Genomic DNA, 72,089 nt, shown 5'->3' on the forward strand with positions numbered 1-72,089 from the left:
AGCTTCATTCGGCTGGCCGAGAAAATGGCCTATTAGTAATGAGAAATGGGCTGTACATTTTTAAAACACATCAAACCGGCAATTATTTTCAAATATCTTTTTTGTCATTTCGAGATTTTAAATTGCATTGATTTTTATGCGTGGACAATTTATTGGATTTTATATTGATATACATTTATTTTTAAAATCAGTCTGAATGTGACTCGAAATTTCGGGATTAAAAACAGTTCAGACCGCACCGACATATGCAAAATTTCGTATAATTTTTTAACCGTGGACACAATATGGGCTGTAATGCTAACATAAAGAATATGGGCTCCAGAAAACCCGTAAGAATTAGCAAATGGGCTGTAAATTATTTGAAATAATGGCAGATGGGTTGTATGCTGTTTTCCATAGATTTGAGGCTTTCGACAGATGGCCTGTATACTGTTGGATGTCCATCCAACGGCCGTCGTGCTTCTTCAATCTCTGCTCTTCCTGCTCCAGCCGCTCAAACAAGCGCCGGCGGGACTGCCTGCTCCCTCCTCCCCGCGGCCGGCTGTGCTGCCGCGCAGGCCTCACCACCCCACCGTACTCCCATCGCTGGCCTAGCCATCCCACTACTCACCCACACCTGCTGTTATTCTCCAGCGACGGCAGACAAACCAGTAAACCTTCATACAGTCGTACTCCCCTCCGCGTGTGAAACAAAAACAACGGCCGAGTCTTCCCTGCCTCCGTGGCGTTCCCTTCCTGGGCCTCGCTGTCGTCCACCGGCCTGGTGCTCTCAGTGTGGCGTGGTCAGCGTGGTCAACGACCAACATGCATCTGAAGTGGACTGTACGTGGAGAGGCTGACAGCTGGGTCCACGGCCGCACGCAAGGAAATGCCTCCTTATTACGCGCAAAATAATGATTTCCTCCACCTGACATCTGGGACCCACCGAAACGGCCTCTGTACTTTGCGAAAAAAATGTTACCGCCGCTGACAGCTCGGACCCACCAGCTATATCTTCGCACGTAAGGAAGTGCCTCCTTATTACGCACAAAAAAATGAATACTTCCCCTGCTAGCTGGGACCCAGTATAGTGGGCCTACTAAGTTGACGGGGACGAAGGGCTTTGTCAACTTAGTCAATATGCACGATTCTAGCTCGACTGACCATACGATGTCCATCCAACAGCCGTAGTGCTTCTTCAACCTCTAGTCTTCTTGCTCCAGCCGCCCAAAGCAGCGCCGGGTCGTGCCGCCTGCTCTGCCTCCCGTGGCCGGTTGTGCTGCCGCGGAGGCCTCACCGCCCCCATACTACTCCCACCACTGGCCAGGCCATCCCTCCACTCCACTCACCCACACCCCCTGTTATTCTGCGGCGACGGCAGCGCAGCCGAACCAGTGAACCCTCGCACTCCTCTCCGTGTGGGCATCCACTGCCGCGTCTTCCTCGGCTCTGCGTCGTCCCTTTCCTAGGCCTCGCCGTCGTCCACTACCGTGGTGCTGTCGGCGCGCCGTGGTCAATGGGGTCAACGACCGAATTCCATCAGAAGAATACTGTACGTGGAGAGGCTGACAGCTGGGTCCACGGCAGCCGCAAGGAAGTGCCTCCTTATTACGCGGAAAATAATTATTCCTCCACCTGACAGCAGGGACCCACCGGACGCCCACCAGTATATCGCGAAAAAACGCTTTCCCCTGACTGCTAGGACCCACCCGACGGGCCACCGTATTTCGTGAAAAAAACATTCCCCCTGCTGTCAGCTCGGACCCACCGGAAGTACCTCCTTATTACGCACAAAAAAATGAATACCCCCTGCTAGCTGGGACCCACCTTGGTGAGAGACTGACTTGTGGGCCTACTAAGTTGACGGGGACGGAGGGCTTTGTCAACTTAGTCAATATGCACGATTCTTGTCGGTGCGGAACGACACCTATGGGATCACAAGAATCGCTACTACGGTTAGCGGGGCGCGGGGTCGTGAGAAGAGGGATTTAACAGGTAGCACACGGTTCGTTTATCCAGGTTCGGGCCGCGAGGATGCGTAAAACCCTACTCCTGCTTTGGTGGATTGTATAAATGTGTTCTTGAGCTAGCTATGGGTCGTGAGGAGCTCCAAAAAGCCGAATCCTTCTCCTGGTCGCCTCGGGCCTCCTTTTATAGAAAAAGGGGTTGCCATAGTGGCACACAGGAGGTGGAAAGTGTACATTTAATGCGTCTTGCTTAGGTGTCCTTACTTTATCAGGGACGGGGGAGAAACCTGTCTCGTCCGTCGCTGCTCCTTCTTGTGTCGACACGCGCCCTGGCCAACGATGCCTGAGGTGCCACGTAGGTAGGCAGGCAGCTAAGGTGGCGCAGTGGTGGGTCTTCACGAAGATCTGCATGCCACCACGCAGGTGCCTGCCCAGCTGGTTGGGTCGGCAGCTGCATGAGAACGGCGGTGGAGGTTTAGTCGGCGTGGGCCTGATGGTGGCCCTACGGGTGTCCTCGGTAAGGGCCTTGCCGGGGCCCCGGCAAGGGTCTTGCCGGGGCGCCTGCTGTCATCCCCGGCAAGGCGCTTGCCGGGGGCCTTGTGGTCTTCCTCGGCTGGGATCCCGCCAAGGGTTGTCGTCTCCTTAGTGCGTATCTGATCTTGAATGTCTTCACGAAGATCTGCATGCTGCCGCGGGGATGTCTCCCGAATCCTTACCCTTTGGGGGCAGTGGACTCAAGGGTGATTTGCTCCGTAGCCGCGGGACGAGTCGCCGCGGCAAGGGTCTTGCCGGGGCTGCTAGAACTGTCTCCCGGCAAGGATCTTGCCGGGGGAGTCTGCTTCGTCCCCTTTGCTCTTCATGGTCTTGGCCTTGGCGTCGTAGTTCTCTTGAGCTTCGGTCTTACCCTGGCTCACCTCCCTTGCCTTGCTTGGTGTGGTGGTGCCCGTGGCTCGGACTGCCCGTGCACAGTTATAGGGGTACAAAAAGTGTACCATTCTTTTTGTACACCGACAGGAGCCCCCGGGCCTGGTCCACACATAAGCGCAACGCGTTGTTGGGCTAGGCCCAAAAACGGTGCGCAGGCAGGCAGGGCGGTTTTTACCGTGGTAAGATTCTTCGCGCGCTGTGCTTCCCATGACTCACGCGCGTGGCACGGCGTGGGGAGGCGTGTGTGACGTGGGCAACATGCGTGGGGTTGGTTCCCGCGGGCATGGGTCACACCATAGTTAATGTGAAAGGAGGCGGCCCGTGTTTTCCCCCATAAGAAAGGAATAACCGCGGGCACGCTGCTCACTTTCTCCTCTTTCCTCGTGCCTTTTCCAATCTTAGAGCCGTCGTTTCCTCTCTTCGTTCCTTCCTAAGCTTCCGCCGTCGCCCGCCGTCGTTGCTTCGCCACCCCCCTTCCTCAGCCCTCTAAACTTCTTGGTCGCCATGGCGCCCAAATCCGTCAAGGGCAAGGGGGTGGCTAAGGGCGTTGGGACTGTGGAGCCGCCGGAGAGCGCGCTGTCAGGGGACCGGATGAAGTCCGCCTTTTTCTTCCCCTCGACGGTTGATGTTCAAGAGCTCCGGGCCTCCTTCAGGCCCCTATGGGGAGCGAAGATGGGGGAGAGAATTCGGGACACCCGGCGACGCGCGTCATTCCTGCTGCTTGCACCGATCCTGCTCCAAATCGGTATCCCTTTTTCGTTGATTATCTTTCTTGGGGGTTATGCCCCCCTTTCTCTGATTTCTTCTGCGACATTATGCACACCTTCAGTTTTCGCCTCTTAGATTTTACTCCGAATGCGGTGGCATGCATGGCTTTCTTCGCGCATCTTTGCGAAGGCTTTTCCGGGGTGCAGCCCAACACGGCGCTCTTCTGCCATTACTTCTTCCCTCGGATCCAGCCGGGAGGTGCCGTCTCTGGTTGCGTCACCTGGATCCCAAGATCCAAGGGGGCGTACCCGGACGGTGCCGTGAAGGAGAGGTGGGAGGAATGGCGTGGCCGGTGGTGCTGGATTGAAGATGAAGACCCACCGGAATTCTGCAAGGTCCGCCAAGTGCCGCCGGTCCGTGGCAGCGATTGGAGTGATGTCGACGTCGCCGACGGGAGACTCACTATCGCCACCACCAGGATTCTCCGGCACACTCGGGCCGGACTCACCCTTGAGATGATCGGGCGGACTTCATTCGCCGCCTGATCGCCCCGTTGCACAACAAGGGGAGGCCAGCTTGGCTCTTTACGAATCCGGCTGACATTATGCGACTCCGCCCCGGCCTCGACCACAACTTCATAGTGCTGGCACATGCCCACTTCTGCCAGCAGCTTTTCCAGCTTGATGTGGGTCGCGATGGCGAGGTCGAACGGACCGGCAAGGCTGCGAGGGCTGCCGCAAAGGTTGGGAAGGCCCTCAAGGGGCCGTTTTTCAAGCCGCCAGCGGGGGTGGTCCCGTTGTGCAACAATTAACGTCGGTCCGAGATCATCGCCATGATGCCGGACTGTAACGCGCATGGCCCTGTCCCGAGCTGGAAGGAGCCGAGGGACGCGGATGTGCAGCAATTCTTTGACACCCTGATTGAGGTGTATGTCAATGCTGACGCCGAGCGGTGGCTTGGCATGGACACCACCCAGGCAGAGCTGGACTACATCGCCACTAGGGCGAGGGAGGCACAGCTTTCCATGGAGGCCGGTAGCGCCGGGTGTGTGGAGGACAACCCCGCAATGGCTGTGGAGGAATAGGAGCTCACCCGGTGGGCGGCGGCCTCCGGGGAGGTCAGCAACGCCGACACTGGAGCTCCGCTCGTCGAAGACGCGGCCGACGAGTCATCGGAGGAGGATGTGGCGGCGGGCTCGACGCCAACCAGGGGAAGAGGGCGAATCCTGCGGCGGGTTGGCTCCGGCGAGCCGGTCAGGCCCGGCAGAGCTACGCGGCCTCAATTGACCCTGGAGGGGTCTGGGCATCACACGAGGGCCACGGCAGCCAAGAGGCTGACGAAGGCCGCTTAGAAGAAGAAGACAACAGCCCCTTCCTCATCTGGGCGCGCACAAACCCCGCCGTCATCACCTCCTCCGGCATATGTCGACTCGGATGTTGACACGGAGGTCACTTTTGATCTCGGGCCTCTCAGCCTGAAGAGGAAAAGGAAAGTGGTGGAAGAGGAGGAGGTGGATGACGAGTAAGTACTCCGTTCCTTACTGCCATTTCCATTCCTCTGAATTAAGTCGCTCATCTTGATCCGTTTGTGCTTTTGCAGGGATGCAGAGATGTTGGCCCAGAGGGTGAACAGGGCGAAGGCCTCGGTGAGCAGTCAGCCCCCAGCTGGGGCTTCAAAGACGCCACTGGTGGTATTGAGCAGCCCGGACAACAGCCCCCGGCACAGCCCCAAGCGTAAGTTCGTCACTCTCCTCTCATTCAACATGTGGTAGGCATTCGATGCTATGGTGTTGACCTTGCCGGGTTCGCAGGAGGGGAGCGGTAGCAGGAGGAGCCGCAGAGGGCTACCCCCAACACACCACCCCCATCGACTACGTCGCCGCGAGGGGCGTCCCCGGCAAGGGCATCAAGCACGGAGCCCACACCCATTGAGGAAGAGGGGAACTTGGGCGCTGGTGACTCTGCCACGGCGCCGGATGCTGGCGGGGAGGGGACTTCTGCTTCACAGCCTGGCACTGGTGAGTCGCCTGTCCTCCGTCTCTGTTTTTCCCTTATTGTTTTTCTTGGCTTCAATGCTCCCATTACTACCCAGGCCCTCCTTCAATACATATGGAGTAAGTGGATACTGTTGTTGGGAACATTGCTGAGGAGGCCGCCAGGGATACTGACGAGGTCGCCGCTGATGAGGCCGCCAAGGATGCTGCCGAGGACACCGCTGCGGGGGGTGCCAAGGCGACCGGCGAGGCTTCTGCCAAGGGCGCCAACGGTGGGCCTGCCGGGGAAGCCGGCAAGGCCACTACCGAGGAAGAGGTGGCTGATGATCAGCCTCCCTCCTCCTCAACCTCGGGCCCCGGCAGATATCTGAAGGTGGGCGACGATCTTTTCATCCATCTCCCAGGGGCGTCAAGTTCCCGGGCACCCGCCGAAGGGGAAGTCTTTGACGGCGAGGTGCTTGCCACCACCGGGCTCGAGGTTGTCGGTGAGCCGGGCGTTGGCGGTAATGATTCTCCAGAAGAGCGGCTTTTCCGCGCTATGGGGGCCAACTTCCGAAAACTCCAGGCGCTCTACCGTGTCCGTCTGGACAAGGTTAAGTCCAGGACGGCAACGGTGGACCAGGCGGAGGTGGATTTCAAGACGCGCGTTGCTGAGACGCGGACCTGGTTCCACTAGACTCGCGAGGAGCAGAGGGCCTTTCAGGAGGAATTGGCCAAGCGCAATGTCGAGCTCACCATGAAGATGGCTGACATCAAGAGGGCCCAGGAAAAGGCGGCGAACTTGGCTGCCGCGGCCGAGGCCGTCCGGAACCAGCATCAAGCCGCACTAGATTCCCAGGAAGAGGACCTCACCATGCGTGAGGCGAAGCTTGCCGCAGCGCTCCGTGGCAAGGATGAGGAGCTCGAGACCCTTGTCGCGCGGCGGACTCGTGAGCTGGAGCAGAGGCACAAGGAGGCACTCGATGCCCAGGCTCTGGCCCATGCCGGCAAAGTAAGGGAGTTGGAGGTGGCGCAGGATGAGCTGAAGGAGCATGCCCTCAAGCTGTCCAACGAGAAGAGCACGCTCAACAGCGCCTTGGTGGAGGCGCAAGGAGCGGTCATCAGCAGGGCTGGGGAGCTCTCCGAAGTGCAAAACTCCATCAGAGATCCTAAGCTGATGCTGGAGGATCTCGAGAAGATGTTGTCGGAGAGCAGGGCTCGGGAGGAGACCTTGACCAGTAGTTTGGAGGAGGAGAAGCAGCTGCGGGCGAACGAGGCCGCCTCCCACCAGGAATATGTGGCGGGCGAGAATAGATGGATCAGCCGTCTGGAGGACGTCGCCGACAGGGTCACCTCGCAGTTGGCCACCATGGGGATGCCAAACGTGAGGTACGCCCCTGAGCGCAGCGGGACCGTCAACACCAAGCTGACTCTGTTCTTCGAGGGCGTCCTTGGAGCCTTGGCTTATCTTCACTCCAGCAGAGCGGCCACGTTGGCCTGGGAAGCCCGGCGACTTTGCCGGGGGGTCATGATCAAGGTCCTCACCAAGATGGCGTATTGGAACCCCGACCTCGACTTCGGTGCCGCGATGGATAGCTTGCCGGACGGTATTGACCTCACGGTGCTCAAGGAGCGCATCAAGCCCGTCATCAGCAGCATCAACGAAATCAAGAGGGTGGAAGGCCAGCGCCGGGATTAGGCATCCCGTTCTTCACCGCCGCTGCAGGTTCACGACCAAGACAAATTTCATCTTTAGTTAGAACTGCAGCAATGATGTGATGTAATATAACTTTGCAGTACTTTTAATTTCATGCACGTTATTTCCCCGTTCAATTCCTCTTTGTATGCGCGCCCTACGTCGATTGGGTAGGCTCGCCAGCGCGAAAGCCCCTAGCGGCGTTTTGGGGACGGATCCCAATGGGCCTGCTAGGTACGGTGCTGCCGGACGAGCCACCTTTTCGTTCTGAACGCGGCCGCTCGAACTGTCGAGCTTGACTCGAGTCAGAATCGAGAGCGTTGTTGATCGTGGAAGGCTACTCTGCCATTCTCGACGCAGCCGCTTGAGCTATTGACCGGACTCGAAACAGGGCAAGGGCATTTCCGATCGTGGGAGAGCCCCCTGGCGTGCAGGTTTCTCATACAAAGCCGTGACATCTCCGGGGGAATAACCTCATATAAGAAGGATAGAACAAATAAGGGTTCAGTGCAACTTAGCTTCTGTTTGTAGTCGCTCGAGTGCCGATCCTCTGGCCTCCTTTCTTCTCCAAGGGTCACGAAGATGAAGGAGTGCCGGGCTAACTGCTAAAGCCGATTCTCACAACTGCGCCCCCTACCTGGCGCGCCAGAGATGTCGGCGCGGAACGACACCTACGGGATCACAAGAATCCCTACTACGGTTAGCGGGGCGCGGGGTCGTGAGAAGAGCGGATCTAACAGGTAGCACACGGTTCGTTTATCCAGGTTCGGGCCGCGAGGATGCGTAAAACCCTACTCCTGCTTTGGTGGATTGTATATGTGTGTTCTTGAGCTAGCTATGGGGCGTGAGGAGCTCCAAAAAGCCGAATCCTTCTCCTGGTCACCTCGTGCCTCCTTTTATAGAAAAAGGGGTTGCCACAGTGGCACACAGGAGGTGGAAAGCGTACAGTGATGTGAGGTTATCCCTCGCATTACATGACAAGGCGCATTTAATGCGTCTTTCTTAGATGTCCTTACTTTATCGGGGACGGGGGAGAAACATGTCTCGTCCGTCGCCGCTCCTTCTTGTGTCAACACGCGCCCTGGCCAGCGATGCCTGAGGTGCCACGTAGGTAGGCAGGCAGCTGAGGTGGCGCAGTGGTGGGTCTTCACAAAGATCTGCATGCCGCCATGCAGGTGCCTGCCCAGGTGGTTGGGTCGGCAGCTGCATGCGAACGGTGGTCGAGGTTTAGTCGGCGTGGGCCTGATGGTGGCCCTACGGGCGTCCTCGATAAGGGCCTTGCCGGGGCCGCGACAAGGGTCTTGCCGGGGCGCCTGCTGTCATCCCCGGCAAGGCGCTTGCCGAGGGCCTTGTGGTCTTCCTCGGCTGGGATCCCGCCAAGGGTTGTCATTTCCTTAGTGCGTATCTGATCTTGAATGTCTTCACGAAGATCTGCATGCCACCACGGGGATGTCTCCCGAATCCTTGCCCTTTGGGGGCAGTGGACTCAAGGGTGATTTGCTCCGTAGGCGCGGGACGAGTCGCCGCAGCAAGGGTCTTGCCGGGGCTGCTAGAAATGTCTCCCGGCAAGGATCTTGCCGGGGGAGTCCGCTTCGTCCCCTTTGCTCTTCGTGGTCTTGGCCTTGGCATCGTAGTTCTCTTGAGCTTTGGTCTTACCCTGGCTCACCTCCCTTGCCTTGCTTGGTGTGGTGGTGCCCGTGGCTCAGACTGCCTGTGCACAGTTATAGGGGTACAAAAAGTGTACAATCTTTTTGTACACCGACAATTCTAGCTCTAGTGACCGTACGATGTCCATCCAACGGCCGTAGTGCTTCTTCAACCTATGATCTTCTTGCTCCAGCCGCCCAAACCAGCGCCGGGCGTGCCTCGTGCTCCTGCCTCCCATGGCCGGCTGCGATGCGGCGCAGGCCTCACCGCCCCCTAGTACTCCCACCTCTGGCCAGGCCATTCCTCTACTCACCCACACCCCCTGTTATTCTGCGGCGACGGCAGCCTCACACCGCAGCGAACTAGTGAACCCTCGTACTCCTCTACGCGTGGGCATCCACTGCCGTGTCTTCCCCGACTCTGCGTTGTCCCCTTCCTAGGCCTCGCCGTCGTCCACCGCCGTGGTGCTCTCGGCGTGGCATGGTCAATGTGGTCAGCGACCGACTTCCATCCGAAGAGTACTGTGTGTGGAGACGCCGACTGCTGGGTCCACGGCCGCAGCAAGGAAGTGCTCCTTATTATGCGCAAAATAATTATTCCTCCACCTGACAATGGAGACCCACTGGACGGGCCACCGTATTTCACGAAAAAAACGTTTGCCCCTGACTGCTGGGACCCACCAGCTACATCTTCGCACACAAGGAAGTGCCTGACAGTCGGGACCCACCTGGTCGAAGCGTACGTAGCGTTGTCATTCTGGTCGCGAACGTGTACGTACATATATACTAGTCGATGTAGAGGCGCGCACGTGTCGTAGTAGAGGCGCGCACGTAGCATGTACACGTACGTACAGCGGCCAGGGTGCAAGAAAGAAAATACGGCCATGTATGTGTACATACGGGCAGGGTCTTGAACGCCTACTCCTGCATACATACGGCCAGGGCTCGTGTACATGGCTGGGTCAGAACGGAGAAACAGCATCGTCGTCGTGTTCATGGGGAGGCAATGGAATGCGTTGTGTTCATGGGGAGGCAACAGAATGCGTCGTGTTCATGGGGAGGCAACGGAATGCGTCATGTTCATCGGGAGGGCTTAGACGGAACAGGCGATGGAAATGAGGCCTGGCGTACCATAGAACGGAGGAAACGGCCTTGTGTTCGACCGGCCACGTTCGAAACAGGATCCTGTTGATTGGGAGGGGTCTGGCGTACCGCAAAACAGACGAAACAGACCTCCTACGGTCAAAACGGGGGTCCTGTTGATCGGGAGGGGTGTGGCGTACCGCAAAACGGAGGAAACGGACTTGTGTTGGAGCGCTACGGTCGAAACGAGGGTCCTGTTCATCGGAGGGGGTGTGGTGTACCGCAAAACGGGACTCCACGGGATACTGTTCATCTCCACCATCGACCCCCTCCAGCCTCCATGAGCTACTGTTCATCCACCCTCGACCTCCTCCAGCTTCCGCCTGCGACTGTTCATCCATGGGCTCCTGTTCATCCAGCCTCCACCGCGTGCTACTCCACCGGCTACTGTTCAACCACCCCTCTCCACGGGCTCCTGTTCAACCACCCCTCCACGGGCTACTGTTCATCCTGTCCTCCACCGTCTACTGTTCATCCTGCCCTCCACGGGGTGGTCCTATTCATCCAGCCCCAACCGGCTCGATCGATCGGGGTCCTGTTCATCCAGAGGCAACACCACGGGGTCCTATTCATCCACCCCACCAGTAACTATTCACCCACCACCCCCCCCGCAATGCTCACTGTTCATCCAAAGGCAGCATCGATCGGCTTCAGTTAGCAGTAGTAGCAAAGGAATCGCTCGATCGGGTTCAGTTAACAGCCATCCATCGACCGCTCGGGTTCAGTAACGCGTAGCCTGCAGTGCAATCGCTCGGGTTCAGTTAGAGCCAACGCCTCGCACACACGCGCGTACGTGTATGAGAGAAACGCGCATCGCTCGGCCCCCGGCCTCCCACCGTAACCGGGAACTCCCCGAAATTTTCCTCCCCCACGCTTCTACCATGGTTTTTTTCGTCATGGACAGCCCAAAGAATGTCATGCAGCTGCGTCTCCGGCCCGCCCAGGATGAAAAGCCCATTTTCTGTCATGATTTTTTGTCATAGAAGTAGGAGCCCACCACATCTATGATGATACCGGGTTTTGTCACAATTATCCTCATAGAAGTGTCATGTGTATGACAGAAAAAAAATTTGTTCAGCCCAAAATGTCACGGATGTGTCTTTTTTTTGTAGTGATAGCAACATGCACTGTACTTAATGTCTAAATATGCAATCCTAGGCTACATAGCAACAAGGAAGACTGTTACATTAATGTTCTAATAATGTCTAGATATACGAAGAAGAGCAGCAGTAGTAGCAACAACAACACAACCCTATTTGGATACTCAACTTAGCTAGAGGTTAGAGTTAGTTTCTATCTCATTACTAACCCTGAACTAACTCCATCCAAAGAGTTGTTTGGATGGCAGGGTTAGATTGACAATAAATGCACTAGGAGAACTAGCTCCAATTAGCACCTCTTGGGTTGGATACTTTTTTGGGTGGGTTATAGATGTAACTAGATCAAACTAACTGTAACCCTAGGAAACAACAGCAGTTAATCAGTCGATAATTTGTAAGAATGCACTAAACTCCTTCCGGCCCATAATATAAGATGTTAATTCATCCAATATGTGAGTATATTGGATGTTATAAGATACTCCCTCCGTTCCTAAATATTTTTCTTTTTAGAGATTTCAAATGGACTTCCACATACAGATGTATATAGACATATTATAAAAGAGTGTTGTTCTACATCATTGTGCAATTGTTGTTTAGCTTCTAATATTAACTTGGTGCTTTTAGGTACATATGTCATTGGTAAAGATCCGTGCATCGACCCTTTCTGCGCATATGGGGCAATGAGATATCGATGAACCAGTATCAAGTGAGGAAGCTGATAAAGATTGTTAGTAAAATGGGTCCAAAGATGGCAATTAAACTATTTGTTTACACTTTATCCAGGACAATAGGGAGCTGCAGGATGGTAAGTAAGAACTCTGCAGCCTTCTTTTTACTGCCCATAATGAGTTGTGTTAGATGACAATGTCTAAATCTTTTTCCTTTGCAGTGGTTTCCAAAGCAGTTTACTCAAGATTATCTCTCAAACTACATGATTGGTGGGCATGCAAAGGTTAAAGTATTTCTACTAGAACACGGTGATTATCTAGATGTTTTCATTAAGACCGTGAAGGATGGGCGGTCGGCCATCACAAGGGCTTGGACTAGAGTCGTGCGTGCCTTCTGCATGGAGGAGGGCACAATATGGGAATTCCGCTTCACCTTGTTCAGCAACCAGAATATATTTCGCCTCTTTCGTTACCATCTTTAATAGTACAAGTATACAACTATGGTTCATCATTCATTATTTGGTTCTTATGTAATTCTTGAACACATGTACCTATGAATCGAATAATGCATTGGTTGTGTGAACCTGATGGATATGAATAAAGTTGTAGCATACATTCTAATTCAAATCCAAATCCGGTACAATTTGGAAAAGCAGCAGTTATATTAGGGTGAAATTATGCTCTCCAGGTTGTTACATCACACACGGTTGGTAAAACACAAACGTTTGTGATATGCACCATAATCCGAGATGGTTCACAGAGAGGAAACATGTGCAAGCATGCACATAGTTTCCATGTGCAAACCGTGTGCGATGTCAGACAATATCACAAACGGTGCGGGCAAACTAGACGTTTGTGTTAGTTGCCATATCGTACAGGATTCACAACCATGAACTTTTTCTGATGAAGTATGCATCATAAACGTTGCACCACAGGATAGCGTGTGTGATAGTTGTCGTGTACGACGATGTTTCGACTATCCAACATTTCGTAATCTTGTCCAACAATCGTCCGACGATTAGCTAATATTCTTAATGGTGAACCGTTTGTGACGGGCCTCACATGACACACATTCTATAATAGTGAACCGTCAGTGATGGGCCGCGCATCATAAACGTAGCACCACACACTACTAGGGAAAACCCTATACACAGAATCTTAGCAGTAGCGCGACTCAAAAAGGAGCGCTGCTGCTAATTAGCAGTAGCGCGGGTGTGGAAAACCCGCTACTGACAAGTGCTTAGCAGTAGCGCGCTCGGCGTAACCTGCGCAGCTACAAATATGGACCGACAGTGCCCAACCAACTCCATTTAGCAGCAGCATGGTGCCACGAGCCGCGCTACTGCTATAGTTGTAGCAATAGCGCAGTTTTTCTGAGGTCGTTGCTGCTAATTTTCAAATCTGGCACACTTTTGGTCCCGGTTAGCAGTAGTGCTTGTACCGAAAGTGCGCTGCTGCTACTTTCTTAGCAGCAGCACGGTTTATGTCCCGCGCTACTGCTAATCCGCACCCACCACCTTTTCCCCACCCACCCTCCCCTTCCCCTCCCCCTCCCCCTCCTCTCCCTTTCCCCTACCTCTCCCACTCTCACTCTTCTTCTTCCTCAATACTTCTCCCCCATTACTCTCCCTCTTCAACCTACCTTTCTCTCTCTTCATTACTCCTACCTAACTACACCAACTCCATTAATGCATCTTCTTTGTCTTTTTCCTTCCCCCTCCACTAGTTGAAGTTGTCTCCTCCCAAATTAGGTAGCTAGGTATATGTAGTATTTAGTTAAGTGACCGATTTTCCCCCTAACTAGATCTATCTTTGTCAAGAAGAGCTTTGTGCACTTTCGATCTCCCTACATCATCATCTCCACCGTGTGCTCGATCTCGAGATACAGGTGATTAAAATTTCATGCTTTTGCAAAATGGAAATATGTTTATGTGTGTGTGATATGTTTATGGAAATTATGTGTGTGGCATGAGTTGATGCCAAATTGTGCTTTTGAGTTGCCTATGTTTTGCCGAAATGTCGATTTATTTCTGTTTCGGTGAATTCCGGGCAAACTCTAGATCTATATATGTCCTATTTTTAAGGAAGGTCATGCCAAATTTTTGTATGACTTTGTGTCATGCACGCATTTTTATAATCAATTTGTTTATTATATTACCGTGCAGAGTTGACGATGGTCAGTGGAACGATGGTGGACAGGTGGTTGCGATCGGCGGTGCAGGACATGAAAGAAAATAACCGGACAGAGGTTTTATGTCTGTGTCGAAAATGCAAAGGAATAGTTTGGCTCGACCCCCATGACGATGGTCGTGTCGAAGCGCACCTGCTCATGACTGGTTTCATGGATGGCTATACTCGGTGGATAATTGAAGATGAGGATGACGATGTTGAGGATGCCGATAGGGCAGGCAATGATGACACAGGGCAAGACTAAGAGATGATCGATAATGGCGGCGGGGAAGAGGCCGGCCATGGCGGCGGAGAAGGGGCCGGACATGACGGCGGAGAGAACGACATGGACTCCACACAGCAGAGTTCGTCGGTACTAAGTTCAGTCGTGCGGGACCCTCATGTTCAAGCATTGCTTCGCAAGGAGACGAGTACTGAGAGAGCTTCTTCTAGAGAGGAGGCTAAGCTGGAGCAACTGGTGTTAGACTCAAACACTCCATTGTATGATGGTTGCAATCCTGAGGTGACCCGCTTGAGTTTCACGCTCCAACTCCTGAAGACGAAGGCTAAAAACAAATGGACCGACACTAGCCTCGATGAGCATCTCAAGTACCTAAAGGATGTTCTTCCCACGGGTAATCTATGTCCTAGTAGTGTTGATGAGGCCAAGAAGATCGTGTTCCCTCTTGATCTGCCACACGTTAGATACCATGCATGCATCAACGATTGCATAATTTATCGGAAGGAGCACGCGGAAAAAACAACCTGTCCGGTGTGCAATGCTTCTCGATACAAGAAGGCCGGGAAGAAATGTCCCTAGAAAGTGGTATGGTACTTACCGATCACTCCCCGTCTCTAGAGGTATTTTATAGATCCCAAGGAAGCAAAGCTAATGCGCTGGCACGCAGAGAGGAAGAAGCCCGACGATGGAGATGATTTGAAGTTGAGACACGTCAAGGATGGAAGCGAGTGGAGAGCGTTGAACAGCTTCTATCGGTATTTTGAATGTGATGCAAGGAACATCGTGCTCGGCGCGTGTACCGATGGCATGAACCCATTTGGCAACCAGAACACCAACCATAGCACATGGCCCGTGTTTGTATGGATGTACAACCTCCCCCCTGGTTGTGCATGAAATCGAAGTACATTCACATGAGCATGCTTATTCAAGGGCCGAAACAACCAGGAAATAATATTAATTTGTATCTGGGGCTACTTCAAGAGGAGTTAGACACGTTATGGAAAACACCGGCCAAGACATGGGACGCCAGCAAAGGCGAGTATTTCAACATGAGAGCCGCGCTGATCACGATAGTGAAGGACTATCTCGGTTGCAGATATGTGGCAGGCCAGGTGTGCCATGGATATTGCGGATGCACGCGGTGCATGGATGATATGACGTCTCAGCAGCTAACGTCAAGGAAAGATGGCGGGTCTGGGAAAATCGTGTACATGGGGCATCGAAGATGGCTCGAATAGGATGACCCGTGGAGACACCGTGGAGATCTATTCAATGGTCACGCTGAGCATCGAGGACCTCCACGTAAGCGGAGCGGTGCCGAAATCGATGAGCTGTTGAAAAACTAGAATGAGTGCCTCGCGCCGGGAAAGATGATGAGAAAGGCGTCGGACCCGCTGGTGAAGGTATGGAAGACAAGGTCTGTGTTCTGGGACTTGGAGTACTGGCACAAACTCGATACACCTCATTGCCTTGATCAAATGCATATCTGTAAGAATGTCCTTGAGAGCTTGCTCGCAACACTGATGAACATGCCGGATAAGACCAAGGATGGGCCGAAGGCAAGAAAAGACTTGCAAGATTTGAAAATCAGGGAAGATCTGCACATGCTGCCCCGTAAAATGTCAGACGAGATAGAGACGGAGACAGAGGCACGGGAGAAGAAGGGTAAGAAAATAAAGAAAGAGGATTATTGCCCCCCTTCTTGCTTCACCTTAAGTCAGGCTGAGATCCATCAATTCTTTAAGTGCCTTACCGGAGTCAAAGTTAGTTCCGGTTACTGTGGCAAGATAAACAGATATCTAGACACGGACAAGAAAAGGTTCAGCGGGATGAAGTCCCATGACTGTCATGTGATGATGACGCAGATACTACCTGTTGCCCTTAGAGGGATAATGGACAAGCACGTCCGTGACACGCTTATTGGTCTCTGCAACTTTTTCGACGTCATCTCTCGAAAGTCAATCAATGTAAAGCAGCTCCGAAGGCTATAGGAAGAGATCGTTGTGGTACTGAATGAGCTTGAGATGTACTTCCCGCCCGCGTTCTTTGACGTGATGGTGCATCTGTGTGTCCATATTGTGGATGACATAATAGACCTGGGGCCGTCATTCCTACACAACATGATGCCGTTTGAGAGGATGAATGGGATCATCAAAGGATTCGTTCGTAACAAGTCCCGTCCAGATGGAAGCATCGTCCAGGGCTATGTGACACAAGAGTGCATCTCTTTCTGTGAGAATTTTCTATATGGCGCAGACCGGCCGCCTGGTGTTAGTGTTGGTTTGCCCGTTAACAAGCACGATGGGAGGCTCGAAGGAGAAGGTCACTGCAACGGTCACAGGGAACTGCACGTGGCATACTCAGATCGACGCAGCGACTTTGACATAGCAAACTTGGTAGTGCTACAACACCTAGACGAGGTAGATCCTTTCGTGGCACTGCACAAAGAAATTATCGCAAAGAAGTATCGTGACCGGGGGGTATGCAGGATGGACGCCGAAGTTACTAGAGAGCACAACTCCACTTTCCTGCATTGGTTCAAAGAGCATATTATTGCTAATCCCCCGGAGGAGGGCTCTAAGGACAGATTGCTCATATACGCCTTAGCACATGGCCCCTCGCCCAACCTCGTAACCTATCGGGCATATGATATCAACGGATACACGTTCTACACGGAGGCCAAAGATATGGACAGTGATGATCAGAACTCAGGGGTGACGATGGAATGCATGACTGGCAGCGACAACGGCGCAACTGAATGATTTTATGGAAGGGTCAAGGAGATCTGGGAGCTTGACTACTCTGGATTGCACAACACGACGATGTTCCGTGTCAGATGGGCTAAGAATGTCGAAAGAGAAAACCAGATTTTCACTACCATGACTATACCCGACGCCAGGAGCGCTACCGTGAACGCTATCGCCAAAAACGAGCCATGGGTACACGCTAAGCACGTGACACAATGCTTCTTCATAACCGACCCATGCAATCCCAATCGTGTTGTCGTGAGGAGAGGCAAAAGGAACATCATTGGAATGGATGGAGTCGCCAATGAGGAAGACTATGATCAGTATGGCAACCCAATGAGGGAAGATGACGATGATGATGAAGTATACATCAAAAGAAGAATCAATACTACATTACCTCAGAAAAATCGTACTCTATGGAAAAGGCAAAGTCACAATGAGGGGCTCAATTATTCTTCGACGAACAAGAAGGGAAACAAGCTGACTCAAAAACGAAAACGTCAGCGGTGAGGAATATATGTTCCTATTTTGTATGTTATCAGTCAAATGATGTAATATATATATATATATATTCCTATTTTGTATGCACACTTAGCCATTATTATGCATGGGTCCAATGATGTAATATATATGTTCCTATTTTGTATACATACTTAACCGTCAAATGATGCAATATATATCGCCTTCCCTTCGTTCACTGCTCTCGGGAAATAAAAGTGGGAGAAAATAAAGGAAAAGAAAAAGGAAAACTGGCAGTAGCGATTTCCTTATAAAACAGCTACAGTCAAGCTAGCAGTAGCGATTTCCTTATAAAACCGCTACAGCTAGTGAAGGTAGTAGCAGCGCGTTTTATCTAAACCGCTACAGCTAGTGAAGGTAGTAGCAGCGCGTTTTGTCTAAACGCGCTACAGCTAGTGAAGGTAGTAGCAGCGCGTTTTGTCTAAACGCGCTACTGCTACGTCCACTTAACCCAAAATTCTCACTCTCCGTACTTCATCCTGCCTGTTTCCCCCCCAAATCCCCACTCTCTCCCGCGTCGCACCGCCGCGCCCCGGTGCTCACCCCCGACCCGGCCCTCGCCCACGACCCCGGCGCTAGGCCAAGAGCCGACGCTCACCCCCGACCCCGGCGCACTCGCCCCCGACCCGTCGGCCCTCGCCTCCCTTCTCAGCTTCCTACCATCCCAACCCTGCACCCTCTGTAACCCCCCCCCCCCCCCCCCCCCCCCCCCGCTCTCTGCTATCTAGTGTTCTTCGGTTAATTACTTTGGTTTTAATTAGGGCAGTAGGTTAATTAGGTTATCTATTTAGTTATGAATTTAGCAATTGTCCAAATCAACATCCCTTGTTAAAGAAAATTTAGGTAGGCTAAATCTATATGCAAATTTGAACTGGACATGTGATATGTGGATATGTCATGTTTTGGACATGTCATGTTTGGAATTTGAACATGTCATTTGGACATGTGATGTTTTGGTTCAATTTTTGTAAATGTTCTGAGTGGCCTATGTTACGCCAGAATGTTGATTCATTTCCATTCCGGTGAATTTCAGGCGCTCGATATGTCCATTTTTTAGCATAGGTCATGCCGAAATTTGCTGCAAATAAAGGCATCATTTGTGCTACGTAGTTGGCATATCGAGTGCTGGCACATAGATTTCTTTTTTATGTCATTTCTCATTTATTCATAATTTTAGAAATAAACGAGGACACTTAATCATAGGAAACATGTCGAACAACGAAGAAACTGAGCCTACTGACCAAGATGCAGACGAGATGGATTATGAGGGTGAACAAGAGTACCTCGACTATTTGACTGCTAAGCAAGGTTTGCAAGTCGGCCTCGATGATGGTACTGACGCCGACATCGACACTGACGGCGCCGGCACCGATGGCGGCGCTGAGACCGGCGGGGAAGATACCGGCGGGGAAGGTACCGGCGCCAATGCCGCTACCGAAAAGAGGAAGCATAAGAAGCAGAGGATACGAAAACCTAACAAAGTAGGGATTGGATGACTTGTGATCACAAAGATGGCACCTGGCAAGTTTGAGTCATTAGAGCCAGAAGAACCTCGCAAGTACTATGGGAACCAATTAGGATGCATCCTACTGGAATGCGCGAGCATCAACGGTGATGACTTAAGGAGTAAAGAACATTTGATGCAGTTGCTCCTAATGAAGTTGCACAAGAGATTCAAGTTCCCCGACCGGGATGATAACATAGAACAACCGTGGGATGATCCGAAGATGAAAAAGATTAACAATCACTTCATGGGCATGTTTAGCAATGATTTGGCCTCCTGGAAAGGGAGGGTGAAACGAGCTATTGAGGCTTACGAACCCCTGTCCAAGATTCTGGAGGAAAATCTGACACTTACGGAAGAGGAGTTCGAAAAGTTCAAGGACACTTGCGCTACCGAGGCAGCCAAGGCTAAGGCTGCGAAATTCAAGAGCCTTCAGCAAAGGAACACGAGGAAGCATTGCCTCGGAAGCCGTGGCTACCTCGGTAAAAGGCCCATATGCGATAAGAAGGACGCAGAATGTGAAGCCGCGGGTCTCCCAGACAACTTCGCGAAGTTCACCAACCCCTTGGAGCGTGACTTCATCAGTGCCCGCTACAAGTGGGACAAGGAGAAAAAGGTTTTTTACACAGACTAGATCACGAGGAAATTGATTAGACTACTAGAGAAGCATCACCAGCTTGCAGCCGAAAGCCCTACTTCTCCGACGAGGCCCAAGAGGGACACCCCTCTCAATCGGGCCTTGAACGAACTTAAGGGACTCCCTTTGGGCCAGCGGGCGCAATATGGTCGTGTGCACGGAGCTGGAGATGGCGCCACGTGGAAGGTGTTTTACAATGAGGGCCCGGAGGCCAAGAAGTAGAAAAGGAAGTTTAGCCAGGCGGACATCGACGCAAAGGTGAAGCTTGCGGTCGAGAAAAAAGCAGCTGAGGACGCGGAAAAAACAACCGAGGAGAAAAATGAGTTGCTACAGCAGGCAGTCAATGCAGCTGTAACTGCCTGTAGAAATGATTTCGCTACTAACTTGGTTCCAGCTATCATCAACTGGACGAAGGAAAATCCAGACAAGACGGTACATGATTTCCCGATGCCCAGTTTCGTCGGGAGCAACTCCATGAACAACAACAACAACACCGCACCATCACTTGCTCACGCAACCAGGCCTCCTCTCGCGGTCGCTCCCACTCATAGCTGCCCATCCTCAGTCTCTGGCGCGCTAGGTGGGCCTTCTTCTTTGGCTGAGCTCGATGCCGTCACGGTAATTACATGTCGCACCAACATATATATATATATAGAATATTCCATTTTCGTTGCCTTTCGGATGTTTTACGCCACAGACATATGTGTTTGCAGGGCGAAGAAACCCCGTGTACCATACTCTACTTGATCAAAGGCCAGAAGGTGGACGTGGGAAAGGGGATGATAATGAACCCCATGCAACCCACGTTCCACAACCAGCCGATCCCCGCTGGGCACTTCAGGGTTAATTTGTCCAGTGTGAAATCGGGGCACAAGCATTTGCCTCCTTCGGTATATCCCGTGGGAGACGAGACCCCGCCATGGATTGGAAACTGCAGGGGTTGGGTGCTGCTATGGCCGAAGAATCTTATTCGTCTGGAGCCGGCCGAGAGCACACCAATAACCACACATCAACAAGCATGTGCGAAGACCACCACCCCGCCTACGCAATTACCAGCTCCTGTAGTGCCGAGTGAGAGCGGCGGACAATGTGATGAAGGGGGTGCAATAGTACTGGCTAATGTAATCAGTCCTGTAGAATAGAGAATGGATGATGAGACGGAGGTCAACCCTATGGGTTTCCTCAATACAAACGGGTATGACTGTGACATAGATCTGATGACTCAACCATATGACGAATCGGGCTATCAGCATGCTAATGAGGATATGGATGATATGCCCGGGCAGGAAGGTCGTTAGAAGGATTGCAAAAAGTCTCTCTTCATGAATTCCTCATGGGACACGCCTGAAGATGTCGCCTCAACACAGGCTCAACTATCCGGGGGTCGTACAGTGCTTAGCCCGGGAAACCTGGGGCAGGGGTTAAGGAAGGGTCTGGAAGGTGTGCCCAAGAAAAAGGAGAGGAAGAGATCGGGGAAGATAACTGCCTCCAAACAAGCCAGAGCAAAAAGCAGCCAGACAATGCATTCTGAAGAGCGTGTACCCGTGAAAGGTGCGGCCATGTTCCATCTCACGGGCGAGCCGATGCTACCACCGAAACCGCTGGAGGCACTATCAGGGGATCTCAGGAGACTGCACGACCATGTGCTGTCGACGGAGAAAAGCCTACTAGCCTCAAAGGATCCAGGATATCCGACATACGCGGCTCGTGTGCCTAAGGGGAAGTGCTACGTCGACACACGGCCCGCGAAGGTGTTCTTCCTGCGGTTTGACCATATCTTTGAGATGTTTCTGACAAGGCGACTCGATTTTATAATCGTCCTCCTTTTTGCACTACATATGAGCTCCGTCATGAAGAGTGAAGAAGTCTCGCAAATCTGTGTTGCGTATCCGTACTACATGCACGAGTCTTTCTTGAGTCTCGGCGACTTTGAGCGTGAAACTGCTAGGGAGTACCTCCAAAACTTCATGGTACAGAATAAGGACCGGGAAATTGTCCTCGTGCCTTATCATCCAAAGTAAGTCAGTTCCGGACAACCCTTTCATACATTTCAATCATTCCTTCTCTCTCATATGGGGAATAATTTGAGGTGTCTTTTCCCCGCAGCAACGGGCGCGCCGTCCTTATCGTTCTTTACCCGCAATTCTCCCACGCCGTGTATTTTGACCCTTCCAGATACTACGAGAAAAAAGACTACACCCACATAATCAATATTCTAGATGATGCTCTCCAAGGCTTCAGCATTAGAGGTGGCCACATGCAGATCAGGAAACAAAGGAACAAGAAGATGGGTTTCGCGCATAAAACTACCTTCTCCTGCATCCATGTCCCAAAACCAAGAAAGAAGGATGGATTCTACATCGTCCATCTCATGATTCAATTCAACATGGATCACCAAAAGCTTCGCATGAAAAGCAGAAATGATGATCATATCCACAAGTGGCTAGAATCTCATGGAGAAGCGGATTATAAACTTACAGATGACTTCTTTCGCATCCAAAGCGACATTGCGATGATCATCATGAAAGAAGTCGTTGATGAGAAGGGGATGTTCCACCATGGCCCTATATCGCGAGGTGACGTCCGAACTTGCATAGGCATGCAACGTCTAGACCTCACGCCGTTCAAGAAGCTAGGGTCCATCCTCGATGATATGCAAGGATGGAACTTCTAGTGATTTATGATGCCGATGATGATGATATGTGTCGGTTGAACTTGTATACTTTTTGTAGCGATGAACCTTTGTGATGTCCACGGTCCCTGCCGAACTTGCATAACGCAACTTTGTTAGTTTGCGTATGATGACCTGCGTACCTCTAGTTAATTAATTTGCGTACTGTATGTTACATCTAGTTGCTAACCCTTTTTTTCGGTGTTGCTCTAGTATATTTTGTTGCATATATATGATTGTACATCCTCTTCATGAACACGCATCTCTAACAGGTACCTAGTTTCTTGATGGCGAGATGGAAGTGCTATGTCGTGTACAAAGGGAAGGTTCCAGGGGTGTACAACGAGTGGCATGAGTGTCATGCGCAAGTGAATGGGTTCTCGAGCGCCAGCCATAAAGGTTTCAAAAGCAGACAAGAAGGAGAAGCTAGTTACTTGAGGTTCACGCTAGCGCGAGAGAGGACTCGTAACCGCCACCTCATGTACTGCATAGTTCCCCTCTCACTCATGGTGATAGCTCTTCTCGCGTAAACCTTTGTTTAGATGGATGACATTGTAGTTGCTAGTATTCGTGACTTGCATGTATCGCTATTTTCGAGTTGATGACAAGATACCACTTTGTGTTGGATGATGATTATGATGAGACTATTTGTATGTATATGCTATGATTACATTTGTGGTCTCGCAGGCATTTGTATGTGTATCATGATGACATTTGTATGTGCTAAAGATTCTTCTATAAAGCCTATTCAAATACAAAACAAATATGCCTAAAAAACAAAAAACGACTAAAATTAGCAGTAGCGAGTGGAGAACAGTTAGCAGCAGCGCGGTAGTAGCAGTAGCGCGCACAGGAGAAGCGCGCTATAGCTATTATCAGTAGCGAGCTTCCATTAAGCGCGTTGCTGCTACACTTGTGTAGCAATAGTGCTGGTGAGCACACGCTACTGCTACGTGTTAGCTGTAGCGTCTTATTAGTAGCGCCGGTCACCGCGCTACTGATACACCTAAAACCCGCGCTGCTGCTAGCCTTTTCCCTAGTAGTGACAGAATACCGACTGTGATGGCAATGCGAGCAGAAATGAGTAGGAGCACTGTAGGGGCCCTATCACCGATGGTTTCTGGGTCGTGTGGGAGGGACCCCCCTATCGCCCACACTCACTTGGTGACGGTTCCAAATGCCATCATGGAAAGGGGTTAAAACAGTTTGTTTAGGACCGATGCGCACCAGTGTCTAAGCGCTCATGTGCACAAACAGAATAATTTTGTTTGAAATGAAGACGTACTAATTTTGAAATGAAGACGTGAGTTCATCATTTTTCCTCTAAATTTTTTCCATGTAAAGCAATCACAATTATACCACAGGTTTGATTTGCTGGCGCATTTCAGGTCTCGTGTGCTATATGTAAGACATTTTTTGGCATCTACCATGCATTTTGGCATATAAATCAATTTCTTACCGAACCTCATCTCCTGTCAAAAGGGATGAGGATTGCCATTCGATCTAGGAGCATCCAACAGTGTAGACGTACGATCCGTTGGGTCTGGGTTCTGGCCAACCAGAATGCATGACTCAGATCGCGCGCGCAGCAAAGGGGGGCATCGGCCACGGTTTGGCAGGCACACAACTTTCGTGAGAGAACCATTTGCTATATGAAAACTTTTTTTGGGAGGGGCTATTTGAAAACATTTACATGTTCTATCGAAAGGGATGAGGATCGTCGTTCGATCAAGGAGAATCCAACGGTGCAGACGTATGATCCGTGGTGTTTGGGTTCTGGCCAATCAAAACGCACGACTCAGATCACGTGTGTGGCAGAGGGGGGGGCGTATCGTCCACAGTTTAGTGGACACATGGCTTTCGTGAGTGAACCTTGTGCTATTTGAAAACATTTACATTACCTAACATCATATTTTTATTAGAATGAATACATGATTTCATCGTTTCGCCTCCAATTTTTTCCACGATGTGAAATCACGATTGTACCCTATGGTTTGATTTTCGGGTACATTTTACTAGGCGGCGGGCCTCGCTAGCAATCTCAAACTTTGAATATGCAAAAAAAAGATCTCGTTTGTATGTATATATATAGATATAGTCGCAACTACACGTGCGTGTTAGCAAGATCATTTGTGTGTCACTTTGCGAGTTTTTATTCATTATGCGAGAAACGGGAAAAAACTTCAAATAGTTCGGCCGCAGAGTGCGGCCAGAGGCATAGGCCTTGTTGGTATTTTAATTTCAGGAAGTGCATATAGAGTTCGGAAAATAACAAAAATCATTGTGTCACTGTCGCGTGCTCTCATGGTCGCATGGAAAAAATTTGGTAAAGTTAGGCACAAGTTTTGGTGCTCGCACCTTCCATACCGGAGCATCTCACAAGAAGGATCATATTTTCAAAAAGGAGACACGACACTTTGGACTACAAATCGTCAGTTACTAGCTACATCGTTCCGGCCCATTTCAGGTCGTCTGCTATGTTTAAGTCATTCTTTGCACTTATCTTGCATTGCATTTTAGTGCACATAATTAATTAAAGTCAAAAACCCTACTACAACTACATGTGGGTGTTTTAGTTGGGCTATATATACTTAGGCTACTCATAGTGGAGAGTGTCATATACTAGTATCATGCATATATATATATATGATACTAGTGTATGATACTACCTTTAATTAATTATAGCACATAGTATAATACATAGAGTATAGTATCATAGATCATATTTATTGCCATGCATGACACAAATTAGCATCGCATTTAACATGATACGATATCTACCTATATGTTACTCTAACCCTCTCTATATATATTTAATTCTTTGCCACATCAGCATACTTGCTATTTCCGAGTGCATGACATCGTCAGCTATGATACCACCACTATGGCCAGCCTTATATAGTGGGGAGTATCATATACTATATATAGTATCATGCATATGATACTATTGTATGATACTATTACGTACCTTCATAGTGCATATATAGTATCATAGAGTAGTATATATCATAGATGACTGTATTTATGGCCATGCATGACACAAAGTAGTATAGCATTATATATATATATATATATATATATGTTACGGTATCTACCTATGTTACTGCTTCTTTGCCACATCATCATATTTTCTATTCCCGAGTGCATGATACTGGCTATGATACCCCCACTATGGCCACCCTAAGGTTGGTTGTAATATGGGAGTATCAAGCGGTATCATGCATGCCAACTAGACTTTTTGGATGATGTGCCACACAGTTAAGTGAGGAAAGAGAGGGTGTGGTATCATATCATGATATCATATCATATTAAATGGTGTACTACTTTGTGTCATGCATGGCAATTAATAAGGCAACCTAAGATACTAACTTATGATACTATGCATGTGCGCATTACAAGGGTATTACCGATCATATACTAGTATCATGCATATATACTCCCTCCTTTCCGGTTTATAGGCTTATCTCAAAATTTTAGTTTTTCCATTTTATAAGGCTCAATTTGGTTGTTCCCCATCATATGTTCAGATTCCAAGGTGCATTAAATCATTGCATGCAAGTATTAAGAGAAAATTGACCAATGCATGTACTTTATGCATGCATGTATTGCAATTAATACATTGGTAAACATAATTTTTTGAGGAAAACAAAAGCATTAATTGGGTGTTTTTGCAAACTACAAAAAGTATTCCACCACTCACCATCTAGCTTGGTTGGTGAGATTTTTGAATGAGCCCTATAAACCGTAAAGGAGGGAGTATCATACTAGCTAGTCTATATATGATATGTATACTAGCTACCTCAATAAGAGCATGGTTAATAATACAGCCAACGGTCGGCTATAAGAAATTGCCATGTCATATACAGCCAACCTCTTAGCCGGCATGTACAATAATAAGTTTTAAATACATACTAGTTTAACAATAGTTGTCCCACCTTACATGCTCATAAAGTTTCTTGAGTCTCGTGTTGCAGCTGGCTCTACTAACCAAGAGCCTGCTTCTCTTCTCTCTCCTCTTCTCTTTCCTCCAACTAATAAGCACATATATATTGTTCTGTTCCTTATAGTCTGCTTATGTCACTCTATTGTACTTGCTCTAATACTAGCCACAATGGAGAGTAACATACACTAGTAACATACACATATCCCTAGACAATGTTACTACCTTTCATAGACTAGCCATAGTGGAGAGTAACATACACATATTTCGAGACTATGTTACAACATTTATAGTGGGTAGTAACATAAGTGTGGTAACATGCAAAGCTTTATTTATTAAGTTATAGACTCATATTGCATTGGAACATGTGATGTTATAGTAACTAGCTAAGTTACTCAAACTACCTTTCTCTTCATTAACTCATTGCCACATAAGCAAAAAAATTGAGTTGGCCTCGACGTTACTTCTGAAGTTACTCCCAGTGTGGCTAGTCATAGTGGGTAGTAACATAAGTATGGTAACATGCAAAGCCTCATTTACTAGGTTATAGAATCATATTGCATTGGGACATGTGATGTTATAGTAACTAGCTAAGTTACTCAAACTACCTCTCTCCTCATTAACTCATTGCCACATAAGCAAATTTGTTGAGTTGAACTCGATGTTACTACTGAAGTTCCTCCCATTGTGGCTAGTCCAATGCATAGTATCATAGAGTACTATCATATGTAGTACTTTATTTATTGTCATGCATGACACATAGTAGCATAGCATTTATTATGATCTGGTTTCATGATATGATACTTAACCCTCTCTTCCTTCATTTAATTCTATGACATCTCATCAAAATTTCCTAGTTGGCATGCATGATACTAGCTATGATACCCACTTACTATCAGCCTAGCAAAGAAGGTGTACAGATCATTTGCGCGTCGCTTTGTGAGTTTTCATCCGTTTGTTCAAGAAGCACGGAGAAGTTAGAAACATTTTGGCCATGAGGTGCGGCCACTGGCGTAGGCCTAGTTGGTATTTTAATTACAGGAAATTCAGATGGAGTTCGGACATCATGAAAATTGATGTGTGCCCATGGCGTTCTTTCACGACCCAATGGAAAAAAATTGGTAAAGTTTGGCACAAGTTTTGATGACTGTCCTTCCAAACTGGAGCATCTCACATGAAGGATCATGGTTTCCAAAAGGAGGCGTGTCAATTCAAACTCCTGTGGCCGGTGACTTCATCATTTGGCCTCATAAAAATTTCCACAGTACGCAATCACCATTATACCACGGGTTTGATTTTCTTGCGCATTTCAGGTATCGTTAGCTATATTTAAGACATTTTTTGAGATTAACGTGCATTTTGTGCATAAAATAAAATTACAATTGGAATTGCATGTGTTGTCGAAAGGGATGAGGATCACCGTTTGATCTGGGAGCATCTAACGGTGCAGACGTATGACCCATGGGGTCTGGGTTCTGGACAATTAGAAAGCACGACTCAGATCGTGGGCGGAGTTTGGTCGGCACACGGCTTTTATCAACGAACTGTGTGCTATTCGCAAACCAGATTGCATATTTTTGTTCACACATACTGTAGTGAGATCAATTGAGTGTGCTACCTCTATGATATAATAATAATAACAACAAAAAACAATTCATATTCATTGCCCGAGCTGACAGCATATTAAGGTCAACATATTAACGGTTCTTACATCAACAGAAAAATGAGCATAACTCAAAAATTCAGTACGCGCGACAATTCTAAATTGAACGAATTAAGTTGCAGGGTAGGCATAAAGACTAGTCTTATGGCTTAATTCCCATGTACATGGGGGAACTGGGATCATTACGTTGACCCCAAATGAACTTGGGTTTTATGATGATTTTACACTTCTTTTGTTACACGGGTGCGTGATCCCTTGGTTGGCAACTCATCAAATTCATCGTACTTGTCCTCATCGGCAACATCGTCGACACCCAGTACCCTTCTCTTCCCATGCATCACTAAATGGCAGTTCTTATGCAAGGGGTCTTCCACAAAGAATATTTGGGTAGCATCACTGGCAAGAATGAATGGGTCCGCGTGATATGCAACAGTTGTCATGTTAACACAGGTCATCCTGTACTCATCAATCTTTACTTGGCCAAGAGGGATCCATGCGCACCTGAATAATGCCACCTTCACTTTCACATAGTCAAGCTCCCAAATCTCTTTGATGGTTCCATAGTATACCAGTCGTGGGAGCAAGTCTGACAGTAAGAATATGGGGTACATAGTAGGAGGCAAGGCCCTAGCTATGGTGAGGCTATGCACGCAAGGTTTATGAGTTCAGGCCCTTCTTGGAGGAAGTAACAGCCCTACGTCTCGGTGCCCGGAGGCTTGTCGACTGGATTATTTGTGAGAGTTACAGGGGGAGTGAACCCTTGTGCCATACGAGGGGGTGGCTTATATAGAGTGCGCCAGACCCCTCTAGCATAGGGTTCAACGTACGTTAAGGCAGGGGCTTTACTGGTAATGCTAGCTGTAAATGACTATAAATGATCTTTAAGACTACGGAGTGAACGCCTGACCATTGCCATCCTGGGGTGGCTTTAGACCTTATGTGCTCCGAGTGATTCTTCGTATGGTCAAGTGACTCTATCTTGGTCGAGTGGAATTGGGGTATCCGAGTGAGATAGTTGGTCAAGTGGATTGCACTCCAAGGTGATTTCTGTCAGTATCTTCTGTTGTACTTTGAATGTTCTTGACTCTAGGGAAGTGTCCTTGGGTAGGGCGTCTAGGTCAGGCCTATGACCCTACCCTAGGTGCATGTCATCGTCATTTGCCCTCGAATGGATTGAGGTCCGAGTGAAGAAGGGTTGAAGTTGGTCCCGACTCGATTCCATGCTTCGGAGCCATTTCACTGGAGTCTGACAATCATGCTGAAGCTTCAACCTCGTTTCAGTCGCCTTGATCAATTCAGAGGTCGTCGAGTGAATTATGTTGATAATCTTCGAGTGTTGTTATGGTGTGAAATCTTCGGCCGATTGGTTGCTCTGCGGTTCCCGGATCTCACAGGATTCGAAATTTTGGAGATGCACGCGGAACAGAGCGCGCCGCAGTAATCGGAGTGAGTAGACAGGAGCACCTCGATTTTTGCGCCACCTTTTTCGCCACGTATCGGGTGAGCGACTGTTGCGGGATTTGATAGGATTGCTCGGGCCCACGGGTCAGCCACTCGGCAGCAGGCCCATAAAAGGCATTGAAACTAATGTAATGTATGGTACGCCTCATTCAATCTCCTCTTCCTCTACTTCTCCACCGCGTCTTCCTCTACTCTTGACGCCTCCGCTCGGTCCATGGGCATTTCGCCGCCATGGTGAAGGAAAAGGCGGCGGCCTTGGAGCACGCGAAGAACATGTCGGTGGGGGTGAAAGGTGTAACGCCCTCAATGCGGCTATAGCTCCCACGTGTCGAGGCACGACTTAGAGACATAACCGCATTGAAAGCAATGTCGCAAGTCAAGCAATCATTACAACATCCCATGTAATATATAATAAAAGGGGAAGAACATAGTTGGCTTACACTCGCCACGTCACATCAGAGTACATAAATAACATCCATCATACCAACACTCATGGCCCGACTACGGCGCCAAAATAGAAAAGAACCCAACATGCGACAAGGCCCTGAATCGAACCCCAACTAGGCACCACTACTGATCATCGGGAAAGGAAACATAATAACGCTGAGAGTCCTCGTCGAACTCCCACTTGAGCTCGTACTCGTCACCCGGAGTGGAATCACCTGGACCTGCATCTGGAGTTATAGTATCTGTGAGCCACGGGGACTCAGCAATCTCGCACCCTCGCGATCAAGACTATTTAAGCTTATAGGAAGGGTAAGGCAAAAATATGTGGAGCTGCAGCAAGCGATTAGCATATATGGTGGCTAACTTATTCGCAAAAGAGAGCGAGAAGAGGAGGCAAAGCACGAGTGAGAATCTAAAGGAACAACCTGCGCAAGCATAACTCCAACACCGTGTCCACTTCCCGGATTCCGCCGAGAAGAGGCCATCAGGGTAACACACTCAGTTGATTCATTTTAATTAATTAAGGTTCAAGTTATCAACAACCGGACATTAACAAATTCCCATCTGCACATAACCGCGGGCACGGCTTTTGAAAGTTCAAACCCTGCAGGGGAGTCCCAACTTAGCCCATGACAAGCTCTCACAGTCAACGAAGGAATAGACCTCCTCCCAAGACGTTCCGATCAGACTCGGTATGTCGGTAACTCAAGACACTTCGACAGGTTAAAACAAGACCAGCAACACCACCCGAATGTGCCGACAAATCCCGATAGGAGCTGCACATATCTCTTTCTCAGGGCACACTCAGATTGTCCAAACTTCCGGTAGGCCAGCCCAGAGTTGCCCCTGGTAGCCACCGGCGGCTGACGGTTTGGACAAACACTCAGAGGAGCACTAGCCCGGGGGGGTAAAATAAGATGACCCTTGAGTCTCCAGAACCCAAGGGAAAGAAAAAGGCTAGGTGGCAAATGGTAAAACCAAGGTTGGGCATTGGACAAGCTTTAATCAAGGCGAATTATCAAGGGGTTCCCATTATAACCCAACCGCGTAAGGAACGCAAAATCCGGGAACATAACACCGATATGACGGAAACTAGGGCGGCAAGAGTGGAACAAAACACTAGGCGAGAGGCCGAGCCTTCCACCCCTTACCAAGTATATAGATGCATTAAGATAACATGGCAGTATATAATGATATCCCAACAAGTAAATAAATGATGTTCCAACAAGGAACGGCCTCCAATCTTCACCTGCAACTAGCAACGCTATAAGAGGGGCAGAGCAAAGCGGTAACATAGCCAATCAATGGTTTGCTAGGACATGGTGGGTTAGAGTTTCAACATGGCAATTGGGAGGCTGACAAGAAAAAGGTAGGCATCGTAGCATTGGCATAGCAAGAGTGAGCAAACGAGCATAGCAAAGATAGTAGTGATTTCGAGGGTATGATCATCTTGCCTGCACAGTTGTCAGAGTTGACTGGATCCTCACAAGCAAACTCAACGGGCTCCTAGGTAGCGAACTCGTCTCCCGGCTCTACCCAACAAGACAAACAAGCAACAAGGATACAATCAACCACGTGCAAGACCAAGCAATATGACGAAATGAAGATATGCTATGCGGGATGCGATGCGGGATGCAAAATGCAAGATATGACAAGAAATGCATGAACCTGGCCTCAACATGGAATTCCAAGGGTGCCACTGGAAATATGAGATGAAATCTCTTGAAAACGATATAAAGATCATCGGAATCGGAGTTACGGTTTGGAAATGGCAAGCGTTTTAAGATATGACACCAGTCTGCGATTTACAGCAAGTAGGCATCTAAATGCAACGAAATGAACATGCTACAGCCACCAAACATGACAACAAAATACATGGCAGGGATGCACACAAGATGCTTAACAAAAGACTAGCACTGAGCCACGGCCAATTCATCCATTATGATGTTCAAACAAGCATGGCAAAAACGCAAATGCAAAACAGATTCCAGACTTGTTTGGAATTTCAGATCACGAAGCCCTCTTCGGAGCAGCAAAATAACATGAAACAAGACCTGATTAAGACAAGTAAGAACATGGCATGGAGCTACTAAACAAGATTAACAAAAGACCCAAAGTGACCTGGGGCCAAAAGGGTTCACAAAATATACTAACGGGCACACGAACATAGCAAAAACACAATCAGTTTTCAGACTTGGTGAAAACTGAGACATGCTGAAATATAACTCACGAAGGCATGTAAACGAGCTCGATGCACTCACCACGGTGCAAGTCATGGCAAGGCAAGCATACATCCATTAAGAAGGCACAAAATACTAGATAGACATGGCAAGAAAAATGGCATAGCATGCACGGATCAACTACAATAGCATCGGCAAAATCGCAAACGAGTTGACGATCTGCCCAGATTCACCACGAAGCAAAAGTAGAGCTCGATTGACTCAAGCTAGGGTGCACCATAACTCCAAACAAAGACATTTATGGAGAGAGAATAACATTATTAACAAAACTCCTTTACTGATCATCCTCAAAAGAGGCACGGATCACTAGGAAACAAGCTGAACATATGGCATCATGAACTAAATAATCCCAGACTTAGTGAAAACAACTAAGTCCCTGAAAACAGATTTACCGGGTGCCTCACTTTGCAAGCTTGCACAAGTCACCACACACATCCTAAAAATGCATGGGTTGCACCTCTAGAAAGAAGAAAAAATGCTTAACAAAACATATGAAGGACTCACAGGCATAGCATGCACACAATAATCATGGCAAAAATGACAAAAGTCTAAGATCTGACAATTAACTCATGAAGCCTCCTTCTAACAGCATTTCGGGCATCAAGATGAACTCAAATGAAAATGATGCAATGAAATGAAATGATGTACTCGTCGCGACGAACATTTTGATACATTATATGTCCAAATCGGAGCTACGGATGCAAAGTTACGGCAGGTCAATGTAGGCATAAAAAAATAGGGTTCGGGGACGAAAAGTCAACCGAGATATTTTCAGATCCAGATCCAGATCGGGGCTGCACTGTTCACGCCGGAGCATGGACTTCGAGGACGGCCGGAGTCGTTCGCCGGAGACGAGGAAGGAGGCCGGAGCAGCGGGGAGAGGCCGGAGCCGGTGGTGGCCGAGGTCGGAGAGGCGGGGCGGCGCGGCGCCCGGCTCGGCGGCGGCCGGCGACGAGGCGAGGCGGCGGCAGCTGGCGGCGGACGTGGCGGCGGCGGCGGATGGTGAACAGGGCGGCGGCGGCCGGCGGATGCGGTGGCGGCGGCCTGCGGGTGAGGAGGCGGCGGAGGGAGTGGCCCGATCGGGCGGCGGTGCGGGCCGGCTTCGGGTCAGCCGGGCCGGCTGGCGGCGGCGGTGGGCACTGCCACGTGGCAGCTCGGGACTGGTGGGGGCGCGACGGCGGACGCGTCCGGCCGGGGCGGACGTGTCCGTCGGTGGAGATGTTTTTTTTTGGCTAGGGTTTCGGGGAGGAAGAAGAGATCCGAAAACGGGGGGGGGGGCTATTTATAGGCATAAGTGGAGCTAGGAGAGTCCAAATGAGGTGCGGTTTTCGGCCACGCGGTCGTGATCGAACGCTCTAGGACATGGAGCAGAGTTTGGTGGGTTTTTGGGCCAAATTGGAGGGGTGTTGGGCTGCAACACACACGAGGCCTTTTCGGTCCCTCGGTTAACCGTTGGAGTATCAAACGAAGTCCAAATGATACGAAACTTGACAGGCGGTCTACCGGTAGTAAACCAAGGCCGCTTGGCAAGTCTCGGTCCAATCCGGAAATGTTCAAACCCCACACACGAAAGAAAGGTATAAATGACCATCGGAGGAGAACGAAGCGCCGGAATGCAAAACGGACAACGGGGAAAAAGCTCGAATGCATGAGATGAACACGAATGCAAATGCAATGCACATGATGACATGATATGAGATGCATGAAAACGAAAACAACACACGGAGACAAAGACCCGAACCCGAGAAATAAATATAACTTAACACCGGAAACGGCAAGAGTTGGAGCACAAATTGGGAAAGTTACATCCGGGGTGTTACAACACTCCACCACTACGAAAAGATCTCGTCCCGAGATCTAGGACTAAAAGAACTCCGGGTACTCAGAACAGAGGTGATCCTCGCGTTCCCAGGTAGCTTCACGGTCGGAATGGTGTGACCACTTTACTTTGAGAAATTTGATTGACTTGTTGCGAGTCTTGCGTTCAGTCTCTTCAAGAATAGCAACTGGGTGCTCATGATAGGAGAGATCTTCTTGGAGCTCAATGTCCTCGAAGTTGACGGTGCGGTCAGGAGTCTGGAAGCACTTTCGAAGCTGAGAGACGTGGAACACATCATGAACATTTGCAAAGTTTGAAGGAAGCTCGAGTTGATAGGCGAGGTCGCCTCTCTTGCTGACAATCTTGAAAGGTCCCACGTATCTAGGGGCAAGCTTCCCTTTGATACCGAAGCGATGAGTACCTTTCATAGGAGAGACACGAAGGTAAACATGATCTCCGATCTCGAAAGCCAAATCACGGTGCTTACTATCATAGTAGCTCTTCTGGCGGGATTGGGCTGCTTTGAGGTTATCACGAATGACTTTGCACATTTCTTCTGCTTCTGTGATTAAGTCATTACCCAAAAGCTGACGTTCACCGGTTTCAGACCAGTTGAGAGGGGTACGGCACTTCCTGCCATACAGAATTTCAAATGGGGCCTTGCCCGAACTTGCTTGAAAACTGTTGTTATAGGAGAATTCAGCATAAGGAAGACAATCCTCCCACTTCATACCGAAGGAGATCACACAAGCCCTGAGCATATCTTCAAGAATCTGGTTGACACGCTCGACTTGACCGCTTGTTTGAGGATGGAAAGCTGTGCTGAAGCGGATGTTAGTGCCCATGGCCTTCTGAAAAGAATCCCAAAACTTCGAGGTAAAGATGCTGCCACAGTCTGAAGAGATCACTTGAGGAATACCGTGCAGAGAGACAATGCGAGAGGTATAGAGTTCCGCCAATTGAGCTGCAGTGATCGACTCTTTGATAGGCAGAAAGTGAGCCACTTTGGTGATCTTATCGATGACAACAAATATAGCATCATTGCCACGCTTGGACTTTGGAAACCCAGTCACGAAGTCCATTTCAATGTGGTCAAACTTCCATTCTGGAATGGCAAGAGGTTGGAGGAGACCTGCTGGCCTTTGGTGTTCTGCCTTCACTCTTCTACAGACATCACATTCATTCACGAATTGAGCGATCTCGCGCTTCATTCGAGTCCACCAATAAGCTTGCTTAAGGTCCTGATACATCTTTGTGCTCCTAGGGTGGATGGAGAGGAGAGAATTGTGAGCCTCGTTCATGATCACTTTACGAAGTTCACCTTTGGGCAAAACAATACGATCCTCGAAGAAGAGAGTGTCCTTGTCATCAAGGCGGTAGCACTTGTACTTGGACTGACTCTTGGCAATCCCAATCTTCACCTTTTTCACCATAGCATCAAGAAGCTGGGCTTGGCGAATCTGGTCTTCTAAGGTAGGAGAGACTTGAAGGTTGGTGAGGAAACCTTGAGGAACAACTTGCAGATTAAGTTTGCGGAAAGCTTCAAAAAGCTCGGGTTGATAAGGCTTGAGAATCAGACTGTTGCAGTAGGCCTTTCTGCTCAAAGCGTCAGCAATCACATTGGCCTTGCCTGGAGTGTACTCGATACTCGGATTATACTCGTGAATCATTTCGACCCATCGAGTTTGCCTTAGGTTGAGATTAGGCTGAGTGAAGATGTACTTGAGACTCTTGTGATCAGTGAAAATGTCCACTTTTCTTCCCAATAGAAGATGTCTCCAAGTCAACAAAGCATGCACAACTGCCGCCAACTCGAGATCATGAGTGGGGTAGTTCTTCTCATTAGGCTTCAACTGGCGAGATGTATAAGCAACAACTTTCTTCTCTTGCATCAATACTGCACCAAGACCTTGGAGAGAGGCATCACAAAAGACCTCGTACGGCTTGGATTCATCAGGCGGAGTCAAGACTGGAGCAGTGATCAACTTCTCTTTCAAAGTGTTGAAAGCAATATCACACTCCGGAGACCAAACGTACTTGACGTGCTTCTGAAGAAGATTAGAGAGAGGCTTCGCAATCTTAGAAAAGTTTTCAATGAATCTTCGGCAATAGCTTGCGAGACCGAGAAAACTGCGGAGTTGCTTCACGTTCTGAGGAGGTTCCCAATTCACAATTGCAGACACCTTCTCAGGATTGACAGAAATGCCCTTGGCAGAGATGATATGACCAAGATAAAGAACCTCATCGAGCCAAAATTCACACTTGGAGAACTTGGCGTAGAACTGATGTTCTCTGAGCTTATCAAGAACCAAACGCAAATGCTTGGCATGATCTTCCTTGTTCTTCGAGAAAACCAGAATGTTGTCGAGATAGACCAAAACGAAGTCATTGGTGTAGGCATTGAAGATGAAGTTCATCATGCGAGAGAACATCGGAGGAGCGTTGGCGAGGCCAAAAGACATGACAGTGTATTCATATGAACCAAAGCTTGTTCTGAATGCTGTCTTGGGAATATCTTCTTCACGAATGCGAATCTGGTGATAACCCATACGGAGATCAAGCTTGGAGAATACTTGGGCACCTTTGAGTTGTTCGAACAGCTCATTGATGTTGGGAAGTGGGTATTTGTTCTTGATGGTCTTCTTGTTCACTGGACGGTAATCAACACAAAGTCGGTCCGTTCCATCCTTCTTCTTCACAAAAAGAACACCACAACCCCACGGAGAAGTACTAGGCCGTATAAGACCCATTCTTTCTTGCTCATCGAGTTGCTTCTTCAGCTCCTTCAACTCTTCAGGTCCGAGCTTGTAAGGACGTTTGCACACAGGTTCCATGCCAGGCTCAAGTTCAATAACGAATTCAACTGGCCGGTGCGGAGGCATTCCTGGGAGCTCTTTTGGAAAGACGTCTTGATATTCGCAAACGACTGGAATTTGGGAGATGGCATCCAATTCACCCTTCTCATTGAGAGAAAACAGACGGATAGTATTATCCCGAGCGGCAAAGATAATTACATCCTCAGACGAATGAGTCAATTGAATCTGCCTGGCTGCACAATCAAGCTGAGCCTTGTGCTTAGAAAGCCAATCCATCCCGAGAATAAGATCAATATCCGAGTTACCAAGAACCATTGGAGAAGCCAGAAACTTGAAATCACCCATCATGATAGAAATATCCGGAATCTCGTGATTAGCAAGCAAACATTTACCCGGAGAGACAACTGCTAACGGTTTATGCATAACTTGGGAAGTCAACTCATGCTTAGATGCAAAAGGTTTCGAGATGAAGCAATGTGATGCACCAGTGTCAAAAAGAACTTTTGCAGGAATATCATTAACAGGAAGGTTACCCATGATCACATCTGACGAGTCCTCTGCCTGACCTGCATTCATCAAATTGACCTTGGCATGCTTGGGGTTATGCTTGACCACAGCTGTACTTGCCGATCTGACAGGAGGAGGAGGAGGAAGCCGCCTCTCGTTGAAACACTTGTTCGCATAGTGAACCTTCTGTTGGCACTTGTTGCATGTGACCTCTGAAAGCGGACGGTGATACGGAGCACTCGATCTTGGAGCTTGAGACGAAGTCTTGTTCTGAAAGCCAGGGTTGGGCGGGTGGGAAGAACCACTGCCACCTTTGCTCTTCTGCTGATACGGCTGACGGAACGGAGGAGGAGGAAGCCAAAACTTCTGCTGCTTGGCCACTTGAGTAGAGGAAGAAGGAGTAACATCTCTGACTCGCTTCCTGGAAGCATTACACCTCAACTGAGCAGCCTCTTGCTTCAGTGCCATGTTGTAGAACTCATCGTACCTCAATGGCTCAAAGAGAACAAGAGCGAGCTGAATATCTTCTCTGAGACCACCCCTGAACTGATATATCATGCTCTTCTCATCAGGCACGTCCTTCTTGGCAAAGCGGGCAAGCTTCTGGAACAATTTGTTGTAATCATAGACAGACAAAGAACCTTGCTTCAGATTGCGGAATTCCTCACGCTTGCTTTCTACCATGCTCTGCGGAATATGGTGAGCTCGGAAATCTCGACGGAAATCATCCCAAGTGATAACACGTCCACCTCTGGAGTCCTTGTACTACTGGAACCATTCTGCATCTTGATCTTTGAGTTGGAAGGAAGCGAACTTCACAAAGTCCTCAGGCCTGACATTACTGCACTCGAAATGCTTACACAGATCCACAAGCCAATCGTCAGCATCGGTTGCCTCAACACAATTGCTGAAAGTCTTTGGCCCGTTAGCAAGGAACTGGTTGAGTGTAGCAAAGTGACTCTGATTTCTTCCTTGATTCCCTTGACTGCCTTGATTGCCCTCTTGGAGAATTTGCATGATCAGCTGAGTGTTTGCATTGGTTGCGGCCATCACAGCTTGCCATGCCTCTGGAGGAGGTGGAGGCGGTGGCGGATCTTGATTCTGATTCTGACTGGTGCTCTTAGCGAGAGCCATCCTGAAGAGGTTGACCACCGTTAGCACATGATAGATAAATATTGAAGCTGAATCCAACGGAATGAAAAATGCAACAAATAGTCTTTACATCCGAACAAAATGAACGAATGCATTCCTCTTCAAATGGTCACATATCCATAAATTGAGAAGCCACGTAGAATTAAGGTAGACAAATAAATCAACAAGGTACGGATCAAGAACGAATAATCGGTAAGAAATCCCAAATCTCAAACCAATATCCGTGGAAGAAGAACTAGAGCTACTAGAATTCCCACCTATGAAACTCCCGAACCTTTCCGGTTATGTAATCAGGTGTTGGGGATACAGGGGAAGCATAATATCTCACCCAAACTAGCAAATCCTACATCCAGCTATATCCATCCTTCAACACATAACCAAGAAACCTTCGGAAACCATCTACCTCAACCTTCGAAAAGCATCCGTTATACAAGTTATGACGATACTCCCGAACTCCCGCCCCAGTACTGGGTGGCGTCGAGGTTATCTCACCAACGAACTGCATAAAAGAGATTTTCGATGTCGGCCAACATATCTCAAGTATTCCAGAATGGCAACGATAAAATTATGATGACAACACCTCAGAGCTCAACTCCCCGGGACACTTCCACTAAACCCCTGACAGGAGGCACCAAGACAGTATTCTCATCATAAGCCATCGGAACAAATCCAAGATACTCGCGTGATCCTAAAAAAAAATTTAGTGAAATTTGAGAAGAGAAGAGTCAAAACTCTACGTCAGGATGCCTTACCAGAGCGATGAGGAGACTGGGAAGTAAAAAGAATTCCTAAACTCTCCGATATATAATTCCTAAAGACTCAAAACATTTTTCTAGACACAACTCGGCTGCTAAAAGCGATCAAGCAATGGGGCTCCTAAGGTCGGGGAAGGATCTGATTACCAACTTGTAACGCCCTCGATGCGGCTATAGCTCCCACGTATCGAGGCACGACTTAGAGACATAACCGCATTGAAAGCAATGTCGCAAGTCAGGCAATCATTACAACATCCCATGTAATATATAATAAAAGGGGAAGAACATAGTTGGCTTACACTCGCCACGTCACATCAGAGTACATAAATAACATCCATCATACCAACACTCATGGCCCGACTACGGCACCAAAATAGAAAAGAACCCAACATGCGACAAGGCCCTGAATCAAACCCCAACTAGGCACCACTAGTGATCATCGGGAAAGGAAACATAATAACGCTGAGAGTCCTCGTCGAACTCCCACTTGAGCTCGTACTCGTCACCTGGAGCGGAATCACCTGGACCTGCATCTGGAGTTATAGTATCTGTGAGCCACGGGGACTCAGCAATCTCGCACCCTCGCGATCAAGACTATTTAAGCTTATAGGAAGGGTAAGGCAAAAATATGTGGAGCTGCAGCAAGTGATTAGCATATATGGTGGCTAACTTATTCGCAAAAGAGTGCGAGAAGAGGAGGCAAAGCACGAGCGAGAATCTAAAGGAACAACCTGCGCAAGCATAACTCCAACACCGTGTCCACTTCCCGGATTCCGCCGAGAAGAGGCCATCACGGTAACACACTCAGTTGATTCATTTTAATTAATTAAGGTTCAAGTTATCTACAACCGGACATTAACAAATTCCCATCTGCCCATAACCGCGGGCACGACTTTCGAAAGTTCAATCCCTGCAGGGGAGTCCCAACTTAGCCCATGACAAGCTCTCACGGTCAACGAAGGAATAGACCTCCTCCCAAGACGTTCCGATCAGACTCGGTATGTCGGTAACTCAAGACACTTCGACAGGTTAAAACAAGACCAGCAACACCGCCTGAATGTGCCCACAAATCCCGATAGGAGCTGCACATATCTCTTTCTCAGGGCACACTCAGATTGTCCAAACTTCCGGTAGGCCAGCCCAGAGTTGCCCCTGGTAGCCACCGGCGGCTGACGGTTTGGACCAACACCCAGAGGAGCACTGGCCCGGGGGGGTAAAATAAGATGACCCTTGAGTCTCCAGAACCCAAGGGAAAGAAAAAGGCTAGGTGGCAAATGGTAAAACCAAGGTTGGGCATTGCTGGACAGGCTTTAATCAAGGCGAAATATCAAGGGGTTCCCATTATAACCCAACCGCGTAAGGAACGCAAAATCCGGAAACATAACACCGATATGACGGAAACTAGGGTGGCAAGAGTGGAACAAAACACTAGGCGAGAGGCCGAGCCTTCCACCCCTTACCAAGTATATAGATGCATTAAGATAACATGGCAGTATATAATGATATCCCAACAAGTAAATAAATGATGTTCCAACAAGGAACGGCCTCCAATCTTCACCTGCAACTAGCAACGCTATAAGAGGGGCTGAGCAAAGCGGTAACATAGCCAATCAATGGTTTGCTAGGACATGGTGGGTTAGAGTTTCAACATGGCAATTGGGAGGCTGACAAGCAAAAGGTAGGCATCGTAGCATTGGCATAGCAAGACCGAGCAAACTAGCATAGCAAAGATAGTAGTGATTTCGAGGGTATGATCATCTTGCCTGCACAGTTGTCAGAGTTGACTGGATCCTCACAAGCAAACTCAACGGGCTCCTCGGTAGCGAACTCGTCTCCCGGCTCTACCCAACAAGACAAACAATCAACAAGGATACAATCAACCATGTGCAAGACCAAGCAATATGACGAAATGAAGATATGCTATGCGGGATGCGATGCGGGATGCAAAATGCAAGATATGACAGGAAATGCATCAACCTGGCCTCAACATGGAATTCCAAGGGTGCCACTGGAAAGATGAGATGAAATCGCTTGAAAACGATATAAAGATCATCGGAATTGGAGTTACGGTTTGGAAATGGCAAGCATTTTAAGATATGACACCGGTCTGCGATTTACAGCAAGTAGGCATGTAAATGCAATGAAATGAACATGCTACAACCACCAAACATGACAACAAAAGATATGTAAGGGATGCACACAAGATTCTTAACAAAAGACTAGCACTGAGCCACGGCCAATTCATCCACTATGAGGTTCAAACAAGCATGGCAAAAACGCAAATGCAAAACAGATTCCAGACTTAGTGAAATTAACACTTGTCTGGAATTTCAGATCACGAAGCCCTCTTCGGAGCATCAAAACAACTTGAAACAAGACCTAATTAAGACAGGTAATAACATGTCATGGAGCTAATCAACAAGCTTAACAAAAGACCCAAAGTGACCTGGGGCCAAAAGGGTTTACAAAATATACTAACGGGCACACGAACATAGCAAAAACACAATCAGTTTTCAGACTTGGTGAAAACTGAGACATGCTGAAATATAACTCACGAAGGCATGTAAACGAGCTTGATGAACTCACCACGGTGCAAGTCATGGCAAGGCAAGCATACATCCATTAAGAAAGCACAAAATACTAGCTAGAAATGGCAAGAACAATGGCATAGCATGCACGGATCAACTACAATAGTATCGGCAAAATCGCAAACGAGTTGACGATCTGCCCAGATTCACCACGAAGCAAAAGTAGAGCTCGATTGGCTCAAGCTAGTGTGCACCATAATTGCAAACAAATACATGGTTGGATAGAGCATAACATGATTAACAAAACTCCTTTACTGATCATCCTCAAAAGAGGCACGGATCACTAGGAAACAAGCTGAACATATGGCATCATGAACTAAATAATCCCAGACTTAGTGAAAACAACTAAGTCCCTGAAAACAGATTTACGGGGTGCCTCACTTTGCAAGCTTGCACAAGTCACCACACACATCCTAAAAATGCATGGGTTGCACCTCTGGAAAGAAGAAAAAATGCTTAACAAAACATATGAAGGACTCACAGGCATAGCATGCACACAATAATCATGGCAAAAATGACAAAAGTCTAAGATGAAGTAGCAGATCTGACAATTAACTCACGAAGCCTCCTTCTAATAGCATTTCGGGCATCAAGATGAACTCAAATGAAAATGATGCAATGAAATGAAATGATTTACTCGTCGCGACGAACATTTTGATACATTATATGTCCAAATCGGAGCTACGGATGCAAAGTTACGGCAGGTCAAAGTAGGCATAAAAAATTAGGGTTCGGGGACGAAAAGTCAACCGAGATATTTTCAGATCCAGATCCAGATCGGGGCTGAACTGTTCACGCCGGAGCACGGACTTCGAGGACGGCCGGAGTCGTTCGCCGGAGACGAGGAAGGAGGCCGGAGCAGCGGGGAGAGGCCGGAGCCGGTGGTGGCCGAGGTCGGAGAGGCGGGGCGGCGCGGCGCCCGGCTCGGCGGCGGCCGGCGACGAGGCGAGGCGGCGGCAGCTGGCGGCGGACGTGTCTGCGGCGGCGGACGGTGAACAGGGCGGTGGCGGCCGGCGGATGCGGTGGCGGCGGCCTGCGGGCGAGGAGGCGGCGGAGGGAGTGGCCTGCTCGGGCGGCGGTGCGGGCCGGCTTCGGGTCAGCCGGGCCGGCTGGCATTGGCGGTGGGCACTGCCACGTGGCAGCTCGGGACTGGCGGGGGCGCGACGGCGGACGCGTCCGGCCGGGGCGGACGTGTCCGTCGGTGGAGATGTTTTTTTTTGGCTAGGGTTTCGGGGAGGAAGAAGAGATCCGAAAACGGGGGGGGGGGCTATTTATAGGCATAAGTGGAGCTAGGAGAGTCCAAATGAGGTGCGGTTTTCGGCCACGCGATCGTGATCGAACGCTCTAGGACATGGAGCAGAGTTTGGTGGGTTTTTGGGCCAAATTGGAGGGGTGTTGGGCTGCAACACACACGAGGCCTTTTCGGTCCCTCGGTTAACCGGTGGAGTATCAAACGAAGTCCAAATGATACGAAACTTGACAGGCGGTCTACTGGTAGTAAACCAAGGCCGCTTGGCAAGTGTCGGTCCAATTCGGAAATGTTCAAACCCCACACACGAAAGAAAGGTAGAAATGACCACCGGAGTAGAACGAAGCGTGGAATGCAAAACGGACAACGGGGAAAAACATCGAATGCATGAGATGAACACGAATGCAAATGCAATGCACATGATGACATGATATGAGATGCATGAAAACGAAAACAACACACGGAGACAAAGACCCGAACCCGAGAAATAAATATAACTTAACGCCGGAAATGGCAAGAGTTGGAGTACAAATTGGGAAAGTTACATCCGGGGTGTTACAAAAGGCAAGAAGACGGCTCGGGGGTCATTGTCGCGGTCCGGTCTGCCGCCTGGTTGGATCCAGGGGGACTGGATCCGCTCCACCGTCATGTAGGAAGATCTGGAGAGGCTAGCCTAGGACAGGATGATTGCTGACAAATCTTGGAGGTTGCCGGAGGGGGAATCCAAGCCCTAGCCGAGCGAGGGTGAGCGTGTCCTCCTCACAACACATGTCGATCGAGGTTTTTCCCTTCCCCCGCATCCGTTCTTTCGGGGTTTCTTGAACTTTTTTGGTGCCCAGATTCACCATTCCCCCGCCCCAACACAATCACATATCTTGCTACGTACATCTCTTTGTGAAAACTTTCTAGGCTACCAACCACACTGGGGTCTCTTCAAACACATCTTCACTTGCCCCACTCGGACGGTGAAGAAAGCAAATCCAACTGACGAATAGACGCACGTGATCCAGATGTACGGGGGTTTAGGTATTCAAACTAGGGGTAGAAGAACTTCTCCTTCAATGACCCTTCCCGAGTCAGTCCGTGGATGGCAGTCGACCTGGTTCTACTGTAAAGACGTCCTGAATCCTGGTCGGTCGACCAGTCTTCCCCATTTCACTATGTAGCGACTCCGCCAACCTTCGTCACTGATTCCGAATCCAGAGGAGAAAGGTGAGGTGTCCCTTTTAGTCGACCAAGTCGTTAACTTGGTTAGGGAGGGTGTCAATCGCATGGATCTGTTGGAGGTGTTCCTCAGTCGGCGTATCCAGCCTCTCCAAGCCCATGATCATCCAATATTGATGTACTCGGGCCCTGGAGACACTGCTTGGGTCCACCCAGACGAGGTCACCGAGAAGACGGTGGCTCAGTGGCTGAGGAGCATTACTGTAGCGCCCCAGATGTAACTTGCCATATTTGTACTCCGACTCTTGCCTTAATCGGAGATGCGATATGTTATTCCCTTCGTGGTTGGGTTTTGTTTTCGTTTTGCATTTTGTTCGTGTCATGCATTTCATATCATGTCATCATGTGCATCGCATTTGCATTTGTGCTCGTCTCATGCATCCGCGCATTTTCCCTATTGTCCGTTTCTCAATCCGACACTCCTACATCCTCCGGCGCCCCCATTTGTCTCTTTTTGTGAGCGGGTGTTAAACGTTCTCGGAATGGACCGATATTTGCCAAGTGGCCTGGGTACACTACCAGTAGACCGCCTGTCAAATTTTGTGTCACTTGGAGTCCGTTTGATGCTCCAACGGTTAACCGGGTAAACGCAAAGGCCTCGTGTGTGTTGCATCCCAACACCCCTCCAAAACGGCCTAATAACCCTTCCAAACCACTCCCATGTCCTCCATCATCGGATCACGATCGTGTAGTCGAAAACTACACCTCATTTGGACTCTCCTACCTCCTTCTACCTATAAATATGTGATCCCCTCCGAATTTTCTCGCATGAAACCCTAGTCTTCTTCATCCTCGCGCCGCCGGACACGTCCGTGCCGAGCCTGACATGTCCACCACCACCCTGCCAGGTCGCCCGACCAATGAGACGGCGCAACGTCGTCGTCGCCGCCTCCCTCCTCCACTCTGCAGGCGCCACGTCGCCAGCCCCGCCGCCGGTCAACACCTCCCACCGCGCGGGCCCGCCAAGCCCAGATCCAGCCCCCGCCGGGCCAAACCGGGCCCGGAACCCGCCGCGCACCGCCACCCGATGCTCCGCGCTGCTTCGTCACCGTTCACCGCGCGCCGCTCCGCTTCGCTGTGCGCCGCCGCACTGGCCCGCTCCGCCTCGTCGGCACTACCCCGCACGACTGCGTCGCCGCCTCCTCGCCGCGGCGCCGCGCCGCCCTTGCCGTGTTGTGCCTCGGCCTCCCTGTCCCACGGTCGCCGCCGCCTCCCGCTTCCCTCGCCGGCCGCCGCCCTCTTCACCAGAGCCCCGTTCGGCCGGATCCGCCGTGGGGTGGATCAGATCCACCCACACGCCGAACCAAACGCCCGCGTCCGTCCCTGGATCTCTCCGTCCCGGGACCTCCTCGTCCGGTTTTCGCGAGGTGAAAATCCACTAAGTCTTTTCCCTGTTAATTTTTATGCCTCTGTTCATTTCATCATAACTTTGTGACCGTAGCGCCGTTTCATGCGCATAATATATCAAAATATTCATAGTGAGATTCTATTCATTTCATTCCATTGTGACATGCTTGTTTGAGTCCATCTTGATGCCCTAATCATTAATGCAAGAGTTCTATAAATTGTTTACTTCTTCTGCTTATCAGAGTATGATGTTTTGTCATTTTTGTCACATTTCTTGTGTGCATCATATGGGCATGAGCTCTACGTGTATTTTGAACTATGCCATGCCATCTTTACAGGGGTGCTTGCCATGTATTTTTGTGATTTTTGTGGTGAGTAGCACAAGTACGCAAAGTAGCCTTCGTGATATTGCTGATTCCAAGGACTTGGATTTTGCTAAGTCTTTGCTCTGTTGTTATTTTTATGCCATGTAAACATAATGCTACAGTGAGAACCATGCTTGTTTTGAGTTTCTTTAGTACGGATGATTTGGACATATGGTTGTGATCTATCCATCCATGTCCCTGTTTGCAATTATGGAGTGCCCTAGCATGTCTTAATCTTACTCTACTTTTGCTTTTAAATGTTCCTGGCAGATTGTTTACATGCTAATCAATTTTGCCATGGTAGTGGTTGTTGTTCCATGCATGCAATGAGCTTGCTCTTGCCATGGTTAGCTTCTTGAACATGTCTTCTTACTGTCGCCATGCTTGTTTTCTCATGCAAAGCTTTGTGGTGAGTGAATCGAGCTCGCAAAGATGCCTTCATAACTCCGTTTATGCCATGCTCAGTTTTCTGCTAAGTCTGAAACTGTTAATAAAACTTGCTATGTTTACATGGGTGCCATCATATTTTCTGTGCCTTTTTGGCTCATGATCAGTAAGGTACTTTTGTTCTATGCTCTGAGTAGATTCCTTCCATGCCTTGTTTTGCTATAATAAGTTCCTGTAGCATGTTGTTCGCTTCCTCTAAACATTGCTTCCTGATGTTAATTCCTGGCATGTTAGTATTTTCACTAAGTCTGTGATGCTGATATCTTTTGCACTTTTTCCATGCTTGTTGGAACTTGTTCTAGTGTGTTTTAGCTGTAGCTCGGTGTTCATGATTCGTCAAGCATCTTGAGTAGATCACTGCCATGTGCTTTGTTGCTATATTGGAGTGCAGTAGCTTAGTTTCTTGTTGCATTCTAGGTGGCATTGTGCTGTTAATCGCAGAATTGTGCCATTCTTGTTTTGCTTGCCATTTGCAAACCGTGCATCCGATTCCGGTGATCTTTATATGGATTTTGACCGAAATCATCTCATCCTTCCAGAGGCATACTTGGTTTTCCAAGTTGATGCCTTTTTCATCCTTTTCCTTCCGGAGCACGCTTATGCATTGCATATCATGTCTCGCATATCATGCCATGTTTTGCATCATATTGCTTGCGCATTGCACCGTGCTTGATTGTTGGTCCTTTGCTTGTGTTCTTGCTTTGCATAGAGCCGGGAGACGAGTGCGTGATCAAGGAACCTATTGAGTATGCTAACGAGGAGCAAGCTTTCATCAACTCTGAGAACTTTGCAGGCAAGATGACCATACCCTCGAAATCACTTATATCTTTGCTTGCTAGTTGCTCGCTCTTTTTCTATGATGCGATACCTACCACTTTCTATATCATGCCTCCCATATTGCCATGTCAAGCCTCTAACCCAGCTTTCCTAGAAAACCATTGTTTGGCTATGTTACCCGCTTTTGCTCAGCCTATCTTATAGCGTTGCTAGTTGCAGGTGAAGATGGAGTTTGTTCCATGTTGGAACATGGTTATTGTTGGGATATCATTATTATCTCTTATTTAATTAATGCATCTATATAGTTGGTAAAGGGTGGAAGGCTCAGACTTATGCCTGGTGTTTTGTTACACTCCTGCTGCCCTAGTTTCCATCATACCGGTGTTATGTTCCTTGATTTTGCGTCCCTTACGCGGTTGGGTGTTATGGGAACCCCTTGACAGTTCGCCTTGAATAAAACTCCTCTAGCAAGGCCCAACCTTGGTTTTACTTTTGCCTAACAACCTATCACCTTCCCGTGGGTTCTGCAGACTCAAGGGTCATCTTTATTTTAACCCCCCCGGGCCAGTGCTTGTCTAAGTGTTGGTCCGAACCGGGCAGCCTACGGGGCCACCTCGGGGCAACTCGAGGGCTGGTTTTACTCGTAGCTTGACCTATTTGGTGTTGCCCTGAGAATGGGATATGTGCAGCTCCTATCGGGATGTCGGCACATCGGGTGGCTTTGCTAGTCTTGTTTTACCATTGTCGAAATGTCTTATAACCGGGATTCCGAGACTGATCGGGTCTTCCCGGGAGAAAGAATATCCTTCGTTGACCGTGAGAGCTTGTGATGGGCTAAGTTGGGACACCCCTGCAGGGTTTAAACTTTCGAAAGCCGTGCCCGTGGTTATGGGCAGATTGGAATTTGTTAATATCCGATTGTAGAGAACTTGAACCATAACTTAATTAAAATGAATCAACCACGTGTGTAGCCGTGATGGTCTCTTTTTAGCGGAGTCCGGGTAGAGAATACGGTCTCGTGTTATGCTTGAACGTAAGTAGCTTCAATATCACTTCTTGATCACTTTCATTTTCTCGATCGTGCTTTGCTTCTCTTCTCGCTCTCTTTTGTGTAAGTTAGCCACCATATATGCTAGTGCTTGCTGCAGCTCCACCTCACTACCCCTTTCCTACCTTTAGCTTAAATAGTCTTGATCGCGAGGGTGTGAGATTGCTGAGTCCCTATGACTCACAGATACTCCCAAACAGATGTAGGTGCTGATGATGCCAGTGTAGTGGACGCTACCGAACTCAAGTGGGAGTTCGACGAGGATTCGGGCCATTACTATGTTTCTTTTCCGGATGATCAGTAGTGTAGCCCAGTTGGGGCGATCAGGGATCTAGCATTTGGGGTTGTCTTTCTTTATTTTGGTTCCGTAGTCGGACCTTGATTGTATTCTGGATGATGTATGATATATATATATATATATGTATTGTGTGAAGTGGCGATTGTAAGCCGACTCTTTATCCCTTTCTTATTTAGTACATGGGATGTGTAAAGATTACCCCTCTTGCGACATGCCTACCATGCAGTCATGCCTCTAAGTCGTGCTCCGACACGTGGGAGATATAGCCGCATCGTGGGTGTCACAAGTTGGTAATCAGAGCCTTCCCGGACTTAGGAGCCCCCTGCTTGATCGAATCGCTGACGTTGTTGAGTCTAGAAGAAAATGTTTTGAGTCTTAGGATTATATATATCGGAGAGTAGGATTATTTTTACTCGTTAGTCCCTTCGTCGCTCTGGTGAGGCCTCCCGACGTAGAGTTTTGTCTATTCTCTACTCAAATTTCACTAAAAAAATTAGGTTCACGCGGGTATCTTGGAATCGTTCCGATGGTTTTGTGACGAGAACATTGTTCTTGCTGCCTCCTGACATTTAGGGGTTGTCGCGGTGTCCCGGGGAGTTGAGCTCTGAGGTGTTGTCGTCACAATTTTATCGTTGCAGTTCTAGAATACATGAGTTCGCCGACATCGAAAATCTCTTTTATGCAGTTGTTGGTGAAATAACCTCGACGCCACCCAGTACTAGGACGGGAGTTCGGGAGTATTGCCATAACTCGTATAACGGATGCTTTTCGAAGGTTGAGGTAAATGATTTCTAAAGGTTTCTTGGTTATGTGTTGAAGGATGGATACAGCTGGATGTAGGATTTGCTAGTTTTGGGTGAGATATTATGCTTCCCCTGTATCCCCAACACCTGATTGCATAACCAGAAAGTTTCGGGAGTTTTATAAGTGGGAATTCAAGTAGCTCCTAGAATAATCTTTCCAACAGACACATGATACGTTATGGGATCTATCATATGTTTGTTTCTGGCTTATTTTGCAAGCCAAATCCTTTGTTTTGTTTTGTTTTGAGTTGTGGTATTCGAGTTGCTTCAATGTCAAATGTTGATTCCATACCTTTCCTAAGTGGTGTTCTCATATTTCTATGAGATTACCAATCCTTCATGATAATCAAGATTGTCATGTCAATCCTTTTCAACTGGTGTGTTTCTCTTCAAGTGGATCCAATCATTTTCAACATCCGCAAGATCAATTCTAAGTCTTCTCAACGGTGTTTGTTTCATTCATCCCAAGTTGCCCTTGTTTTCCCGCCGTCCCACCTTTTTTCTTCATGACTAAGATTTCTTAATCAAGTATCCATCTTATGGATGTGAAGCCTCTCCATTCTTTTCCGTCAATATTCTTCTCCGGTGATTCTCAGGAAGGTACTAACAGAGCTTCAAGTTCATCATTCTCCGTTCTCTTTCTTCTCCGGTGGATTCAAGTCAAGCCTTGTCGATCACATCCTTTTCCTCGTTTCAAATGCTTTTCCCATGCCGGTGCACCTCATAATCATTCCCCGCTTGCTATTCAATTGTTCCGGAGTGCTGAAGATATCTCGAGGTTGTTATCTCTTTCGAGCCATTTAATTCAACCGCCGCAATCTATCTTCAAATCATTTCAATGGTGTTTCTCTTGACTGAGCCCTAACCCACATGTCTTTTCCCAGGATCTTACCTGACTCTTATAATTTTTGCGGAGTTATTCTCAAATTCATTTCAAAGTTTGACGTAAAGAATGAATTATCATCAGTAATATGTCTTTCTTCAAGATCTTTCAAATTCTTTTCATTGTTGGTTCAACCTTTCTAATTTTCATTCCGGAGTACCTCAAAAATTCATGGTGGTGTTTCTCGTCATCATTCTCGAATTTTGAAGACCGAAGAAGAGTTTCTCCTTCAAATTGTATTCGTTCTCTCAAAGATTCGTGATTTTAGCTTGATGCCATCCTCTCATAATTGTTTTCGATTGTGAGAATTCTTTTCACCCATCCGGAGCAATTCAAGAGTCTTTTCAGTTTGTTTCACCGAAGGCGATCATTTTGGGTTTATTCATTCCAGCTTTCAGCTCTCATTCTCCAAATCTTACCGGTGCATCACGCAAATATTCTCTAATCAGCTCGTGATCTCTTTGTTCAGTTGTATCAAAAAATCTCTCAAGTATCTTCATTCATTTTCTAATTCTTCCCGGTGTTTCGCTATCTTTTCTTCATTCGTTTTCAATTCTTACGGTGGTTCAATCAAGATTCCTCTTCCTATGTTCTCATATAGATTCATTCGTTCTTTCCAATCCTACCGGCTTATCGTTGAAGACTCTTCTCAAGTTTGGCGATATCTCTTTCAATATTTTCAAGAAGAATAAGTAGTATTCCAAATCCGTTGCTTATCATCAATTTAAAATGGTGAAGGATAAGCATAATATAATTATTATTCTTGTCTCATCCAAATGATTAATTCCTTATTCCGGAGGTTCATCAAAATTCTTGATTTCTTTTGTTCATCTTTCTTTCCGGAGTTCCAAGTTTTTCTCGGTTATATCATCGCGAAGCTCCATCTAAATCATTGCAAGGATTCACCTTGTGTTTTCAACTTCTCTTTCTTTTTATCATTATTTTGTTTACCGGAGTCTTCATGGAGGCTCAACATGATGGCTCATCAAGGATTCCTTTCATTCTTAAATTGTCCTCAAGTTTACTCTCGAAGGTAATATCCGCCAAGCTATACTCTTAAATAAACATGGTGATCAACACATGTCTTGTTTTGTGGAGTTTAAGCATTCTTCTTCTTGCATTCCGAAGTGAAATTCTTTCCATCTTATCTTTTGAGGTGGTGTTATGTCATTCTTTACAATTTCTTTGTGTTTCATGATTCACAAGTTCAAGAATGAGATATTTAAACCCATCATTTTCTTCCTTGGAGTTATCTTGGTATGGATTTCACCTAAAGCCTTCCTTTGGGAATGTTGCCATTATGGTGCTTATCTATGATCCAATTTCCACTTCTCATCTAGATGAAGGAGTTTTCATCTCCTTGTTGATATCAATCCAATCTATTGGTTTTTTTAGTGGCAGAATATCACCTCAAGATTTCAACGTGTTTTCCATAAGCCCACATCAAGCTTATCCTTTCGTTGTTGGTTTCCAACAACTCCGTTATAACCTTCTTGGAAGGGAGCTTTCGAAACTCATTCGCGGTAGAAGTTGTCATTTTCTTCTCCGTTCTTTTGTTCTGACGATCTACCTTCTATTCCTTCAGCCGGAGGCATTGTGATGTTGCCCTTTTCTCTCATCATCTCGAATTGTGAGGACTGTGTTCTTTTCATGCTTATCCATTTAACCGGAGTGTTGTGTCATCTCTTCAAGTTCTTTTCATCTTATCAAGTTTCATATCACTTTTCAACCGGAGTGCTGTCCAAATTTGTTCTTCCTCGTTCCTCTTTTCTAACGGAGAGTTGTCAACTTCGTTCATCTCTGAGGTATTCTTTTCTTGAAATGGCTTAACCTTTCAAGGTTCTTTGGTTTGACTCGTTTGTCAAAGAAGCAACTTAGTTTTACCTCTTCTCTTCCTCTTCCTTTTCCCTCCAGTGCCATCCTAGATCTCGGGACGAGATCCTTTCGTGGTGGTGGAGTGTTGTAGCGCCCCGGAGGTAACTTGCCATATTTGTACTCTGACTCTTGCCTTTTCCGGAGATGTGATGTGCTATTCCCTTCATGGTTGGGTTTTGTTTTCGTTTTGCATTTTGTTTGTGCCATGCATTTCATAAAATGTCATCATGTGCATCGCATTTGCATTGGTGCTCGTCTCATGCATCCGAGCATTTTCCCCATTGTCCGTTTCTCAATCCGACACTCCTACGTCCTCCGGCGCCCCCTTTTGTCTCTTTTTGTGAGAGGGTGTTAAACGTTCTCAGAATGGACCGAGATTTGCCAAATGGCCTGGGTACACCACCAGTAGACCGCCTGTCAAATTTCGTGTCATTTGGAGTCCGTTTGATGGTCCAACGGTTAACCGGGTAACCGCAAAGGCCTCGTGTGTGTTGCATCCCAACACCCCTCCAAAACGGCCCAATAACCCTTCCAAACCACTCCCATGTCCTCCGTCGTCGGATCACGATCGCATGGTCGAAAACTACACCTCATTTGGACTCTCCTACCTCCTTCTACCTATAAATATGTGATCCCCTCCGAATTTTCGCGAATGAAACCCTAGTCTTGTTCATCCTCGCGCCGCCGGACATGTCCGCGCCGAGCCGGACATGTCCACCGCCGCCCTGCCACGTCGCCCGACCAATGAGACGGCGCCATATCGTCGCCGCCGCCTCCCTCCTCCACTCCGCGGGCGCCACATCGCCAACCCCACCGCCGGTCAACGCCTCCCACCGCGTGGGCCGGATCTGGGCTTGGCGGGCCCGCGCCGAGCCGAACCGGGCCCGGGTCCCGCCGCCTGACGCTCCGCGCTGCTTCGCCGTCGTTCACTGCGCGCCGCTCCGCTTCACCGTGCGCCACCGCACCGGCCCGCTCCGCCTCGCCGGCGCTGCCCCGCACGACCTCGCCACGGCGCCGCGTCACCCTTGCCGCGCTGCCGCGCTGCGCCTCGGCCTCCATATCCCACGGTCGCCACCGCCTCCCGCTTCCCTCACCGGCCACCGCCCTCCTCGCCGGAGCTCCGTTCAGCTGGATCCGCCATGGGGTGGATCAGATCCACCTGCACGACGAACCAAACGCCCGCGCCCATCCCCGGATCTCTCCGTCTTGGGACCTCCTTGTCCAGTTTTCGCGAGGTGAAAATCCACTAAGTCTTTTCCCTATTAATTTTTATGCCTCTGTTCATTGCATCATAACTTGTGACCGTAGCTCCGTTTCATGCGCATAATATATCCAAATGTTCATAGTGAGGTGCTATTCATTTCATTCAATTGTGACATGCTTGTTTGAGTCAATCTTGATGCCCTAATCGTTGATGCAAGAGTGCTATAAATTGTTTACTTCTTCTGCTTATCAGAGTATGATGTTTTGTCATTTTTGTCACATTTGTTGTGTGCATCATATGGGCATCAGCTCTACGTGTATTTTGACCTATGCCATGCCATCTTTACAGGGGTGCTTGCCATGTATTTTTGTGATTTTTGTGGTGACTAGCACAAGCTTGCAAAGTAGCCTTCGTGATATTGCTGATTTCAGGGACTTGGATTTTGCTAAGTCTTTGCTCTGCTGTTATTTTTATGCCATGTAAACATGATGCTACAGTGAGATCCATGCTTGTTTTGAGTTGCTTCAGTAAGGATGATTTGGACATATGGTTGTGATCTATCCATCGATGCCCCTGTTTGCAATTATGGAGTGCCCTAGCATGTCTTAATCTTGCTCTACTTTTTCTATTAAATGTTCCTAGCAGATTGTTTACATGTTAATCAACTTTGCCATGGTAGTTGTTGTTGTTCCATGCATGCTATGAACTTGCTCTTGCCATGGTTAGCTTCTTGAACATGTCTTCTTACTGTCCCCATGCTTGTTTTGTCATGCAAAGCTTTGTGGTGAGTGAATCGAGCTCGCAAAGATGCCTTCATAACTCTGTTTATGCCATGCTCAGTTTTCTGCTAAGTCTGAAACTGTTAATAAAACTTGATATGTTTACATGGGTGCCATCATATTTTTTGTGCCTTTTTGGCTCATGATCAGTAAGGTACTTTTGTTCTATGCTCTGAGTAGATTCTTGCCATGCCTTGTTTTGCTATGATAAGTTCCTGTAGCATGTTTTTTGCTTCCTCTAAACATTGCTTCCTGATGTTAATTCCTGGCATGTTAGTATTTTCACTAAGTCTGTGATGCTGATATCTTTTGCACTTTTTCCATGCTTGTTGGAACCTGTTCTAGTGTGTTTTAGCCGTAGCTCAGTGTTCATGATTTGTCAAACATCTTGAGTAGATCACTGCCATGTGCTTTGTTGCTATGTTGGAGTGCAGTGGCTTAGTTTCTTGTTGCATTCTAGGTGGCATTGTACTGTTAATCGCAGAATTGTGCCATTCTTGTTTTGCTTGCCATTTGCAAACTGTGCATCCGATTCCGGTGAACTTTATATCGATTTCGACCGAAATCATCTCTTCCTTCTAGCGGCACACTTGGTTTTCCAAGTTGATTCCTTGTTAATCATTTTCCTTCCGGAGCACGCTTATGCATTGCATATCATGTCTCGCATATCATGCCATGTTTTGCATCATATTGCTTGCGCATTGCACCGTGTTTGATTGTTGGTCCTTTGCTTGTGTTCTTGCTTTGGGTAGAGCTGGGAGACAAGTACGCGATCAAGAAACCTGTTGAGTATGCTAACGAGGAGCAAGCTTTCGTCAACTCTGAGAACTTTGTAGGCAAGGTGACCATACCCTCGAAATCACTTCTATCTTTGCTTGCTAGTTGCTCGCTCTTTTGCTATGCCGCGATACCTACCACTTGCTATAGCATGCCTCCCTTATTGCCATGTCAAGCCTCTAACCCAGCTTTCCTAGAAAACCGTTGTTTGGCTATGTTACCCGCTTTTTCTCAGCCCCTCTTATAGCGTTGCTAGTTGCAGGTGAAGATGGAGTTTGTTCCATGTTGTAACATGGTTATCGTTGGGATATCATTATTATCTCTTATTTAATTAATGCATCTATATACTTGGTAAAGGGTGGAAGGCTCGGCCTTATGCCTGGTGTTTTGTTCCACTCTTGCCGCCCTAGTTTCTGTCATACCGGTGTTATGTTCCTTGATTCTGCGTCCCTTACGCGGTTGGGTGTTATGGGAACCCCTTGACAGTTCGCCTTGAATAAAACTCCTCCAGCAAGGCCCAACCTTGGTTTTACTTTTGCCTAACAACCTATCACCTTCCCTTGGGTTCTACAGACTCAAGGGTCATCTTTATTTTAACCCCCCCCCATGGGCTAGTGCTTGTCTAAATGTTGGTCTGAACCGGGCAGCCTGTGGGGCCACCTCTGGGCAACTCAATGGCTGGTTTTACTCGTAGCTTGACCTATCCGGTGTTGCTCTGAGAACGAGATATGTGTAGCTCCTATTGGGATGTCGGCACATCGGGCGGCTTTGCTAGTCTTGTTTTACCATTGTCGAAATGTCTTGTAACCGGGATTCCAAGACTGATCGGGTCTTCCTGGGAGAAGGAATATCCTTCATTGACCATGAGAGCTTGTGATGGGATAAGATGGGACACCCCTGCAGGGTTAGAACTTTCAAAAGCCTTGCCCGCGGTTATGGGCAGATGGGAATTTGTTAATATCCGGTTGTAGAGAACTTGACACATAACTTAATTAAAATGAATCAACCGCGTGTGTAGCCGTGATGGTCTCTTTTCGGCGGAGTCCGCGAAGAGAACACGGTCTCGTGTTATGCTTGAATGTAAGTAGCTTCAGGATCACTTCTTGATCACTTTTAGCTTCTCGACCATGCTTTGCTTCTCTTCTCGCTCTCTTTTGCGTAAGTTAGCCACCATATATGCTAGTGCTTGTTGCAGCTCCACCTCACTACCCCTTTCCTACCTTTAAGCTTAAACAGTCTTGATCGCGAGGGTTTGAGATTGATGAGTCCCCGTGACTCACAGATACTTCCAAACAGATGCAGGTGCGGATGATGCCAGTGCAGGGGACGCTACCGAACTCAAGTGGGAGTTCGACGAGGATTCGGGCTGTTACTATGTTTCTTTTTTGGATGATCAGTAGTGGAGCCCAGTTGGGGCGATTGGGGATCTAGCATTTGGGGTTGTCTTTCTTTATTTTGGTTCCATAGTCGGACCTTGATTGTATTCTGGATGATGTATGATATATTTATGAATTGTGTGAAGTGGCGATTGTAAGACGACTCTTTATCCCTTTCTTATTCAGTACATGGGATGTGCAAAGATTAGCCCTCTTGCGACATGCCTACCATGCGGTTATGCCTCTAAGTCGTGCTCCGACACATGGGAGATATAGCCGCATCATGGATGTCACAATTACTGGGAACAAAGATAACCCCATGGGGTCTGGGAGGGTTCAGCCATGAGCCGGAAGAGGCCAGGCTCAAAATACCGAGTGTTTTCTTCTTCCGATCTGCAATTGCTCCTGAATCCTGCTGATACGTGTATCTTATGTCTTGCAAATTTATACCAAGATGTATTCGATGCCGAACGGGGAGCAAATCCAATAGGGAGCAAAGAGTGATACTGACAGTGTCGAATGGGAGTACATGGATGACAGCGACAAGGATGATAAGGACTCGAGCAGTGGCGACGAGGTTGACTCGCCACCTCACCCAGAGCGTCGTTCCAAACAGTCACGGGATCCTGCGGGCGGGCAAGGCAAAACAACTCCGTCGGGTACGAAAGTTCCGAAGTGCACTCAAACTTTGACTCCCGAGCCATCGGAGAAGGCTGCGAAGCAGCCCAAGGTTGCTCCACCGAAGCCCTGAAATGCTTTGCCCAAGATCAAGGTGGACGTCCATGTTGCCTTTGCGTAAGTGTTTTGTTTCTTCTCTTTGTCTTCGTTTCGATTGGGAACTTCTTTGTTTGTCTGAACGAGTGAAGTTTGGGTCTTTCTATGCTGCTACTTCTGGGACATCCATGAATATCGACAAGGAGCAGGATGATGCGGAAACCGCAGACGCGGCCACTTCTCGGGCATGTATGGCTCCACACCCAAGCTCTTACTTTGCCAACTGCTTTGACGGTCGGCTGAACTCTTATAGTCGAGTGTTTTGCAACACCACATGTTATCCAACTTCTAGACGATGTCGATGATGAAGAAGCGCCACAAAAGGATACAGGGAGGAGGGGCAGGACTCTGAGCAAGAGGGTGTCTGCCAGCAAAGCATCTCACTCGACATCAGCATCAGAACCAGTCGCTCAGCAACTTGGCGGTCCAATCCAGACTTCTGTTTCTTTTGTTGTTCCTTTGTCGACTAACCAGCCCTCGACATCGACTGTGCAGGACCCTACTCTGACTGTGCAAGTTCAGACTTCGGCTCCACCGGCAACGGCTCCACTAGCCACGTCCTCAATTCCAGCGTCTCCTTTATTTGTTACTCACCATGGCCCAGAAGACCAAGTTGGAGCTGCCAAGGAGGCCATGCTTCAAGCAGGTCTAATGATGGACCGGCTGAAAGTGGTGTTTGACAAAAGCAAGGCCGCCTATGATGCCAGCTCCGCCCTCCAAGCCAATGTCCGAGTAAGTGGGATTGTAAGTTGATTTCCGATTGGTTTCCATCTTGACCTTTGCTCTATTAGGATATGATATCTGAAAACCACTACTTTATTATTCGTAAGATGACCATGAATGAGCGTTTTGGAGCCTTATGTGCATCTGTCGTGAGTTTGCACCTTGCATCTGTTCACCCAGTGGGTGTTTGTCTTTTGCATTGTAGCTCTTTCACTTGAGTCGACCAGGTCGTGGCGAGTGAAGTCTTGAACCAGTGGGGCCACGCTGAGTGCACCCACTAGGTGTAGTCCCCGAGACCGTCGTCAAATGTTTTATTCAACGGGGTTCTTTGCGGAATGTTTGTTTGTAGTACTTCCACTCGATTTAGATAGGCCGTGTCGACTGAGAACCAAACCAATGGGGGCACGCTAAGTGCACCCACTGGGTGTAGTCCCCGAGACCGTGGCCGACTGCGGGCAGTCGGTGGTGGTCTGAGAATAGATGTTGTTGTTGTGCATTTTTTTACTCCTTCCACTCGTGCTGGGCGGACCATGTCAAATGAGAAATCGAACCAGTGGGGGCACGCCAAGTGCACCTACTGGGTGTAGTCTCCAAGACTGTTGTTGAATGTTTGATTCGATAATAGTCTTAGAACTATTTTTGTCATAATAACCTGACCTTGCAGCTAATCACTCGGAAGTGACTAATCCTTGTTTTTGTCGATTGACGTGTCTTGTTGTTGATCGCAGAAATCTTGTGAACTTGGAATCAAATTTTCCGATCTGGAGAAGAAGCAGATCGAACTCAACCTTGATCTGGAACTGGCCAAGAAAAATCTGAAGAAAGCCCAGGATGAAGTTGCTACCATGGGAGGTAACAACTTGTCGACTGCTCGCCTTGTGATCTTTTCCTTTCATCCTTTGAACCGAGTGATTCCACTCACGCAGATGTGCGTAGTGAAAACCGTCAAATCCAAGCTCGTCTAAAGAATGTTATTTCTCTAGACAAAATGAAGTAGGCTCTAGAGCAGAAGGACCTTGATCTTGCAGCGGCACAGAAGACGGTGCGGGACAAGACAAAACTTGCTGACAAGAAGCTGGCTTTAGTCGGAAAGTTGGAAGAAGATAACGCCAAGTTGAGAACTGCTATTGATGAAGCCAAGAAGGAAGTCGTGCAGCTGAAGGAGGAGAAGGTGGCATTGGTGGACAGAGTTGAAGTTCTCACTCGGAAGAGAGATGAACTGGAAACTTATCTAGGAATTCTCGCCAAGAAGATGTTCCTCATGCTTGTTGGTACTATTCTCTATCCGACTGACTGCAGAGAACTTTTCCATTACATTACTGTCACTTCAACACCTTTTTGTGTATGCAAAATTTTGTCAGAACTTCAAGGAAGAGACTGGGCAGATCGAGACAAGCCTGCACCCCATCAACTCTCCCGTCAAGGATGAAGCTGCAATGAATGTGTTGTGACTAGAATCTCTCCTTGCCAGTGTCTTGAGTTACATCGCTCGACTGAAGGTCACGCTATCTCGGATCAACAAGGAGTTATGGCCAGGGGAAGTGCTTCTGAACGACCTCGAGTCACTGATGACTCGACTCAACAGCAGCCCGGACTGAGTGCAGGCATGGAAGAAGTCAGCTGCCCGCTGTGGTGCTAACGTGGCTTTGTCACTCGTCCGCGTTCATTGCAAGGAAGTCAAAGAAGAGAAGCTGGCGGCTCTTAAGGTTGCCAACACCAAGAAGCTTCAATTCCAATCCTTCATGGACACCTTCATCGACGCAGCTATTCGTGTTGCAGACGGCATTGACCTAGACAGTTTCGTCGAGCCAGCAAGTCCTTCTCCTGCTGAGTGAAAAACTTGATAACTTAACTTCATTTGCCTCGGAATGCCGAGTGATTCTATAATCATTAAAACTCTTTCGGGCTTGGTTGCTCTTCACTCGGAGTGTTTTTTGTAACTTAGGTGAGTACGGGATCGCAACTAAGCCCCCGAGTGAGAGGATTGCTCTTCACTCGGAGTGTTTTTTGCAACTTAGGCGAGTGCGGCATCGCAGATAAGCCACCGAGTGAGAGGGTTGCTCTTCACTTGGAGTGTTTTTGAAACTTAGGCGAATCGCGTTCGCGGCTAAGCCCCCGGGTGACAGGGTTGCTCTTCACTAGGAGTGTTTTTTGAAACTTATGGGCGAATCGGGTTCGCGGCTAAGCCCCCGAGTGTGAGGGTTGCTCTTCACTTGGAGTGTTTTTTGAAACTTAGGCGAATCGGGTTCGCGACTAAGCCACCCACTAGGGATTGGAACACACATGCTTATGTGAAAACAATCATTTAAGATACTGCAAAAATCATGTCTTTGATAAGCAAAATGAAGGATTCTTATTACAACTCGTCCATTTGAGTGTTTAGGTATAAAATCGGCGGAGCAGGTCCGCATTCCACGAGCGTGGCACGTCTTCTTTCTTGGCTTCGTTGTAGAGGTGATATGCCCCGTTGTGGAGCACCTTGGTGATGATGAAGTGTCCTTCCCAGGCCAGAGCGAGCTTGTGAGGTCGCTTCTGGTGCACCCGGTGCACAAGGTCTCCTTCATGAAATGCTTGACCTCTGACATTTTGGGCATGGAATCGACGTAGGTCTTGTTGATAGATGGTCGACCTGATCAGAGCCATCTCTCGTTCTTCTTCTAGGAGATCAACTGCATCTTGGCGTGCCTGTTCTGCTTCGGCTTCAGAGAAGAGTTCCACTCGGGGAGCATTGTGCGGCAAATCACTCAAAAGCACAGCTTCAGCGCCATATACCATGAAGAAAGGGGTTCAATCAGTCGACCGATTAGGAGTCGTCCTCAATCCCCACAAGACAAACGACAACTCAGTCACCCAAGCTCCACCTGCATGCTTGAGGTCGCGCATCAATCGAGGTTTCAACCCTTGTAGGATCAAGCCATTCGCTCTTTCTACCTGCCCATTCGACTGCGTGTGTGCAACGGATGCGTAATCGATCTGAATTCCTTGGGAAGTGCAGAATGCTCTGAACTAATCGAAATCAAAGTTGGAGTCGTTATCTGTGATAATGCTGTGAGGGACTCCATATCGGAATATCAACTCTTTGATGAAACTAATGGTAGTGCTTGAGTCAAGATTCTTGATAGGCTTGGCTTCGATCCACTTGGTGAACTTGTCGACTGCTATGAGCAAATGAGTGAAACCGCTACTACTAGTATTGAAAGGTCCAACCATGTCTAACCACTAAACTTCAAAAGGCCAGACTAGTGGAATAGTCTTCAAGGCAGATGCAGGCTTGTGAGACATGTTTGAGTAAAACTGGCAGCCTTCACACTTGTCAACTATATCTTTAGCCATCTCATTCGGTCGCGGCTAGTAGAATCTCGCTCAGTATGCTTTGCCATGATGGTCCGAAAGGACGCGTGGTGACCACAGGTCCCCAAGTGAATCTCATTTAAGATCAGTAGACCTTCTTCTGGAGAGATGCAACGCTGAGCCACTCCGGTAACACTTTCTCTATAAAGTTGTCCACTTATCACCGTGAAGGCTTTGGATCTGTGGACAATCTGGCGGGCCTCATCTTCATCCTCTGGGAGCTCCTGCCTGAGCAGATATGCAATATATGGCACCGTCCCGTCGGGAGTGATCACCAAAACCTCCATGATCAAGTCGACAACAGCTGGGACTTCAATCTCAGTCGGATTAGTTGAACTTATCGGTTGTGGGGCTCCTCTGTAAAAGGATCTTCTTGAACTGACAGGGTGTGGAGATGCTCCAAGAACACATTACTGGGAATAGGTTTCCGAGTGGAACCTATTTTCACCAGATCATCACTCCTTGATTCTTGATTCGGCGTATGTGGTGGAGCTCTAACCCCTAAAACTTCTTCTCTAGCTTTCTCACTGCATTGCAGTAACCAGTCATTGCTAGGCTCCTGATATCCCATTCCTTCATTACCTTATTGACCACCAAGTCTGAGCCGACGTAGACCATTAGGCGTCAGACGCAGAGTGAGATGGCCATACGCAACCCATATAGGAGTGCCTCATACTCAGCTTCATTGTTTAAAGAGTCGAAGTGAATCTGGAGGACATAACTGAGCTTGTCGCCTCTTGGGGACACCAGGACCACTCCATCACCAGAACCATTCAACATCTTGGACCCATCAAAGAACATAGTCCAATGTTCCGAGTGTATCTGAGTCGATTGCTGCTGTTCGATCCACTCGGCCAGGAAATCTTCTATTGCTTAAGACTTGATCACCTTTTTTTGCTTCGAACTTGATATCCAAAGGGAGGAGTTCAATCGCCCACTTGGCCACTCGACCAGTTGCATCTCGATTGTCCAGGATTTCTGACAATGAAGTGTCACTGACAACTGAAATCGAGTGGTCTGTGAAGTAATGTGCAACTTTCTTCGTGTTCAAATAAATCCCATAGATAAGCTTCTGGTAATGTGGATACCTTTGCTTGGACGGAGCCAAGACTTCAGAAATATAGTACACTAGGCGTTGAACTTTGTAGGCTTTGCCTTCTTCTTCTTGCTCGACTATGAGCACAGTGCTGACAACTTGTCCAGTGGCTGGGATATATAACAATAGAGGATCTTTGCTGACTAGGGCAGCAAGAACCGGCTGGGTGGAAAGTAGTGCTTTGAGCTATACAAACGCTGCTTCGGCTTCGGGAGTCCACTCGAACTTGTCAGACTTCTTCATAAGTCTGTAAAGAGGCAATGCCTTTTCACCGAGACGAGAGATGAATTGACTCATAGTAGCCAGACAACCTATAAGCTTCTGAACATCATGCACATGCACAGGGCATTTCATTTGGAGAATTGCTCCAATATTTTCTGGGTTTGCGTTGATTCCTCGTTCGGAAACGAGAAAAGCGAGTAATTTTCCACCTAGGACTCCAGTGCACTTTGACAGATTGAGCTTGATATCATATCGTCTTAAGTTGGCGAATGTTTCAGCGAGGTCAGACAGCAGGTCGGAACTTTTAGGTGACTTGACCACGACATCATCCATGTACGCTTCCACGTTCCAACTGATTTGAGTGAGCAGGCACTTCTGAATCATGTGCATGAATGTGGCGCCAGCATTCTTAAGACCAAAGGGCATGGTAACATAGCAAAAGCACCCGAACAGGGTGATGAAGGCTGTTTTTATTTCAACGGGTCCATACAGTCGGATCTGCTGGTACCCAGAATACGCATCCAAAAGGACAAACGCTAACATCCTGCAGTTGAGTCAACAATCTGGTCGATGCAGGGGAGTGGGAAGTGATCTTTCGGGCAGGCCCGATTGATGTGCTTGAAATCGATACACATACGAAGTGAATCATCTTTCCACTCAGGCGAATTCTTCCCAACTGAAAATACTTCCAGGGGCCAACTGATTCAACCAAGCTCTCGATGAACCCTCGAGCATCAGGGGGAGGTGCTTCATGGCTACATCATCGTTGCCTCCACCAATCTGCACTGCCACTCGGTAATCTTCTAGCGAAGTGTCGGGCTTCGACTCACCGGTGAACTTAGTCACACCCATCGCAAACCTGAAGTTGGGAGGGATCTCAGCACCTCGGATAGCTCTGCTAAAACATTCAAGTCCAGAAACATGTACTCTGCTTCCACTCGGATAGTTTCAGTCTTGTCCTTCTCTGTGTGCCCGGCCCCTGTCAACCAAAACATGTAGGAGGAGCGATCTTGCATCAAACCCCGGCTCACTTGGGTTGACTGGAGCTCTCCACTCATCATCATACCACCGGGGCATGTACGATCCGCCCCTAGGAGGGGGCGTAGGCACTCAGCGGTGGTCATCACGGGCGTATGGATGATCATACTGTCCGTGGCCCTGAATCAGGTACTGATCCTGGCGGTGTCCATGATCGTCACCCCGCGAAGGCGATTGCTACCTCTTGAGCACTGTGTTGGTTTTCCCCGAAGAGGAAGGGAAGATGCAGCAAAGTAGCGTAAGTATTTCCCTCAGTTTTTGATAACCAAGGTATCAATCCAGTAAGAGGCTACGCGCGAGTCCCTCGTACCTGCACAAAATAAATAAATCCTCGCAACCAATGCAAATAGGGGTTGTCAATCCCTATAAGGCCACTTACGAGAGTGAGATCTGATAGATATGATAAGATAAGATTTTTGGTATTTTTATGATAAAGATGCAAAGTAAAATAAAGGCAAAGTAAATAGCAAAGGAAATAACTAAGTAGTAGGAGATTAATATGATGAAGATAGACCCGGGGCCATAGGTTTCACTAGTGGCTTCTCTCGAGAGCATAAGTATTCTACGGTGGGTGAACAAATTACTGATGAGGAATTGACAGAATTGAGCATAGTTATGAGAATATCTAGGTATGATCATGTATATAAGCATCACATCCGAGACAAGTAGACCGACTCCTCCTGCATCTACTACTATTACTCCACCCATCGACCGCTATCCAGCATGCATCTAGAGTATTAAGTTAGAAACAGAGTAGCGCCTTAAGCAAGATGATGTGATGTAGAGGGATAGACTCATGCAATATGAAGAAAACCCCATATTTTTATCCTCGATGGCAACAATACAATACGTGCCTTGCTGCCCCTACTGTCACTGGGAAAGGACACCGCAAGATTGAACCCAAAGCTAAGCACTTCTCCCATTGCTAGAAAGATCAATCTAGTAGGCCAAACCAAACTGATAATTCAAAGAGACTTGCAAAGATAACCAATCATACATAAAAGAATTCAGAGAAGATTCAAATATTATTCATAGATAGACTTGATCATAAACCCACAATTCATCGGTCTCAACAAACACACCACAAAAAGAAGATTACATCGAATAGTTCTCCACAAGAGAGGGGGGAGAACATTGTATTGAGATCCAAAAAGAGAGAATGAGCCATCTAGCTACTAACTATGGACTCGTAGGTCTGAGGTAAACTACTCACACTTCATCGGAGAGGCTATGGTGTTGATGTAGAAGCCCTCCGTGATCGATGCCCCCTCTGGCGAAGCTCCGGAACAGGCCCCGAGATGGGATCTCGTGGATACAGAAAGTTGTTCCGGTGGAATTAGGTTTTTGGCTCCGTATCTGATCTTTTGGGGGTACGTAGGTATATATAGGAGGAAGGAGTACGTCAGTGGAGCAATAGGGGGCCCACGAGGGTGGAGGGTGCGCCTGGTGGGGGTGGGCGCGCCCCCCTACCTCGTGGCCTCCTCTTTTCTTTCTTGACGTAGGGTCCAAGTCTCTCGGGTCTTGTTCGTTGAGAAAATCACGTTCCCGAAGGTTTCATTCCGTTTGGACTCCGTTTGATATTCCTTTTCTTCGAAACCCTAAAACAGGCAAAAAACAGCAATTCTAGGCCGGGCCTCCGGCTAATAGGTTAGTCCCAAAAATAATATAAAAGTGGATAATAAATCCCAATAATGTCCAAAATAGTAGATAATATAGCATGGAGCAATCAAAAATTATAGATACGTTGGAGACATATCAAGCATCCCCAAGCTTAATTCCTGCTCGTCCTCGAGTAGGTAAATGATAAAAACAGAATTTTTGATGCGGAGTGCTACTTGGCATAATTTTAATGTAATTCTTCTTAATTGTGGTATGAATATTCAGATCCGAAAGATTCAAGACAAAAGTTCATATTGACATAAAAATAATAATACTTCAAGCATACTAACAAAGCAATTATGTCTTCTCAAAATAACATGGCTAAAGAAAGTTATCCTTACAAAATCATATAGTTTGTCTATGCTCTATCTTGACCACACAAAATATTTAAATCATGCACAACCCCGATGACAAGCCAAGCAATTGTTTCATACTTTTGACATTCTCAAAACTTTTTCAATCTTCACGCAATACATGAGAGTGAGCCATGGATATAGCACTATAGGTGGAATAGAGTGGTGGTTGTGGAGAAGACAAAAAGGAAGAAGGTAGTCTCACATCAACTAGGCGTATCAACGGGTTATGGAGATGCCCATCAATAGATATCAATGTGAGTGAGTAGGGATTGCCATGCAACGGATGCACTAGAGCTATAAGTATATGGAAGCTCAAAAAGAAACTAAGTGGGTGTGCATCCAACTTGCTTGCTCATGAAGACCTAGGGCATTTTGAGGAAGCCCATCATTGGAATATACAAGCCAAGTTCTATAATGAAAGGTTCCCACTAGTATATGAAAATGATAACATGAGAGACTCTCTACTATGAATATCATAGTGCTACTTTGAAGCACAAGTGTGGTAAAAGGATAGTAACATTGTCCCTTCTCTCTTTTTCTCTCATTTCTTTTTTTTATTTGGGCCTTTTCTCTTCTTTTTATGGCCTCTTTTCTTTCTATTTTTTTATTTTACGTCTGGAGTCTCATCCTGACTTATGGGGGAATCATAGTCTCCATCATCCTTTCCTCACTGGGACAATGCTCTAATAATGATGATCATCACACTTCTATTTTTCTTACAACTCAACAATTACAACTCGATACTTAGAACAAAATATGACTCTATATGAATGCCTCTAGTGGTGTACCGGGATATGCAATGACTCATGAGTGACATGTATGAAAGAATTATGAATGGTGGCTTTGCCACAAATACGATGTCAACTACATGATCATGCTAAGAAATATGACAATAATGGAGTGTGTCATAATAAATGGAACAGTGGAAAGTTGCATGGCAATATATCTCGGAATGGCTATGGAAATGCCATAATAGGTACGTATGGTGGCTGTATTGAGGAAGGTATATGGTGGGTGTATGATACCGGTGAAAGGTGTGCGGTATTTAGAGAGGCTAGCAAAGGTGGAAGGGTGAGAAAAGTGCGTATAATCCATGGACTCAAAATTAGTCATAAAGAACTCATATACTTATTGCAAAAATCTACAAGTTATCAAAGCAAAGTATTACGCGCATGCTCCTAGGGGGATAGATTGGTAGGAAAAGACCATCGCTCGTCCCCGACCGCCACTCATAAGGAAGGCAATCAAAAAATAAATCATGCTCTGACTTCATCACATAACGGTTCGCCATACGTGTATGCTACGGGAATCACAAGCTTCAACACAAGTATTTCTCAAATTCACAACTACTCAACTAGCATGACTTTAATATCACCATCTCCATATCTCAAAACAATTATCAAGTATCAAACTTATCATAGTATTCAACACACTCATAAGAGAATTTTTTATTCATGAATACCTAGCATATTAGGATTTAAAGCAAATTACCATGTTATTATGACTCTCAAAATAATCTAAGTGAAGCATGAGAGATCAATAGTTTCTATAAAACAAATCCACCACCGTGCTCTAAAAGATATAAGTGAAGTACTAGAGCAAAATTATATAACTCAAAAGATATAAGCGAAGCACATAAAGTATTCTAACAAATTCTAAATCATGTATGGCTCTCTCAAAAGGTGTGTCCAGAAAGGATGATTGTGGTAAACTAACAAGCAAAGACTGAAATAAAACAAGACGCTCCAAGGAAAACACATATCATGTGGCGAATAAAAATATAGCTCCAAGTAAAGTTATCGATAGAAGTAGACGAAAGAGGGGATGCCTTTTGGGGCATCCCCAAGCTTTGGCCTTTAGGTGTCCTTAGATTATCTTGGGGGTGCCATGGCATCCCCAAGTTTAGGATCTTGCCACTCCTTGTTCCATTATTCATCAAATCTTTACCCAAAACTTGAAAACTTCACAACACAAAACTTAAAGTAGAAAATCTCGTGAGCTCCGTTAGCGAAAGAAAATAAAAGAGCACTTCAAGGTACTGTAATGAACTCATTCTTTATTTATATTGGTGTTAATACTACTGTATTCCAACTTCTCTATGGTTTATAAACTATTTTACTAGCCATAGATTCATCAAAATAAGCAAACAACACATGAAAAACAGAATCTGTCAAAAACAGAACAGTCTGTAGTAATCTGTAGCTAGCGCAATATCTGGAACCCGAAAAATTCTAAAATAAATTGCTGGACGTGAGTAATTTATATATTAATCATCTGCAAAAATAATTAACTAAATAGCACTTTCCAAATAAAAATTACAGCATTTCTTGTGAGCGCTAAAGTTTCTGTTTTTTACAGCAAGTTCAACAAGACTTTCCCCAAGTCTTCCCAATGGTTCTACTTGGCACAAACACTAAATAAACACAAAAAACACAACCAAAAAAAGGCTAGACAAATTGTTTATTACTAAATAGGAGCAAAAATTAAGGAATAAAAATAAAATTGGGTAGCCTCCCAACAAGCGCTATCATTTAACGCCCCTAGCTAGGCATAACAAGCGAGAATAGATCTACGTATTGCCATCTTTGGTAGGCAATCCATAAGTGGCTCTCATAATAGATTCATAAGGTAATTTAATTTTATTTATAGGAAAGTATTCCATGCCTTTCCTTAATGGAAATTGGAATCTAATATTTCCTTCCTTCATATCAATAATTGCACCAATCGTTCTAAGGAAAGGTCTACCAAGAATAATAGGACATGAAGGATTGCAATCTATGTCAAGAACAATAAAATCTACAGGGACATAATTCCTATTTGCAACAATAAGAACATCATTAATTATTCCCATAGGTTCCTTAATAGTGGAATCCGCAAGGTGCAAGTTTAGAGAGCAATCATCAAAATCACGGAAACCTAACAAATCACACAAAGTCTTTGGAATCGTAGAAACACCAGCACCCAAATCACATAAAGCATAGCATTCATGATCTTTAATTTTATTTTTAATAGTTGGTTCTATAGCGACCAGACCTCAAACGGTCCAATCTCTGTGCTCCGGTGTCATCCCTGGATCAGTAATGCTGACACCACACAGTACTTGAAGGATTTACAGCAGAGTAGCAATCACACACTTATTACATCGAGTGTCTCCAAAGATAACTTATTACAATAAAAATGGCTTAAGGCCATCTAATAACGATAACAGCGGAAGGCTTGGAAGATAAGTGAGTCCATCAACTCCAACGGCATCACTGAGTATAGAACCACGATCTAAAACTCTTTAATCATCGTCTGAAAAGTCTGCAACATTAACGTTGCAGCCCGAAAACGGGTCAGCACATGGAATATGCTGGCAATGTAACACATAGAGAATAATGGAATGAAACAGCTATACTATATGCATATTTGGCTGGTGGAAGGCTCTATGGTTACAGTTTTGCATAAAGCCAATTTTTCCCTACTGCAAAGGAATAAATTTATTTAACTATTATGGTGGTAGTTAAACATTGAGAATGGTTGACAGCATTCTCAATCCCAATTAAACATCATCATTAAACAAACCCAACAAAATTAATCTTTAGAGTAACATGTTGAGATTCACTTGATAATCCAGGTACTAGATACTCAAGATGTCCATAACCGGGGACACGGCTAACCATGATTAGTTTATACACTCTGCAGAGGTTTGCGCACTTTTCCCCACAAGACTCGATCGCCTCCGTTTGGTTTCTCGCACTACACGGTGTTTGAGAAACGGATGATCGAGACATAGTCTTTCAGAAGCGCTAGCACCTTACGATGGGTAGACCGTACCACCTACATCCCCTACATCTGCTAGTCTACCACTGTAAGAGTTCGCACGACTTAGTCAACTATGCTAGAGCCCACATTAGCTTGTGGCTGCACACGGAAGTTTCTAGCATGAATAATCTCATGATCCCTTTGAGCCTGGGTGGCGGTCCAAAAGAAAACAGGCAATCCTGGAATACCCAGGTGCCTCAATCCACCCAGATGTGTGTTTAGGTTGCCACCTTAAGTAAACCATTAATTAACAAAACTCACATCTGTCATGGATACACTCACCCAATCCACGTCTACTAGCATAGCATAGCAATAATAGGCAAACGTAGAAGTAACTCCCAAAGGTTTGATAATTAGACAGGTAATAGGTACTACCTCAACTACTTCCCAAACCCACAATTTAATTAGATCCTAATCATGCAATGTGTAAGGATTGATCTAATGCAATAAAACTGGGTAGTAGGAGGTATGATCAAAGTGTTACTTGCCTTGCTGATGATCCGGGAAACCTAGCGATTCAAAGTAACAGGCGGTGCACTCCGGGTACTCTAACGCAAACAAACAAGCACACAATAAGTACTCAACTAATGCATAGGTAAAACTCAATTAAGAGATTTAACTAGAAAGTTCAACTTAAGAACTCTGGTTGGCAAAAAGAATCGAATCGAACGAAGCAACAAAAGACAAACGGCAAAAGAAACATGCTTCGTTTACTATTCTGGATCTAAGGCAATTTTTATAGAAGCAAAAATTTGTTTAAGTTGGTTAAACGGGAAGAGGGTTTCGAGACGAAACTCCAGGCGCTTGAATCGCCTGATTCCGATAAACGAGCGAAAAGTTAAACTAAAACGAAAATCGGATCAGAAATCGCGATCAGAAAATCATGGATTTAATCCGAGAAAAAGAAAAACGACGAACAGTTTAACGAACGAACGTTCGTTAACTGAATCTAAACAAGAACGCGTTCATTAAAACGAACGAACGACCGAACGCTCGCTAAATAACTAAACCATAAAAAACCGTTCTAAAAAAACAGATCTAAAAAACCAGGCGGTTTTCTGAGGAAAACCGCCGGCGACGGCGGCTACCTCGGGCAGCGGGCGGCAGGGTGGTGGCGGCGATGATGCGGCGCGGGGCGTGGTGGCGCGGCGCGGGGCGGCGGCGAGGCGGATCGGGCGCGGCTAGGGTTTGGGGCGCGGGTTGGGCTGGCTCGGGCCCCGGGGCGGCGGCTTATAAAGCCCCGGCCAGGCGGAGTCCTGGCCGGTTACGGCCCAGGGTCGGTTCGGACCCTTTTTTTAAATAATTCCGCACAGAAAAACTAACGAAAGAACTACTAAACGGACTCCAAAAATCCCGAAATAAATTTTCCCCGGCTTCTAAAATCAAGCCGCACATGATGAACATTTATTTGGGGCCTAAATGCAATTTTGAAAAATGCGCATTTTTCCTAAATTCAAATAAAATAGCAAATAAAACCAAATAAAATCTTATTTGATTTTTTATTAAATCCTCAATATTTCTTTATTTTGGGAAAGTCATTTTATTCCCTCTCTCATATTTTTGTAATAGAAATAATTGAAGATAAAATAAATAAAATCAAATGATCCTATTTTCAAAATTTGAGACAACTCAAATATGAAAATAACGAAATCCCCAACTCTCTCCGAGGGTCCTTGAGTTGCGAAAAATTTCTAGGATCAACCAAAATGCAATAAATATGATATGCAATGATGATCTAGTGTATAACATTCCAAATTGAAAATTTGGGATGTTACAGGTTCCCACTCATCATAAAGTTTTCTAGGGATAGAAACTTCCAATTCAAGTTTTTCTTCATAAGATTGCATCAAGGCATCAATGATATGTTTAGTAAATGCTTTATTTTGACTATAAGCATGAGGAGAATTTAGCACGGATTGCAACAAGTAAATACAGCCAATCAAAGAGCAATTTTCATAGTTAAATTCCTCGAAATCCATAATAGTGAGTTTAGCAACATCTAGGGTTTTAATTTCTTCAGTCCCACTTTTATCAAATTTAGCATCAAGATCAACAAATTCCGAATTCTTGGAACACCTTCTAGGTAAAGGTGGATCATATTCAGTCCCGTCATTATCAAGATTCATATTGCAAAACAAAGATTTAATAGGGGACACATCAATAACTTTTAGATATTCATCTTTATTTTCATAGGAACTAGAAGAACACGCTCTTATAAAGGCATCTTTCTTAGCACGCATCCTAGCTGTTCTTTCTTTGCACTCATGAAGGGAAATTCTCATGGCTTTGAGAGACTCATTGATATCATGCTTAGGTGGAATAGATCTAAGTTTAAAAGAATCAACATCAAGAGCAATATCAACGTTCCGAGCCAAATCATCAATCTTAAGCAATTTTTCTTCAATCATAGCATTAAAATTCTTTTGCGAAGAAATAAATTCTTTAATATTAGATTCAAAATCAGAGGGAATCTTATTATAATTTCCATAAGTATTGTTGTAGGAATTACCATAATTATTAGAGGAATTACTAGGATAAGGCCTAGAGTTGAAATTTCCTCTATACGCATTGTTACCAAAATTGTTCCTACCAACAGAATTCACATCCATAGATTCATTATTATTCTCAATCAAAGTAGACAAGGGCATATCATTAGGATCAGAAGAAACACTCTTATTAGCAAATAATTTCATAAGTTCATCCATCTTTCCACTCAAAACATTAATTTCTTCTATTGCACGCACCTTTTTATTAGTAGATCTTTCAGTATGCCATTGAGAATAATTAACGATAATATTATCTAGGAGTTTAGTAGTTTCTCCTAAAGTGATTTCCATAAAAGTGCCTCCCACGGCCGAATCTAAAAGATTTCTAGAAGCAAAATTCAATCCGGCATAAATTTTTTGTATAATCATCCACAAATTTAAACCAT

Source organism: Triticum urartu, chromosome 4 (genome assembly GCF_003073215.2).
Source record: "Triticum urartu cultivar G1812 chromosome 4, Tu2.1, whole genome shotgun sequence".
Classification (NCBI taxonomy): domain Eukaryota; kingdom Viridiplantae; phylum Streptophyta; class Magnoliopsida; order Poales; family Poaceae; genus Triticum; species Triticum urartu.